General features: G+C 42.1%; 1 protein-coding gene across 1 annotated transcript; it reads right to left on the bottom strand.

Annotated features, from left to right (window-relative positions):
• Positions 1 to 24200: 24200 nt before the first annotated feature.
• Positions 24201 to 54621, bottom strand: msrb1a (methionine sulfoxide reductase B1a). Its single transcript, XM_060901616.1, has 4 exons — positions 54440 to 54621; positions 39972 to 40120; positions 33932 to 34046; positions 24201 to 24709 (listed from the first exon to the last, which is right to left on the bottom strand). Exons 1-4 carry the CDS (start codon positions 54492 to 54494, stop codon positions 24693 to 24695), a joined length of 336 nt encoding a protein of 111 aa, XP_060757599.1. The 5' UTR covers positions 54495 to 54621; the 3' UTR covers positions 24201 to 24692.
• Positions 54622 to 72089: the final 17468 nt, after the last annotated feature.

The following is a 72089-nucleotide window of genomic DNA, read 5'->3' as shown; positions in this document are numbered from 1 at the left end:
TAGAATTCTGGGAAAAAAACACATGAAACATATCAGAAAGCCATGTGCGTGCTGTGGGGCAGAAACCTGTGGAGGATGAAAAGGTGGAATTCCCCCTTTCCCAGGTGATGAAAGAGTGCAGGGAGAGTATGGAGCCTTCTCATCTCACCTAGCTCCAGGCTATATCAACTGTGCAGACTGCTGCCAGAAACCCCTGTTTGCTGACTTGACATCAACTTTGTAGCTGCTCATGTAATATATAAATCTAAAACTACTGCAAGAAAGTAGGCAGCTTGGCACATCAGCTGTACCGTAGAATGTAAGAGAGACTGGTATATGCACAAGCCTTCACCTCAACATATTGCAAAATGCAGGAGTGACACATTAAATGACTACTACTTTTCCATCAGCCTTAACTTTATAGAATGAAGAAAACCATGAAACTTTTTATTAATTTATCTTCTGCATTTTATGGTGGATCTCTGTGGTGGATTCAGAGCCTTTCCCAGTAACACTGGGTACAAGGTGGAAGAATTCAGACGGGACACTAGTCCAACGCAGGGCTCCGTTTGTATGCATATTCACACCTATAGGCAATTTAGCATAGCTTGCTACTAGTGCATCTCAAAAAATTAGAATACCATGAAAAAGTTCCTTTTTTCATAATTTAATTCAAAAAGGTAAACTTTCATATATTCTATATTAATTACATGTAAAGTGAAATATTTAAAGCCTTTTTTGTTTTAATTTTGATTATTATGGCTGATAGCTCATGAAAATCAGAAATCCAGTATCTCAAATTATTAGAATATTCCCTAAGATCAATCAAAAAAGGATTTACAATACAGAAATGTCCAACTTCTGAAAAGTATATTCATTTATACACTCAATACTTGGTTGGGGCTCCTTTACCATGAATTACTGTATCAATGCGGTGTGGCATGGAGGTGATCAGTGCGTGGCACTGCTGAGGTGTTATTGAAGCCCAGGTTGCTTTGATAGTGGCCTTCAGCGTATCTGTATTTTTGGGTCGGGTGTTTCTCATCTTCCTCTTGACAATACCCCATAGATTCTCTATGGGGTTCAGGTCAGGCAAGTTGGCTGGCCAATCAAACACAGTAATATCATGGTCAGCAAACCATTTGGTAGTAGTTTTGGCACTGTGGGCAGGTGCTAAGTCCTGCTGGAAAAGGAAATCAGCATCTCCAAAAAGCTCATCAGCAGATGGAAGCATAAAGTGCTCTGAAATCTCCTGGTAGATGGCTGTGTTGACTTTGGACTTGATAAAATACAGTGGACCAACACCAGCAGATGACATGGCACCCCAAATCATCACAGACTGTGGAAACTTCACACTGGGCTTCAAACACCTTGGATTCTGTGCCTCTCCACTCTTCCTCCAGACTCTAGGACCATGATTTCCAAATGAAACGCAAAATTTCATCTGAAAAGAAGACTTTGGACCACTGAGCAACAGTCCAGTTCTTTCTCTCCTTAGCCCAGATAAGACACTTCTGACATTGTCTCTGGCTCAGGAGTAGCTTGATATTAGGAATGCGAAAGTTGTATCCCCTTTCTTGAAGATGTCTGTTCATGATGGGTCTTGATACATTGACACCAGCCTCAGTCCACCCCTTGTGAAGCTCTCCCAAGTTCTTGAATCAACTTTTCTTGACAATCCTCTCAAGACTGCGGCCATCCCTGTCGCTTGTGCACCTTTTCCAGCCACCCTTTTCAGCAATGACCTTTTGTGGCTTACCCTCCTTGTGGAGGGCATCAGTGATCATCTTCTGGACAACAGTCAAGTCAGCAGTCTTCCCCATAATTGTGGTTGTGTGTACTGAACTAGATCAAGAGATACACTGTGTTCATACTGTTTTATTCAAACTCGAAATGAAATATTCTAATATTTTGAGATGTTTTTTGTACTGTATGCCATACTGATTAAAATTAAAATAGAAAAATGTTTGAAACATTTTAGTTTATGTGTAATGAGTCTATAATATATAACATTTTCATTTTCTTAAATAACTGATGGAAAATATTGAACTTTTTCACAATATTCAAATTTTTTGAGATGCACTAGTATATACCTGCATATTTTTAGAGAGTTGAAGTAAACCAAAGAGCCAAGAGAAAACCTATGCAAAACCCTGGGAGAACATACAAAAACACCACGCAGACTGCAACTTGTGCTCAGGACCCAGAAGCTGTGAGGTGATATTACTACCCACTGCATCACAGTGATGCCCAACAAAGAAGTGCCACATCCAACCCTGTTTATTGTGCAGGTTTTCAGTCTTGTTTTCAGTAAGTAAAATGATTCACAGTGAGATTCAGATGATTAACTTGGCCAGTTATGAACATTATTATTTTGTCCTTAAAAAAACAAAAAAACAAAACCTCAAAGTCTGCATTGTGTTTCATGTTATTTTACCATCCACTGAGTTTAAAGGCAGTTGGAGTGGTTGGAGTTGTGCACGTCACCACATAGCCAGTTCCATGGCATTCATACACATCAGTGGCACCATCTTTCACAATTGAGGTGTTGTGCTTCAGATCTCAAACTGTCTAACGTTTTTTTTTTTATTAATTATTATTATTATTATTATTATTATTATTATTATTGATTGATTGATTGATTGATTGATTGATTGATTTAAATTAAACTGTAGCCTGTTCTTTCTGGGGTTTTATTTAGACTTGCCAGCATTTTGTCATCAATCATGTAAGACCATGCCGATATAGTCATCTCTTTATGGTACCTTGATGCATTTCGTCTCCAGCCAGGATTGTATTCTCGATATAGCATGGTTTTTTTTTCATCCTGATTAAAACTAATCTTTCTCAGTTAAACATTGTGCCTTTATATGGTTTGCTTTTTAACAATATAACATAGATAATGCTTTATTTTTGCCTGACCTTGTGTTAGTTTTTTTGTACATAAACTGTAGTCAGCTCAAGAATTATTGGCACTCTTGTTAAAGATGAGTAAAGAAAGATTGTGTTTGTAGTTAATTTGTCTAATCTCTCACTGACAATTTTGGATAAATATAACCTTTAACTGAAGTAAATAAACAACCTTTTGCCAACATTATAGAACTGAATTTTCACCTGTAGTGCTTGATGGGATTGGAGATTCCTGATTTAGAAATCTAAGATTCCTTGATTCCCCAATACAGAATATCTCCAGAGCTGTTTTCTCTTGTGGACACTCCTTTTCAGCTCGTCCCACAGGTTTTCAGTTGAGTTTAGATCAGGGGACTGACATATCCATGCCAAGAGTTTGATTCTGTGGTCATTGAACTATTTGTGTGTGGATTTGGATATTTTGGATAATTGTCCTGCTAATCCAACCACAACCTAATTGTAGCTTCTTGGCAGAGGCAGCCAGATGTTCATTTACATTATATTAAGGAGTCCTTGGTGCCATGTAGCCTAACAAGGTTCCCAGGGCTTTTGTAGTAAAAATAGCCACACATTAATATTGTACTCGAGTGGATCTTTTCTGTATAAACATCATTCTGTTTATGTTAACACGACCTTGATTGATTGTTGCCAAAAAGCTCTAATATGTCTCATCTGACCCACTTCCAGTCAAAGTTCCAGTGGCATCTAGTGATCTTCAGGTACTAATGTCTTTGGTCTTTGGACAGATAGTTTGTTAGTATGGAGGTGGTGTCTAATGGTAGATGTGGAGATTTGACCTACGTTCACACTGCAAGCTTCTTTGCACAATTAAATTTTTTTTTTGCTTAGATTTGATCTGTCTATTTTGAAGGTTCACATTTCATAACAATAAGTGACCCATATTTAAATCAAATGTGCCTGTCTTTCAAAACCTACATTGGTTTCTTGGGTAATTGTTTCCTTACATTACTTTCATTTGTTAGGCTCCTTCCAGTTTTGCTTGACTTGATTCAGCAAATCACCAATTTCCTCAACCTTCCACTGAATGTATTTACTGCTGCTGCTGTCCTCCATTGTTGTTTTGCCACCGCTCAGTGACAATGATTACAGTGATGTACAATGGTGCTTGAAAGTTTGCGAACCCTTTAGGATTTTCTAGATTTCTGCATAAATATGACCTAAAACCTCATCAGATTTTCACACAAGTCCGAAAAGTAGATAAAGAGAACCCAGTTCATGTAAGGAAACACACCAACATCCCAGAGTTGAAGCTGTTCTGTACGGAGGAATGAGCTAAAATTCCTCCAAGCCGGTGTGCAGGACTGATCAACAGTTACCGGAAATGTTTAGTTGCAGTTATTGCTGCACAAGGGGGTCACACCAGATACTGAAAGCAAAGGTTCACATACTTCTGCCACTCACAGATATGTAATATTGGATCATTTTCCTCAATAAATAAATGACCAAGTATAATATTTTTGTCTTATTTGTTTAACTGGGTTCTCTTTATCTACTTTTAGAACTTGTGTGAAAATCTGATGATGTTTTAGGCCATATTTATGCAGAAATCTAGAAAATTCTAAAGGGTCCACAAACTTTCAAGCACCACTGTACTGTATATATGTGTTGGGAAAAAGCCACATAGGTTTTGATGTGACCATAATTGCAGACAACCTATAAAAGTGGCTCGGGCCTGATTTGAAAAGATCAGATTTTTGTGCCCACACAGTTCTGGACAAAAAATCAGATCTGTGGCACATTAAGGCAAAGAGTTTGAATTGTGTAACTTCTACATGGAGATTTGAACATAGGGTCAGTGACCTCTAAATGCTTCCATCTTCTGTATACAATCCTAGAAATTGCCTTTCTAACTATCCTCCTCACTATTTGTGGGTAAAATGCACTTGCACCAACTTCCACAGTTTGGTTGTTTACGCTTTTTAAAGATGCTGACTGCAAAGTCATCTGAAATTTTAAAGTATTTTATTGTGCATGGCATTTTCCTATATCTCGCAAGAACAATATCACACAGATGAGATGTGATCATTTTCATGTGCTGAGGGTTGCTTTCCTCTGTTTTGGGACCGTTTTCCTCCCTCTTCAGGTAAACAGTATGGCTCTACGGAAACAGTCGAACATGAGGAGCTTTAATTAATTAGCATAACTACGGAACTGCGTGGGGCGGCACGGTGGTGTAGTGGTTAGCGCTGTCGCCTCACAGCAAGAAGGTCCTGGGTTCGAGCCCCGGGGCCGGCGAGGGCCTTTCTGTGTGGAGTTTGCATGTTCTCCCCGTGTCCGCGTGGGTTTCCTCCGGGTGCTCCGGTTTCCCCCACAGTCCAAAGACATGCAGGTTAGGTTAACTGGTGACTCTAAATTGACCGTAGGTGTGAATGTGAGTGTGAATGGTTGTCTGTGTCTATGTGTCAGCCCTGTGATGATCTGGCAACTTGTCCAGGGTGTACCCCGCCTTTCGCCCGTAGTCAGCTGGGATAGGCTCCAGCTTGCCTGCGACCCTGTAGAAGGATAAAGCGGCTAGAGATAATGAGATGGAACTGCGTCACACTAAGATGGCGATGCATGGAAAACATCATGACTCTGCATCGACCTCAGAGAGTTTTGAGTCGCAGGGATGTAATTTGTGGTTGATATTCATGAATAGATCAGTGAAACAAAAGATGAATATATCTTTGCTATGTTACTGCTTTTGTGTTATCATTTTCTTCAAAACATTAGGTGTATAACTCCATATTCACTACTGTGGAGTCAAGCCCATGCATTCTAAGGCTAAGATGGCTAGAATGATTTAATTATCTGTCCAGAAAAATGACATGGTATCTAAGCTTGCTCTATCTTGCAGTTGCACTCACTAGGCATGATTTCCTTTTCTTTCCCGCTGGCTTTCAGCTGGCAGGAGAGTGGAGTCTGCTATGTTTGCCCATGCTAACTTGTTTTGGTTAAAAGTAGGTCAAAAACACCCCATGGTGGTCACGTGATATTGTTGCTCACTTGCTTCGGCAATTTTCAGAATTGTAAAATGCGGGACACTTTTTATCTTGGCAAAACATTTACACATAGGATACATGATGTATGCAGCAGTGAAACACCTTGAAACTCCAACAGCGATAGCCATAGAACATTTTGCTCAGAATTCAACTTTGCAGTCAGAACCTTTAATCAGTTCCTTAACAGTGGACATGGGCATTTTAGGTCATGTAATTTTTCCATAGCCATTCTCCCAGGAAACAACTGCCAATCGACTGTATAAAAAGGACAGTAACTCCTAGTTATGTTAAATTCATTTAATATGTAAGTACCGCTGGATTAAGGCAGATATTCTGTACTCTGTCATCACAGTTCTTGTCCTTTATTTCAAATTCTATGTACCTGAACACAGAGCCACAACAGTACAAAACATCTGCTGATGAAATACAGTACATTTAACACACTGTGAAATGGTCTAACAGGTTGTTTTAAGAAACTTTTATTCTGAATGTTACAGTCACAGTCATGCCATAAAAACACAATCAACTGATTAAACATCTGCTCCTTTTGAGTATGTCTCATTATTGCCCACAATAACATAAACTCCCTGAACTGAGTTTAGGAATGCAACAACAATCATGACAGAGAAAAGGATTGATGGCATAACATAATTCTGCATAAATGTAGATAATTAGTAATGGCAAGCACAGAAGTATACTGGGAGAGAGTTCAACCATGTGTTGGAGGAGCTGAATAATACTTCCATTATTCTATAGCACTATAGAGAGCTGTATACTTTGTGAACCTCATAAGGGTCCCTTTAGATATGGGGTCCTTATATAAACAAATGATGGACCATTGAATGTTCATGGATCAGTTTAATGAGTGTTTATAATTCAGATCACTCACGGTTTTGCTATATTTGAAATATTTCTCCAAGTTCAAAACAGCACTATCGCTACAGGAAACCAAGATACCTACACTAGAGCATATAAAATACTATGGTATTTTTCAGTTAAGTAGTATAATTTTTTCAAAAATATTCTAAACCATTGCTAATCTCGTCTGTGTTCATTTTTGTTTCAAATATAGTGACTATCATAAACTTTAGTTTACCAGACCAACATATCTGAAATGCCAGGACACTCTAACAGAGGATAGAAATATTACATTATGTGTATAAATAGAGGATATTACATGGTTGCACAAAGATATGAAGTTTATCTTTGAGTGGTGAACATATTCATGAGTGAGCAAAGCGAACAGTTGAAAATTTTTTCAACACAAGAATATAAACTTCATATATTTGTGCTACTGTGTAATGTTCTTTATAGTATATGGTCACATCTACACACACACAAAAATATGCAAGTTAATCTAAAGAATTTTAATTTTGAACCGGTTCACCATTTTGACAACGCACATCAAGTCAGTGGGAAAACAATGGGAGTGACGTCATCAGAGTAAAATATTGGGAATTATTATACATACAGGACACTTTTTGATGGAATAAAAATATATATTCTATTCCCTTCTAGTGGATTTCATTAATTTGGTTCGATAGCATGCAATATTGTTAGCATATTGCTTATCCTCTGTGTATTACGTCACTCTACCCAATGGAGAATGAGTGTTGAATACAGTTTATGATATTGCATGGTTGTCAAGACAACATGACATCACATGTCGGAGCTGATGCGAATATTCAATGAGAAAGTTTTCTGCTGTGCAGTTGCAGAAGCATTTCTTTGTTCGCTGGGAAAGAGAAAGACGTGGTGAACACCTGAAAGGTGACCAAAACTTCATTAGATATTCTTCATGCATATTTACAAGAGAAAAACATACCAATGCACATCAAAAAACTGGAAAAGAGACACATCGGAGATATAAAACTTCTGCACTACTGAGCGACTGAGACAATTTGTAAACAAACATGGCCATCAGGTTTGCTTCATTAAATATGGAAGATTTTGAGAGAATTTTGAAAGAGAAAGATGAGTTGAACACCCAAAAGGAATGTGTATGTATAATAATAACAATAATTTTGGCTAGCTTTTTTCATGGTAGATCAAGTATATTCCACTATCATATATATACCACTTAATGCCAGCCAATATTATTTAAATATGTCACTCAGATCCATGATGTACTTTGTATGAAAAAAATGAGAGCTTTTCAACACGAGAAGATAAATTTCATTTCTTAAGATAAGATAAGATAAGATAAGATAAGATAAGATAAGATAAGATAAGATAAGATAGCCTTTTATTATCCCACAAGGGGAAATTTACATTGTTGCAGCAGCAAAATATATAAAGAGAAAAAGATAAGGCAGTGAAGTAGTGCAAAAGTAATAAGTATACAAAAAAGGATATATATAAAAGAAATAAACTACAAATTTAGAGATAAAAAATTAACAAATTTGCATAAATTAACAGGTTTGCAGAAATGTAGTTAACATAAGTGTATTACAAAGGTGGTATTGCGCGTGTAAGTATTGCACAGGTATTATTACCAGTATTACCCAGGTAGTATTGCACAAGTAAGTAGGTATATTGCACAAGAGCCATTTTAACCATGTGCAGCTAGCAGTTCGCTGTAAAGTACTGATGCTGATAGTCAGTGCACACAGTATACGTTCAGAGGGGTTTAATGGATGTAGAAGTGATCTGGACAGTATTGTTCATTATTGTGAGGAATGACTGGTGCTGTGGTTGGTGAGGTGCCGGTTGTACAGTCTCACAGCAGTAGGGAGGAAGGAGCTGCTATATCTCTCCTATCTTCAAGCCAACTTGTGATTTTCTTTTTATTATATCGACACATTCACAACAAAAAGTACCCAAATTTATCAAAACAATTCATCAATTTCCTTAAAAGTGACATATTGAGATTTACATACGGTTTTAGTTCTCCATGTCCCAGATGGAGCTCTTAAGAAAAATGTGAGCGGTATATTTCCCAGTAAAACACTTGTTTCCATATATATATAGTGCATTTTTTTTACTTCCTGTCTAAACACTTGATTTATTGCAAAATGCAGGACTGATACATTAAATGATTTCTGAGTTTCTGTTATGTTGTTAGCCTCAGCTTGGTAGCACAAAGAAAACAAAGAAACACCTCATCAGGTCAAGGTTGCTCTACCAGCACAACTCCTCTTTTGTACACACAATGCTGAGTGGCTTTGAGTGCTCCATCACTACAGCCCTGCTGGTGCAAATTCAAAGGAATTGAAGGGGGAGAAACAGGAACCCACGCCCCTGCGAAGCAGTCAGCTTCAAAAACCTGAAACCTCCATTCAAGTGAACAAAGCTACTGGAATGGCAACTAACAGATGTGACTTTGTCTCATATGTCATGTGTCAGAAAGAATACAAAAGAGAGAAGTTGCACTATGTCACTGAAAAGTATCATTGAATTGTGTGCGCTTTCTTTTATTGTTGTTGTTGTCGTCGTCGTCGTCGTTGTTGTTGTTGCTTAAGATATCCTGCCATTCTTGCTGATTTAAGAATTTCTTAAAGCCTGCAAGGTATTTAAAACCCCATTCAACTCACAGACAAGGCTTTGAAATTCTATAGAACAGAAGTAATCTCACACAATCAAAACTCTGACTCACATCCTGTACAGTGTGCTCTGTGTGATGTGCCACTTCTGATTGTCGTCCCCCCCCCCATTGCTGCCACTGCAAAAGCTCTACAACTGTGGTACTTGCATGATTATTAGATAGCAAATTCAGCTGGTGAATGGACAGTCATTTTAAAAGGGGTAGACAACATAAGACTCATAATGTTCATAATTTGCAAAAGCACATCGACTGCAGATAATTTAAAAAGAAATCTTAGTATAAGAGTAACTGAAACCGTCCCAGCTTTGTCAGTCAGTGTCTGGTACACAAGCATGAGCAAACCCACAGCAATGTCAATCAAAACATCTTCTCTGGGGCATCAACAATCACTGATTTGATTTTTCTCTTTCAGTGAATCTGTCTGGAATAGCTTCAAGCCCCAGGCAGTACAAACACTTCACTTCAATTCCTACCAGAATGGTCACTTATCTTACACCCTGTGTGTTCTTCAATTATTTAAACTTTTGAATGTACTTACTGGCGGCACGGTGGTGTAGTGGTTAGCGCTGTCGCCTCACAACAAGAAGGTCTGGGTTCGAACCCTGTGGCCGGCGAGGGCCTTTCTGTGCGGAGTTTGCATGTTCTCCCCGTGTCCGCGTGGGTTTCCTCCAGGTGCTCCGGTTTCCCCCACAGTCCAAAGACATGCAGGTTAGGTTAACTGGTGACTCTAAATTGACCGTAGGTGTGAATGTGAGTGTGAATGGTTGTCTGTGTCTATGTGTCAGCCCTGTGATGATCTGGCGACTTGTCCAGGGTGTACCCCGCCTTTCGCCCATAGTCAGCTGGGATAGGCTCCAGCTTGCCTGCGACCCTGTAGAAGGATAAAGCGGCTAGAGATAATGAGATGAGATGAGACAACCCTCAAATATCACAAAAAGTTTTTATGTTCAAATGAGGTAGTTGTTCAGATGATCCGAAAAGGCAATATTTTGCAAAATTGAAATGGAAACATATTTTTCACTTTTAAGTCACATGGCATGATGAGCAAACAGAAACACTACCTTTCTGAAAATGAATGCACTGGAAGAGCTATCATGAGGAAGAAACTGTCATGAGAGGAGACAACCCAGCTTTAATCACATAACATCACTCAGTGGAAACACAGACCATTCACAACTGTGTGTTGTTTAATTTTTAAAAATATATTGCTTCTATTTTGCACAAAGCTGCAATGGAAACCCAGCTATAGACTCGATGTAGTGCGGTTCTACAAAGTTCTGAATCATGTATGTTTGGTCTGTACTTTCGATGCAGTTCATCATTTAGCTCTTAGATATACAGTTGTGGTCAGAAGTTTACATACAGTGACATGAATGCCATCTTGAATATGAATGTCATGGCAATACTTGGGCTTTCAGTAATTTCTTTGAACTGTTCTTTTTCTGTGGCAGAATGATTGCACAGCATACATCTTTAATTTAAAAAACACTAGAATTTGGTGCACAAGTTTTAATTTTCTTTGTATTTTCTGAAATCAACACAGGGTCAAAATTATGCATACAGGGCCAAAAATTTACATACACTCACATAGATTATTAATTCAGAGGTGCTGAAACTTCCAAAATGTCTCTTATCTGGCCAAGGCCGAGGTCTCTTAACTTCTTCTCTTAACTTCATGATTGACTACAGCTGGTAGCTTCTCTGTGCCTTCATAAAAAGGGTTTGTTTACAGCACTCACTGGATTGACCAACACAGTAAAATGGGAAAGTCCAAGGAGCTCAGTGCAGATCTGAGAAAGAGGATCACAGATACACACAACTCCAGAATGTCTCTTGGAACCATTTCTAAACAACTGCAAATTCCAAGATCAGTTCAAACAATTGTATCCAAGTTATTGTGAGGTGTAGTCACTTTGCCAAGCCATTTTGCTTCAAGAAAACCCAAACTGTCACCCTCAGCTGAAAGGAAATTGGTTTGGATGGTCAGGAACAACCTTGGAACCACCATGGCACAGCCCTGCCATGAACTGGAAGATGATGGATCACTGTCTACAGTTCAGATCATCATGGACTAAGAGGCTGCTATCCAAGAAATAACCCCCTGCTCCAAAATTGACACCTTCAAGCTTAACTAAAGTTTGAAGCTGACCACATAGACAAAGAAAAAGCCTTCTGGAGGAAAGCTGTATGGTCAGATGAGACAAAGTTTAAGTTGTTTGGCCACAATGACCACCATGTACAGAGGAACACTGTACCAGCTGGCGGTGGTGGTAGGATCATCATGCTCTGGGGCTGTTTTGCTGCCAGTGGAACTGGTTCATTACACAAAGTGGATGGAATAATGAAGAAGGAGGACTACCTCAGAATTCTTCAGCATAAACCATCAGAGACTTGAACATAACTTGGGACTTGGAAGTTACAACAGGACAGTGAACCCAAACACGCATCAGAGCTGGTTGTGGAGGATAAAGCAGGCTAACATTTAAGCTTAAAACAAGTCCTGACTTCAACCCTATTGAAAATATATGGACCGTGCTTAGAAGTCGAGTCCATGCCAAGGAAAAAAAAATAATTGAACTCTACCAATTCTACCATGAAGAGTCGTGAAATATCCAACCAGAATTCTGCCAGAAACTTGTTCATGGTAAACAACAATGTTTGGTCAAGGTGAATCTTGAGAAGAGACATTTTACCCAAATATTAGGTGTGCTGTATGTATATTTTTGACTCTGTATGTATAATTTTGACCCTGTGTTGATTTCAGAAAACCCAAAGAAAATTAAAACTTGTGCACCAAATTCTAGTGTTTTTTTTTATTAAAGATGTATGCTGTGCAATCATTCTGCCACAGAAAAATGACAGTTAAAAGAAATTACTGAAAGCCCAAATATTGCCATGACATTTCATATCCAAGATGGCATTCATGTCACTGTATGTAAACTTCTGACCAGAACTGTATAACTGACAATAAATACTTAGAGAAAGGTGATCTTGACATTGGTTTAAATATAAAGCCATTCCCATTAAATTACCTAAGTTTGTACCACAGCGCTACTGAATGCTCAATTCTGATTAGTCAGAAGGCGCTTATTAATTTTCTGTATCAGCAGCTCCGAGAATAGTTCTGATTGCAAGGTTTATATTAATGCTCTCTTTCTAGTATATTATCATTTCTATAATAACGACATTCACAAAGACTTGTTTATGGACTAAACTGTGTATAATTGTAGAAAATGGAGCTTCTTTTTAATGAAGAGATGTTCATTTAGGGGCGGCACGGTGGTGTAGTGGTTAGCACTGTCGCTTCACAGCAAGAAGGTCTGGGTTCGAGCCCCGTGGCCGGCGAGGGCCTTTCTGTGTGGAGTTTGCATGTTGTCCTCGTGGGTTTCCTCTGGGTGCTCCAGTTTCCCCCACAGTCCAAAGACATGCAGGTTAGGTTAACTGGTGACTCTAAAGTGAGTGTGAATGGTTGTCTGTGTCTATGTGTCAGCCCTGTGATGACCTGGCGACTTGTCCAGGGTGTACCCTGTCTTTTGCCCATAGTCAGCTGGGATAGGCTCCAGCTTGCCTGCGACCCTGTAGAACAGGATAAAGCGGCTAGAGATGATGAGATGAGATGTTCATTTAGCATTTGTGGAAGGGGTCTGTGTAATAGCCAGAGGTAAAGCTGTAGCTTGAAGTTTTCTGACATGGGAAAGTCTTCAGGACAGAAGTCTCAGTAACATGATAAGCTGCGGGGTTTTTTTTTTTGGTCTTATTAACTTCATGAGAGAGAAATATAGAGAGGCTTATAAGGGGAAGACTGTTTATAGGTGTTATAGCCTGTAACAACTAACTTGTCTCACAGATGAGTCACAGCATTAAACATCTATAAACAAAAAAGTATGTGTTGTTCTTTAAATAATGAAAATTCTGTAATTTTTGGCAAATTGCTCTAGTATAAGATGTTACAGTATAAAGCACTTTGGCACATGCTGTTATTGGTAAATAATCAACTATAGTATAATAATATACGTACATATCACACTGGTATTTTTATTATCGCCACTGCTATTTTTATTATCTCCACCAACTGTGTTGGAGGAGGTTATGTTTTTGCCTCCATTTGTTTGGTTTGTTTGCCTGTTCTCAACATGACTCAAAAAGTAGTAAACAGATTTTGATGAAATTTTGAGAAAAGATAAGCCATGGGCCAAGGAACAATTGAGTTGATTTTGATGAAAATCCAGATATGTACGTGGATTTGCTGTCACACCTGTGCGCCGTGGCACATGCATTTGTCAGACTCGGGCGTGCTCCGGATCCTTGCACGCACGCCGTTAATCATGCTCACCTGCACAGTATTAAAGCGCATCAGTGCGCCTATATAAAGACTGAGAAAATGCACGTTCAGTGCAAAGTATTGGGTTACATTGTGAACACTTTACCGAGCCGTAGTTCCATATTTGATCTTCTGTTTTTCCGATTCCTGTTCCTCATTCTCATCTCATTATCTCTAGCCGCTTTATCCTTCTACAGGGTCGCAGGCAAGCTGGAGCCTATCCCAGCTGACTACGGGCGAAAGGCGGGGTACACCCTGGACAAGTCGCCAGATCATCACAGGGCTGACACATAGACACAGACAACCATTCACACTCACATTCACACCTACGGTCAATTTAGAGTCACCAGTTAACCTAACCTGCATGTCTTTGGACTGTGGGGGAAACCGGAGCACCCGGAGGAAACCCACGCGGACACGGGGAGAACATGCAAACTCCACACAGAAAGGCCCTCGCCGGCCCCGGGGCTCGAACCCAGGACCTTCTTGCTGTGAGGCGATAGCGCTAACCACTACACCACCGTGCCGCCCTCCTGTTCCTTGTTTCCATTTTGTCTGTACCTAGTATGCTCTGTTTGTGCCTCACCTGACCCTTTGTTAGTTTCCTCGTTTATGATATTGCCTGCTGATTTGGATTTTTCGCCTGTAATCTCTTTTATAATAAATACCTATTCTGCACTTACATCCATCTCCTACTGTACCAATCCCTGACAGGACCCAGGATTTTTTTGTCTGTTCCCAACATAACTCAGATTAGTGAATAGATTTTGATGTACAGCTTTAGTATCATCCTAGGTTCAAGTGGTTTGATTTTGATGTTGATATGTGGCTTGGCGAAGGTATGCACTCTGAGTTCCCTTCTAATTCCTAATGTCTCGTTTCTATGTTGCATTAGAAGAGTAGACTCTGGAACAGTACAGTTTACAATCAGTACAGTTATTTATACTCAGTGTATCTCAGGTTCATCAATACAGTACCTTCATACACTGGGGGGGACACTGTTAATTATGTACACCTGCGCGTGATTAAGACGCATCAGTGTACCTATAAAAGTACTGTGTTAACACACACTCGGTGCGAAGTATTACGTGATGTTTGTACATTTTGCCGAGCCTTTTTTCTCCGTGTTGAGCTCCTGGTTTTCCGATCTCTGCTCCTAGTTTCCGTTTTTGGTCTGTGCCTGTGATACTCTGTGCCTTGCCTGACCCATTGCTTGTTTCTCATTTATGATCTTGCCTGCCATTTTGGATTGATTGCCTGTTTGTCACTTTTTATTAATAAACGTAGGCTACTTCTGCACTTACATCCGTCCCCTGCCTATCCCCTGACACATTGAATAAGTGTACGCTTTAAAGATTATATTTCTGCATTTACTGAGGTGCATGTAAATATTTCGGGCGGCACGGTGGTGTAGTGGTTAGCGCTGTCGCCTCACAGCAAGAAGGTCCGGGTTCGAGCCCCGTGGCCGGCGAGGGCCTTTCTGGAGTTTGCATGTTCTCCCCGTGTCCGCGTGGGTTTCCTCCGGGTGCTCCGGTTTCCCCCACAGTCCAAAGACATGCAGGTTAGGTTAACTGGTGACTCTAAATTGACCGTAGGTGTGAATGTGCGTGTGAATGGTTGTCCGTGTCTATGTGTCAGCCCTGTGATGACCTGGTGACTTGTCCAGGGTGTACCCCGCCTTTCGCCCGTAGTCAGCTGGGATAGGCTCCAGCTTGCCTGCGACCCTGTAGAAGGATAAAGCGGCTAGAGGAGATGAGATGTAAATATTTTCCTTATATTTTGCAGTGGCCAGCTTAGAATAAAAATCCACAAACCAATCTGTGTTTCCAATTCTCTCTGGCTGGTGGTGCACTATCGGCGGTTAGTGGGACTGTTGTGAACTGGCAGTTTCTCATTTTGGGGGCTTGAAAAGATAACCATTTACAGTGCCTTGAAAAAGTATTCATACCCCTTGAACTTTTTCACATTTTTCCACCTTACAATCATGAACTTAAAAGTTTTTTATTGAGATTTTATGTGATAGCCCAACACAGAGTAGCACATAATTGTGAAGTGAAACGAAAATGATAAATGGTCTTCAAAATTTTAAACAAATAAAAATCTGAAAAATGTGATGTGCATTAGTATTCAGCCCCCCTGCGTCAATACTTTGTAGAGCCACCTTTTGCTGCAATTACAGCTGCAAGTCTTTTGTGGTATGTCTCGGGGCGATTTCTCAGAGACAACAAGGGAAGCTGAACTTCCCCTAAAATTCTCTCCCCAAACTGCAGCGTCTACGACATTGAATTCTCATTAAAACAATAACTTGCATAACATAATATATGCCCAAGATTGTATTTACGTTCATAATTATCCCTATGTCATCCTGTAACTTATTTGAGTGATGTCTGACGAACTTGCAGTTCGCTACGAGAATCACCTTTGCTGCCAGGCTGTAACCTTTCTTATTTCAATGGGCTCTATGGACTGGCAGCCGGATATCCATTGCAGTCTACGAGACGGCTCTGAACAGCCAATTTCGGCTAGTTGTTATTGGTTAAAATCGACAAAATCGTCACTTCCAGGGAAGCCGGGTATCTCTGGGGGTAAACGGGACATGGGAGGGCCAAGAAGCTGGCTGATAAAGGATTATTGGAGGTGGTGTTTGAAAGACATGAGAAGGGTGGTCGCTGTACTTTGGCAAGGAACACAGTAAACATGATCAGTCAGTCCCTAGCGGATGTCGAGAAAGTGTTGTTGTGTGCCAAAGTGCTGTCCGAATTTCTTTTCATATAAACGTTTCTTCTCATTGATGTCTCTGTACATTACTCTGTAAATAAATGTAAATATTACTCGTTGTGCTCCGTTAACTTTCATCCATTCTATCAGTTTGATCATTCGTGAATTCACTCGTTTATTTCATTTGTAGTTCAATCAACATGGTTGTAGGCTAGCTTGAGCCTTATTGGGATCTGCAGTGCTAGCTGCTAACAGCTGGTATCTATCTGCTATAATGGCAAACGTCGTGGACATGCTTTTGTCAAAACGTTTTGACACTCTGCTATATGAGGAGAAAGTTAGAATTAAAGAGCAAGGCAGACCAAAGCCCAAGCTTAATCTCATTCAAAAATCAGCAGGTCATAACAGGTCTTTTCAGGTGTCTTGGTATGAAAATGTGAACTGGTTGACTGGGTCTCCTGTGACTAATAAAATGTACTGTTGGCCATGTCTTTTGATGAAGCCCTCTCAGGGAAATTTAGTTTGGTCAAAAGATGGGTTTGGGGACCTGGTGAATTTCAAAAGGGCTTGCAAAAGGCATGAAACGAGCAATGAGCATGTCACTTCATGTGCAAGACTTAGCTGTCTGGGGAGGGTCAGGGTGGAACATGCTATTGATGAAGGTGCTCGTATAAATAGTGTGCATCATATAATGTTCATGAATCTGAAGTGTGTATATTGTTCAGTAATGTTAAGAGAATGGTGGGCTCTGTGTTATAGGTTATACCTGGGTATAATATTCAAGGTTCTGTGTGTTGCATAGCCTACCTGGTTATGAATTTCCAGACTGTGTTGCAGAAGATGTTCAAGGATGTGTTGCACAGCTGGGTGTTGTGTTAAAAACTCTGTGTTGCATATCAGGGTATGATGTTCAAGGCTCTTCGTTGAATAGCCAGTGATTTTTGGATGTTTGATATTTTTGATTAAGGATATGAGGCACTAGCCTGGCAAGCCAGACTATAACATGAAATGTACAAGCAAAAATACTTTCTGCCACTAGGTGGGGTTGTCTAGTTCACTATGCTAATGGGCCACACCTTTCTATGCTTTGATATCCGGCCTACAGGTTTTACAATGAATGCGTAAAATGGGCTTCCCCTGTTTTAAAAACCAGCAGCCGCCACTGGTATGTCTCTACCAGCTTTGCACATCTAGACACTGAAATTTTTGCCCATTCTTCTTTGCAAAATAGCTCAAGCTCAGCCAGATTGGATGGAGAGCATCTGTGAACAGCAATTTTCAAGTCTTGCTACAGATGCTCAATGGGATTTAGGTCTGGACTTTGACTGGGCCATTCTAACACATGAATATTCTTTGATCTAAACCATTCCATTGTAGCTCTGGCTGTATGTTTAGGGACATTGTCTTGCTGGAAGGTGAATCTCCTTCCCAGTCTCAAGTCTTTTGCAGTCTCCAACAGGTTTTCTTCCAGGATTGCCCTGTATTTAGCGCCATCCATCTTCCCATCAACTCTGACCAGCTTCCTTGTCCCTGCTGAAGAAAAGCATCCCCATAGCATGATGCTGCCACCACCATGTTTCACAGTGGGGATGGTGTGTGCAGGGTGATGAGCAGTGTTAGTTTTCCGCCACACATAGCGCTTTGCATTTAGGCCAAAAAGTTCAACTTTGGTCTCATCTGACCAAAGCATTTTCTTCCACATATTTGCTGTGTTCCCTACATGGCTTCTGGCAAACTGCAAACAGGACTTCTTATGCCTGTCTTTCAACAATGGCTTTCTTCTTGCCACGCTTCCAAAAAGGCCAGATTTGTGGAGTGTACGACTTGTAGTTGTCCTGTGCACAGATTCTCCCACCTGAGCTGTGGATTTCTGCAGCTTCTCCAGAGTGATCATGGGCCTCTTGGCTGCTTCTCTGACCAGTGCTCTCCTTGCTCGCTCTGTCAGTTTAGGTGGACGGCCATGTCTTGGTAGGTTTGCAGTTGTGCCATACTTTTTCCGTTTTTGAATGATGGATTGAACAGTGCTTCTTGAGATGTTCAGAGCTTGGGATATGTTTCTATAACCTAACCCTGCTTTAAACTTCTCCAGACTTTATCCCTGACCTGTCTGGTGAGTTCTTTGGTCTTCATGATGCTGTTTGTTCTTCAGTGTTCTCTAACAAACCACTGAGGCTTTCACAAAACAAGTGTATTTATGCTGAGAGTAAATTACACACAGTAGGACTCTATTAACTAATTAGATGACTTCTGAAGGCAATTGATTGCACTGGATTGTATTTAGAGGTGTCAGAGTACAGGGGGCTGAATACTAATGCACACCACATTTTTCAGATTTTTATTTGTTAAAAATTTTGAAGACCATTTATCATTTTCTTTTCTCTTCACAATTATGTGCTACTCTGTGTTGGTCTATCACATAAAATCTCAATAAAAAAACTTTTAAGTTCGTGGTTATAAGGTGGAAAAATGTGAAAAAGTTCAAGGGGTATGAATACTTTTTCAAGGCACTGTATCTCCAGAATATCCTTGATAATCTTCTGCCCCGGGGCAGCACGGTGGTGTAGTGGTTAGCACTGTCGCCTCACAGCAAGAAGGTCCTGGGTTCGAGCCCTGGGGCTGGCGAGGGCCTTTCTGTGCGGAGTTTGCATGTTCTCCCCGTGTCCGCGTGGGTTTCCTCCGGGTGCTCCGGTTTCCCCCACAGTCCAAAGACATGCAGGTTAGGTTAACTGGTGACTCTAAATTGACCGTAGGTGTGAATGTGAGTGTGAATGGTTGTCTGTGTCTATGTGTCAGCCCTGTGATGACCTGGCGACTTGTCCAGGGTGTACCCCGCCTTTCGCCCGTAGTCAGCTGGGATAGGCTCCAGCTTGCCTGCGACCCTGTAGAAGGATAAAGCGGCTAGAGAGATGAGATCTTCTGCCCCTTCATCCGACATATAAGAATCCCAATCACTATCAGAATTCTCTCCAAAATGTGATTCCATATCGAGACTGGTCTAACCACTGCTGCACATGGGAATGAAACTGACACCTGGATCCTTGTTACACGTGCAACGTCACGCACCCCTTTGGGATCTTCCGGATGAGTCTCGGCAGATTCTGTGAAAATCGGCTGATTCTATTGATCTTCCATTAAATTGTGGCCTTTTGGATCAGCTATGGTTCAAAAATACATGGTCAATCAGCATAATGATTGCTGCTTTGTACAAGGAAAAAAATGGGGTTTAGAGGCATTACATACACTTTAAATGGCTGAAAATGTGTCTGGGTATATTTGGTATTTCTTGATGTAGATATAAGAAGTGTGGAAGATGCTGTTTAAAATGTGAAAAGCTCACTGCTGTAGAACGTTACCATTCTGATTTCTTGCTTTCCTCCATAGACAAACAAAAGAGAAACTTGAAATGGTTCTGCTTGGAATTGTGTGTAGATTCAAAGTTCCCATACAAATGGTAGCATGTTGTTTCACATAGATGCATTTACTATAAGCACTATGCAATCAGATATTTAATTAAAAGAACACCTGCAATAGGCGGCACGGTGGTGTAGTGGTTAGCGCTGTCGCCTCACAGCAAGAAGGTCCTGGGTTCGAGCCCCGGGGCCGGCGAGGGCCTTTCTGTGTGGAGTTTGCATGTTCTCCCCGTGTCCGCGTGGGTTTCCTCCGGGTGCTCCGGTTTCCCCCACAGTCCAAAGACATGCAGGTTAGGTTAACTGGTGACTCTAAATTGACCGTAGGTGTGAATGTGAGTGTGAATGGTTGTCTGTGTCTATGTGTCAGCCCTGTGATGACCTGGCGACTTGTCCAGGGTGTACCCCGCCTTTCGCCTGTAGTCAGCTGGGATAGGCTCCAGCTTGCCTGCGACCCTGTAGAAGGATAAAGCGGCTAGAGATAATGAGATGAACACCTGCAATACATACTGACATTGCATGCTACTTTCTATACTCCACATACATTCAACCACAGGAAGGAGATGGAAAGAAAAGAAGCATTTAGATCTTGAGTAGTTGTGACCAGTCAATTTCCAAAGCATGGCTTTGTGGTTTTTCCTCATAGCTGTCATGGGTTGAGTTCATGTCATGAAAACTGATCTTCGTCCTAAGGCCCAGCATTAAAGAGGTACAGTGGTGCTTGAAAGTTTGTGAACCCTTTAGAATTTTCTGTATTTCTGCATAAATATGACCTAAAACATCATCAGATTTTCACACAAGTCCTAAAAGTAGATAAAGAGAACCCAGTTAAACAAATGAGACAAAAATATTATACTTGGTCATTTATTTATTGAGGAAAATGATCCGATATTACATATCTGTGGGTGGCAAAAGTATGTGAACCTTTGCTTTCAGTATCTTGTGTGACCCCCTTGTGCAGCAATAACTGCAACTAAACATTTCCGGTAACTGTTGATCAGTCCTGCACACCGGCTTGGAGGAATTTTAGCCCGTTCCTGCATACAGAACAGCTTCAACTCTGGGATGTTGGTGGGTTTCCTCACATGAACTGCTCACTTCAGGTCCTTCCACAACATTTCCATTGGATTAAGGTCAGGACTTTGACTTGGCCATTCCAAAACATTAACTTTATTCTTCTTTAACCATTCTTTGGTAGAACGACTTGTGTGCTTAGGGTTGTTGTCTTGCTGCATGACCCACCTTCTCTTGAGATTCAGTTCATGGACAGATGTCCTGACGTTTTCCTTTAGAATTCACTGGTATAATTCAGAATTCATTGTTCCATCAACGATGGCAAGCCGTCCTGGCCCAGATGCAGCAAAACAGGCCCAAACCATGATCCTACCACCACCATGTTTCACAGATGGGATAAGGTTCTTATGCTGGAATGCAGTGTTTTCCTTTCTCCAAACATAACGCTTCTCATTTAAACCAAAAAGTTTTATTTTGGTCTCATCCATCCACAAAACATTTTTCCAATAGCCTTCTGGCTTGTCCACATGATCTTTAGCAAACTGCAGATGAGCAGCAATGTTCTTTTTGGAGATCGGTGGCTTTCTCCTTGCAACCCTGCCATGCACACCATTGTTGTTCAGTGTCCTCCTAATGGTGGACTCATGAACATTAACATTAGCCAATGTGAGAGAGGCCTTCAGTTGCTTAGAAGTTACCCTGGGGTCCTTTGTGACCTCGTCGACTATTACACGCCTTGCTCTTGGAGTGTTCTTTGTTGGTCGACCACTCCTGGGGAGAGTAACAATGGTCTTGAATTTCCTCCATTTGTACACAATCTGTCTAATTGTGGATTGGTCGAGTCCAAACTCTTTAGAGATGGTTTTGTAACCTTTTCCAGCCTGATGAGCATCAACAACGCTTTTTCTGAGCTCCTCAGAAACCTCCTTTGTTCGTGCCATGATACAATTCCACAAACATGTGTTGTGAAGATCAGACTTTGATAGATCCCTGTTCTTTAAATAAAACAGGGTGCCTACTCACACCTGATTGTCATCCCATTGATTGAAAACACCTGACTCTAATTTCACCTTCAAATTAACTGCTAATCCTAGAGGTTCACATACTTTTGCCACCCACACATATGTAATATTGGATCATTTTCCTCAATAAATAAATTACCAAGTATAATATTTTTGTCTCATTTTTTTAACTGAGTTCTCTTTATCTACTTTTAGGACTTGTGTGAAAATCTGATGATGTTTTAGGTCATATTTATGCAGAAATATAGAACATTCTAAAGGGTTCACAAACTTTCAAGCACCACTGTAACTTGTGTCTTGATGGCTAATCTCCAAGGCTATTGTGAATTTGCAAAAAGACCACTGAATAGATTATATCACAGCTTCCTCCTGCAATATTACACTAGAAGTAAATCAAGAACACTTTTACATTTAGTATCTTGAAATAATTAATAAGTAACCTGACTATTGGTAATCTTGTCTGTTTCGTGCCTGTACAATGTTCTGAGCAAGGTCTTTGTAGTTTAATATTAAACTCCTTCATCAAGGACAATTTAAATCAACTTCAGCTTCACAGCTGGTCTAATAGTTGCCTTGATCTGTGTTTACACACCCAGTACTCCAGTTTAGATATAATATTGAACTCAGAAAAGCTACAAAAGCTTTTTCTTTTGTCTAAACACAGTCTTTTATGATTCAAGCAGTTGTCATCTGCTGTTATCTATTTTTGTAGATAATGCAGCACCTGGTGTAAACTTGAATCTTTCCATTCACCATCTTTCATTGGAAGGACACACCTGCTGTGCAGTGAGGACTCTTCCAACATTTGTGTTTGTTTTGGGAATATTATCCCCTCCTGCCTTGTAGTGAGATTTTTGTTTAAGAAAAAAAAATCACAATTCTTTTTACAACAGTGCCTCCAGTTGGTGAAGTCAGAGAGCGCATGCTGAGGAAATTCATCATAGTGACATTTTATACATTCATATATTTCAGAGCCATACAGACAAATAAAGGGGAATCAATCGCAAAGAATCTCAAGTCTGTTTTTGATCCACCAACACCTTCTGTGCCTGACTTGACAGAATTACTATTAGTGACCCACAATAGATTGATGTCAAAGTTTTGTACGTGTTAAATGCAGTATAACTTCTAGCCAATGTATAATATTGATGATGAATGGAAGAAATGCAGATTAAGAATTTCACTGTACAAATGTAACATGTACAAGATTCTTCAGTCTTGAACTGAATCTTCGGCATGTAACGACATATCGTGCGATGATGAATCGCAATACAAATTTATGAAAAGGAGCTACAGTAGTTGTTTTCTGTTTAAGCTTGACTACAGCCTTCACAAAGGTTCAAAGTTTATTTTGAAAAGACCTATTTGTTATTAACATTTTATTTTTAATAAAAGGAATATTTTAGTTGATAGTCTATATTTTACTCCCTTTACAATATAAATAAATATTGTTGGTAATTAAGAAAATGTAGCCTTTTTTGTTGCTTAACAAAAAGAATATTTAAGTTGATGAATAGGAATTTTTTTTTTTTTGGAAGGGCGGCACGGTGGTGTCATGGTTAGCGCTGTCGCCTCACAGCAAGAAGGTTCTGGGTTTCAGCCCAGCAGGTGATGAGGGCCTTTCTGTGTGGAGTTTGCATGTTCTCCCCATGTCTGTGTGGGTTTCCACCCAGTGCTCCGGTTTCCCCCACAGTCCAAAGGCATGCAGGTTAGGCTAATTGGTGGCTCTAAATTGACCGTAGGTGTGAATGTGAGCGTGAATGGTTGTTTGTCTCCATATGTCAGCCCTGCGATAACCTGGCAACTTGTCCAGGGTGTACCCTGCCTCTCACCCATAGTTAGCTGGGATAGGCTCCAGCTTGCCTGCAACCCTGTAGAACAGCATAAGCAGCTACAGATGATGGATAGATATTTTCTGGAGGGAATGAACACTCTACATCCACAGCTGAAGTGCAATTGAGCAAACTGCCCACTGCTCTAGGTGTGTGTATGTGTTCACTGCTTCAGATGGGTTAAATGCAGAGAATGAATTTCACTGTGCTCTAATGTACATGTGATGAATAAAGGCTTAAAATAAAAAAAAACAAAAAAAAAAAAACTGTTACATGCCCATCAAATCTAGTTTTTATAACCCAATACTAAATTCCTGAATGAAACATTTAATATTTAACCAAAAACATTCAGCACTGTACTTCCAGAAGACCAGAAGACATTGAAACATTAGCAGAAGACTAAACTGAAATACCCTGAAAGCAAATATGAAATAAAAATGCAACTTTAACATTTCTTTATATGCTAAAATCTTTATTCTTAGTCCTTCAAATTTGTGAACAAATTTACATCTTATGATCACTGTTAAATGATTGTGCAAAACAATCAACTCTTTTCTCAGCAAGCACCAGAGTATAACACATTCTCCATTATTTTCTGCTTAGTGCTTTTTTTTTTTTTTAATCAGGTTTAAGGCAACAATCTATTTATAGTCTTATAGTCATCTGATAAAACAGCCAAGCAGTTAAGAAAATGTCATACAGCAAATACATTGCAATTTATCTTTGGTGTGCATTGATATTGATTAAGGATAGACTTGAACAGATATTGACTGGGAGCAGACTTGTCCTTTTTGTACCAGCGTGGCCATAAACATCAGTGTTCTGACTTCCCCTGTGGGCTTTGTAGCACAACACGTCATGAAATGTCCGCACTTTCCACAGAACAGAACTCCTCTGTACATTTTTATGATGGTATCTTCACTTCTCCATCCATCAGCTCATTCTACTGTCCACCACTCTCTGCAAAAAAAAGGACGCAATAAGCAGCATATGAGTCAACATGGCTTTGTGCGTTTAGTGGTGCAGGAGCCAGGGCACCTGCACTGTAAATACAAATGTTTAGGCTCAACAACAACAACAAAAAATTACCACAACAGTTTCCATTAGTATTTTAGAGTTATGACAACTTCTAATGAAATTATGTCCAACCAACAAACTATACTGAGTTAGGGTTATTAGCTTTTCCTCTACAATCAAATGTATTTTTAAAAACCACTTACTTATTAATTGGTAGCATTAACAAGTTTTTAAGTTGATTACTAAAAAAATTAAGTTGATCCAAAGTTTTTCCACACTATTTAAAAAGACTTAAGTATTAGGTACTTATTCTTCTCCGTGCTTCCACGGAAGGCGGTCACATTTCTCTGCCTCTCCCTCCCCTTATCTTTCCTGCTTCTGCTGTCTCGTCTGTCTATTGTCTATGCTTTTGAGAGACTCTCTCCGCATTGCTCTCCAAACTAAAAATCATGGAATTGATAAACTGGTCTCTTCAAGCAATTGACACAATCTTCTCAACAAGAAGCCTGGGTTCGGGGGAACCAGCCTGTCCTGCCGGAACGTTCGCAGCTGGCTATACGATGGACGCGTGGAAGAAGTGGCGGGTCGTGTGCCTGGCGGTTCTTTCTGTGGAGGACATTGAAGACATCTACCTATTCGGAACCATGATTACAGGACGTTTGCTGATTGGATTAGGCATTGCCCTGGTTTATCGAGGAAATCAGAAAATGGTGACAGCTGTCCAAAGCCCCATAAAGCTGCCAGACATGATTGAAGCGGTGGGCAGAGCTGTCGGCACTCAGACTGTGGCTATTCAGAACTTGAACCGCAACGTGGATTCCATCTTGGAGAAGCTATTGGCTTTGCAAAGGGAAATGGATCGATTCGGAGACCAGAATGGACAAGCAGGGTAGTCGGGAAAAGAACACGTCTACTCGTTCCAAGACTAAACAAATTCCAATCTTATCTTCAGCTCCCTCAGCCAGCAATGCCTTGGCCAAGGTCATTGCTGGGACAACAACTCCCCCTGAAGATCACTGCAGTCAGACTCTCTCTGTGTTCCTCCCCCCACTTCCCACGGTTGCCGTTTTTACCCCCAGTGTGTCAAGTCGGTAAGCGCCGTCTGGCTGCAGGACCAGACTGCTTGTTTGCGCTGGGTTACCTATACTTCTGCCCCCCCACCCCCTTACCTGATTGCCCCCTCCCTCACTCCCTTCCCCTTCCAGTCCCGAGTTTTCATGTTGTAAAGTGTACTGTGTTTTTTTTTTTTGTGCTTATGTGCTAAGGTATTTTTTTAATGTTCCCACACTGTGCTTCCCACAGAAGCATAGTGTGGGGGTCGTTTTTTTTTTCTCCTCCTCTCCCCTCATGTTATTCTGTATTTTTCATCCCTGTCTTCCTGTCTTGTCTACCCGTGTCAATCGTTTGTATGTATATGTACGGACAGGCTGACGGCTAATTTCGCTGGTACTTGTGACTAGTGACAATAAAGGGTTCATTCATTCATTAATTATCATAATTATAAACAAGTTTTTATGTTTAAAAAAAAGTTGCTCCAATTAGCTTTTTTTTTGGTGCTTTTTAGCTTCATGTTTTTGTTCAGGGTGGCACGGTGGTGTACTAGTTAGCATTGTTGCCTCATAGCAAGAAGGTCCTGGGTTTGAGCCCAGCGGCCGACGAGGGCCTTTCTGTGTGGAGTTTAGACGTTCTCCTCGTGTCTGTATAGGTTTCCTCCGAATACTCCGGTTTCCCCCACAGTTCAAAGACATGTAGGTTAGGCTAATTGGTTGCTCTAAATTGACCGCAGGTGTGAATGTGAATGGTTGTTTGTCTGTGTCAGCCCTGCAATGATCTGGTGACTTGTCCAGGGTGTACCCCGCCTCTTACCCATAGTCAGCTGGGATAGGCTCCAGCTTGCCCGTGACCCTGCACAGGATAAGCAGTTATGGATGGATATTTTTGTCCATGAAGTAGTTTTTAACAAATTAATTCATTCAATAACAAAATTGTGAGGCAATTACCTTTTTTATTTTGAACCGAAGTTGTGTATTTGAACACAATATTTAAATCTTAAAAGAAAAAAAAATTACACACAACACAAATTTAAATTGTCCCACAATAATAAGTGCAATTTAATAAGAAGTTCAATAGCACCTTTCACAAACCCAAGGACACTTTACACAGGAGTTACAAAAAAAAAAAAAAAAAAGCCACACTAGGAAAATAGTGTGAGGTAAAGAGGAAAGTTTTCAAGTTAGCTTTGAAGGAAGAGAGAGTGGAACAGTTCCAAAGTTAAGGAGCAGCAACGCTGAATGATCTGCCACCCATAGATGCCAGTTTAAAACTTGGGACAGTCAAAAGTCCACAGACAGAAGATCTGAGGGAGCGGGAGGGACAGTACAAATGAATTAGCTCACAGAGATAGGAAGGGGCAAGACCATGAAGAGCTTTATAGGTTAAAAGCAAGATTTTGTATTTAATCCGAGAGATAACTGGCAGCCAATGCAGTTGCTGTAAAACAGGAGTAATGTGAGCAGTGTACGTGGTGAGTGTGAGGACTCTAGCTGCTGAGTTTTGTATGTCCTGCAGGCGATTGAGCAATGTGGCAGGGAAGCCATAAAAGAGAGAATTGCAGTAGTCAAGACAAGAAAAGATAAACGCATTGACCAACATTTTGGCATCAGTTTCAAAGAGAAGAGGGTGGAGACGTGCAATATTGCGGAGGTGAAAGAAAGCATTCTTAGTATGGAGTTTAAAATCGGGTTCAAACGTAAGGGTGGAGTCAAAGAGAACTCCAAGGTTTTTTATAACTTGGGAAGGACTTAGACACATCATCAACATCAATAGTGAAATCGGAGAAGTTCAGAACCTGTCTTTTGGTACCTACTAATAGAACCTCCGTTTTGCTAGCATTAAGTTTAAGGCAGTTCTTATGCAGCCATTGCCTAAGGTCAGTGATGCAAGTCCTTAGCAGCTGAACAGAGGCTATGGAAGGGGTGATAGTGATGTAGATTTGAATGTCATCAGCATAACAATGAAAGTTAAGGCCATAGTTGCGAATAATCTGGCCTATAGGAGAAACATATAAAAAGGAGACCAAGGACAGAACCCTGAGGCACACCTTGAGCAACAGTAACAGTGGATGATTTATGAACACCAATAGAGATGAACTGTTGCCTGTTTGCTAGATATGACTGAAACCAGGCTAAAGCTGAGCCAGTAATACCAAAAGAAGATAGTCTGGAAATGAGTCTATGATGTACAGTGTCAAAGGCAGCTGTGAGGTCCAAAAAGACAAGGACATTGAGATGACCAGCATCAGTTGAGAGCAGGTCGTCATTAACAACTCTTAAGAGAGCAGATTCAGTGCTATGCATATTGCGAAAGCCTGACTGAAAGGGTTCATAGAGATCATTATGAGCAAGGAAAGTATGAAGCTGAGGCCAAGTTTACATTAGACCGTATCTGTCTCGTTTTCTTCGCGGATGCACTGTCTGTTTACATTAAAACACCTGGAAACGCCGGGAAACGGGAATCCGCCAGGGTCCACGTATTCAATCTAGATCGTGTCTGGTCCGGTGCTGTGTAAACATTGAGAATACGCGGATACGCTGTGCTGAGCTCTAGCTGGCGTCGTCATTGGACAACGTCACTGTGACATCCACCTTCCTGATTCGCTGGCGTTGGTCATGTGACACGACTGCTGAAAAACGGTGCGGACTTCCGCCTTGTATCACCTTTCATTAAAGAGTATAAAAGTATGAAAATACTGCAAATACTGATGCAAATACTGCCTATTGTGTAGTTATGATTGTCTTTAGGCTTGCCATCCTTCCACTTGCAAGTGGTAAGTGACGCGCATGCCCGACATGCACTGAGATCACACACACAGCGGCTCAGTCCCAAATCACTGCTTGTGTGCTTCACTCGCGCGCTCTGTGAGCTGCGCAGGGCCGGAGTGCGCACCCTCCAGAGGGCACTCGCTGTTCAGGGCGGAGTGATTTGGAGCGCAGGATGCCTGCGGAGCTGAGCGTGTCCGTGTATTGGCGTTGCTGTGTGCACGCGAATCGTGTATTGGCGTTGCTGTGTGCACACTAATCGTTTTAAAAACGTTAATCTGATGATCCGCTGATATGGTCTAATGTAAACCCCACCTGAGAAGCTACAACTCACTCCATTACTTTAGCTAAGAAAGGGAGATTAGAAATGGGTCTGTAATTAGACAGTGAAAGAGGATCTAGACCAGGTTTCTTTAGTATTGGTGTAACTGAAGCAATTTTGAGGGAGGTGGGAACAGTGCAGTGCCTAAAGCAAAACACTGATTAATCATATGAGCAATATAAGGGGAGATAGCAGATACACAGGATTTAAGAAATACAGTGGGTGCAGGGTCCAGCAGACATGAGGAGGACTTAGTCATGATTTCCGATACTTTAGAAGAATCAACAGGAGAGAAAGCAGAGAGACAGCAGTCAGCTTTATGAGAAAGAGCTACTTGCAAAAATGAAAGTGTTGGTAAATAATTTCAGAATGAAAGTGTTGGTAAATACTGTCAATTTTATCCTTGAAAAAATCCAAAAAAGCCTGACACTGAGCAGGGGAACTGGGAGTGGTTGAGGAAGGAGGCTGAAGAAGTTTATTTATTGTATTAAACAGAGTTTTGGGTCTATAGTTGCCACTCTTAATGATGTTAGCATAGTAAGAGGATTGGGCAGCGTTAAGAGCATCCTTATACTTTACTATGTGTTCGGAAAGAGTGAAAGACGAATAGTGAGGCCAGTTTTCTTATAAAGGTGCTCTAGCCGCCTTCCCTTGGCCTTCATGGCCCTAAGCTCAGAGGTGAACCAAGGAGAGTCGTGATTCGCGGAGACCTGTCTAGTTTTAAGGGGAGCAAAAGTGTTGTGTGTTAGATATAATATTATTGTAAATAGAAACTATCATCGGGGGGGAAACCTCAGCAAATTTACAAAAAGAAAAGAGGAGAGAGGCAGAGAAAGAATGCACATCAATAGAAGATAGATTACGGAAAGAGACAGTAGAACGCAGAGGAAGTTTAGAAGAAGGCACACTGAGACAACACTCAATCAACTTGTGGTCAGTAAAACCTACATCAGAACCCGATACAGATATAATTTTTATACCAGTAGACCAAAGCAAGTCAAATATATGACCATGATTATTTCTGGGAAATTATCAGTAAATTGACCATATTGTCTTGGGTATGGAAGTGTATTGCTACCACATCAGAAAAAAGAAAAAAAAATTGTATCATGTAAAACATGAAAAGTTTGTTATAACTATATATTTTGACATGATAATATATTTTTACGTTATTATGTGAAACATTTCACATTATAACGTGATAATTTGGTATCATATTATAACATGATAACTTTAAACTCATGTTTGAATCGATGGTTTGAATGAGATGTGTGGAGAACAAGCTGGGTAATGTTGCTCATGTGTACTTTGCTACCAAACACTCTTGACCAGGTCTACACAAACGTCAAGAAGGCATTCAGGGCTGTCCCCCTTGGAAACTCGGACCATTTATCTATGTTAATTCCAGCATACAGGCCACTGCTAACTAGGTGTAAACCGTATGTGAGACAGATAAGGACATTGTCAGAGAGTGCTGCTTCAGCTCTACAGGACTGCTTTGACTGCACAGACTGGAATGTTTTCAGGGAGGCTGCCACTGTCAACCAACACACCAACTTAAAAGAATATGCTGAGTCTGTGGTGGGCTTCATATCAGAGTGTGTGGAAGATGTGACTGCTATCAAGACCATCACCACATGTGCCAACGAAAAACCTTGGCTCACAGGAGAGGTGCATGCACTTCTGAGAGCATGAAATGCTGCTTTCAAGTCTGGGGACAAAGACGCTCTTAGATCTGCAAGAGCCAATCTGAACTGGGGCGTGAGAGCAGTAAAGCATGCCTATGGACAGAAAATCCAGACACACTTCACTAACTCTAAAGACTCTAGGCGCCTGTAGCAAGGCATTCAGTCCATCACAGACTACAGGTCTCCACCACCATCACCACCTTGTGACGACAACACTGAATTCCTCAATACACTTAACATCTACTTCAGCCGGGTTGAAGAAAACAGCAGCACAACACCAACAAAAGCCCCTCCCAGTCGATGATGAAATACTTTGTCTTGACTCAGCCGACGTTCAGAGGGCCCTACTCAGGGTGAAATCACGGAAAGCCACAGGTCCTGACAACTTACCAGGGTGGATGTTCAGGGAACGTGCTGACCAACTGACGCACATCCTCATATCCTCTATAACACCTCCCTGAGCCAAGCCATCGTACCTCAGTGCTTCAAAGCCACCACCATCATCATACCACTGCCAAAGAAGTCACCAGCATCAACACTCAATGACTACACACCTATAGTGCCTATACCTCCAGCGGGCCGGACCGGACTACTAGGTGTAGCCTAATCTCTGTACACAAGTCCACTGTTGGTCATATCACAATGATATGTGATCACAATGATCAGTCTATTTGTAAATGAAATAATACTCACCTCGAAATGTCTAAATTGTATTGTATTTGTTCAACCTAAACATCTAACACACAGTCTTAACTGTCTGAATTTGTCCAGGCAGGTTAAGTGGGTAGGGGAGGGGACTTGAAATCTTGAACTCAAGGTGGAGAAAAATTAAGTCATCAAGCCAGTTTCATTAAGTTACTACAAGTTGAGTTCTGTTTTAATCAATTAATGCAGAAATTTGAGTTTAAATTACACACAATATTAAGTTTATGCAATTAGCAACATTATCATCTCAGCAAAACTCATCAAAATCATGTTTGCAACTTCAAAGGTTTATGTAAAATGAGTAAAATTAGTAGATTTTAAGTTGCAACCACACATTTAATTAAGCGGTGATAATAGGTCCCCTGCATTACTTTTTAGAGTCATACCCAGGCTATTTGTTTTTCTTTTGTAATTGCCTGCACAAGCAAACTACCAACTCCATGACATTCTACACAAGCTTCATGTCTTACATTGTCTTTACACTGTCTACTCCTGCCCACATGAGAGCAAAAAGACTTTTTGCTGGGTCCCATGGGATCCCAGTCCTGATGCACACATATAAAACAATCCACGATTCATTAGTGACTGGAGTTCTGGCTCTTCTCCACAAGTCAAATCATTTGGCTTGGCTCATCAATAACAGGATTTTCTTTTTTTCTCAACTGGACAAGGTTTAGAATATTTTGATGAGTGATTGCTCTTCTTATGGCCAAAATTGCTCAACGAAAGCTTACTCTATCTTTTAATGGCCTGAACAAAATATTACTTTGCATTATGTTTTACAAATTCTCTTCAAATAATTGTAATTGATCAACCTCCCCAATACACTTGAAGGCATCCAGTACTTCAGCAAGCAGTAGTGCAGCCGTTATACTGCAGCCTCAAACACACAAGTGAGAGTCAAACATGCCACATCAGCAGCACAACAGATTTTAAATTACACAACACTTCCAGAGTTACAACATTGTCTATTTTTGGAAGAAAAAGGGGAAATAAAGGGGAAAAATGCTTGTATATGCACATTGGCTCTCGGTGTTCATCTAAAAGGGTTGCACTGTTCGTGATCAGCACATGACTGGTTCATATATTTCTCTTATGGTGCAAACAGCACTCTTTCCGCATGCTGCACCTTTGAACTGATGATAAGATCTGGCCAGCAATAGCAACTATTTACAACAGACTAATTAATTGGTATACACAGATGCAAAGGAACATGAAAGAAAATGAAAGCAGGCAACTGAGCAAAACAGAAAAGTGCACAATCTGCAGAAACTCAGTCACCTCACATTTAAACAATTGTTGAGCAAAAAAGAAGAAACTAGTCAGTCTCTAATAATGCCTTTACATATGACTAGAGGACCCAGCTCATAGCCAGGCACTATGAACTGCTTTGTCCACCTCTGATGCTGTATTATAACCAGAACATCAACGACGTAGTAGCTCATCTGGCCTGCCATCAAAACACCCATGACCACCAAAACATCAAACGGAACTGAAGTGTGACAATGTGAGAGAGGTCCAACGTCCATGACAAATTGTTTACAACAGGAAAATCAACAAAGGACTAAATTTTGTTCCCAAGGGAAAATCTACCCAAAACATCAATCAGAACTGAATTCGCATGATAAATGAGAGAGGAGATACAATTCTAGTCAGAAGAAAATTTGTTACGTTGACCTAACTACTAATTTGTTAGCAAAAAATTGACAATACAATGACCAAGTCTTGTGCAGAAGGTCTAGTTCCTTCAAATAAAACAATCAGAACTGAAATTCATTGAGAACTGAGGGAGGATACATGATTGAACTGAAAATAAAGTTGTAGACAAATTGTTGACAACAAGAAAATTAACAAACTAACGACCAAGTTTTGTTCCCCAAGGGAAGATCTACCCAAAACATCGATCAGAACTGAAACAGGGTGAGAAATGAGAGAGGTGATACAATTCTAATGAGAAGTCCTAAAATTTGTGAAGTTGACCTAATTAGCAGTTCGTTAGCAAAAATTTGACAATACAATGACCAAGTGTTGTGCAGCAGGACTAGTTGTTTCAAACAAAACAATCAGAACCAAAATCCACTGAGAATTGAGGGACGTGATGTGATTTAACTGAAAATAAACAAAGTTGTAAACAAATTGCTTACAACAGGAAAATCAACAAAGAAATAACCAAGTTTTGTTCCTCATGGGAAGATCTAACCAAAACATTGATCAGAGCTGGAATCGGGTGAGAAATGAGAGAAGAGATGCCTGGAAAATTCACTAATCTGGCCTAATTACTCACTAACTCATTAACAAAAAATTTGACAAAACAATGACCAAGTTTTGTGCAGAGTGATGAGTTCTTTCAAACAAAACAATTGGAACGGAAATCCGTTGGGAATTGATGGAGGAGATACAATTTAATTAAATTGTGGACGACGGACGCCACACCATGGCAATAGCTCATCACCCTTATGGCCAGATGAGCTAAAAAAAAAAAAAGACATAATGCATCTGGAACATATTGGTCATTATGGGGGGGGGCATTGTTTCATTTCAATCACAAAAGTGATGATCTAGACACTTTATATATTAATCCATGCTATGGAATCCATTCCTTTTATCAGAACATAAGCATTACAGTAAATACCTTCAGGGATAAACTTGAGTGAGCTGCTGAATATTCAGAATCGTGAGAGTCCAGGCTTGGGTCCATCATTCAGAAACTCATGACCAAGGCCATTATTACACTTCCCACAGCAAATCTACAACATATACAGTATCACTATTTAAATATGCAAGTAGTTTTAATTGACAACTACATTAAAGGAATGGTTTTGCTGAGGAAAGAAATAGTGTTGTTAGTCAGAGCTACAGTGGTGCTTGAAAGTTTGTGAACCCTTTAGAATTTTCTATATTTCTGCATAAATATGACCAAAAACAACATCAGATTTTCACACAAGTCCTAAAAGTAGACAAAGAGAACCCAGTTAAACAAATGAGACAAAAATATTATACTTGATCATTTATTTATTGAGGAAAATGATTCAATATTACATATCTGTGAGTGGCAAAAGTATGTGAATCTTCTCTTTCAGTATCTGGTGTGACCCCCTTATGCAGCAGTAACTGCAACTAAACATTTGCGGTAACTGTTAATCAGTCCTGCACACCGGCTTGGAGGAATTTTAGCCCATTCCTCCATACAGAACAGCTTCAACTCTGGGATGTTGGTAGGTTTCCTTACATGAACTGCTCGCTTCAGGTCCTTCCACAACATTTCCATTGGATTAAGGTCAGGACTTTGACTTGGCCATTCCAAAACATTAACTTTATTCTTCTTTAACCATTCTTTGGTAGAATGACTTGTGTGCTTAGGGTTGCTGTCTTGCTGCATGACCCACCTCCTTTTGAGATTCAGTTCATGGACAGATGTCCTGACATTTTCCTTTAGAATTCACTGGTATAATTCAGAATTCATTGTTCCATCAATGATGGTAAGCCATCCTGGCCCAGATGCAGCAAAACAGGCCCAAACCATGATACTACCACCACCATGTTTCACAGATGGGATAAGGATCTTATGCTGGAATGCAGTGTTTTCCTTTCTCCAAACATAACGCTTCTCTTTTAAACCAGAAAGTTCTATTTTGGTCTCATCCGTCCACAAAACATTTTTCCAATAGCCTTCTGGCTTGTCCATGTGATCTTTAGCAAACTGCAGATGAGCAGCAATATTCTTTTTGGAGAACGGTGGCTTTCTCCTTGCAACCCTGCCATGCACACCATTGTTGTTCAGTGTTTTCCTGATGGTGGACTCATGAACATTAACATTAGCCAATGTGAGAGAGGCCTTCAGTTGCTTGGAAGTTCACCTGGGGTCCTTTGTGACCTCGCCGACTGTTTCACACCTTGTTCTTGGAGTGATCTTTGTTGGTCAACCACTCCTGGGGAGGGGAACAATGGTCTTGAATTTCCTCCATTTGTACACAATCTGTCTGACTGTGGATTTATGGAGTCCAAACTCTTTAGAGATGGTTTTGTAACCTTTTCCAGCCTGAACAACGCTTTTTCTGAGGTCCTCAGAAATCTCCTTAGTTCGTGCCATGATACACTTCCACAAACATGTGTTGTGAAGATCAGACTTTGATAGATCCCTCTTCTTTAAATAAAACAGGGTGCCCACTCACACCTGATTGTCATCCCACTGATTTGAAAACACCTGACTCTAATTTCACCTTCAAATTAACTGCTAATCCTAGAGGTTCACATACTTTTGCCACTCACAGATATGCAATATTGGATCACTTTCCTCAATAAATAAATGATCAAGTATAATATTTTTGTATCATTTGTTTAACTGGGTTCTCTTTATCTACGTTTAAGACTTGTGTGAAAATCTGATGAAGTTTTAGGTCATATTTATGCAGAAATATAGAAAATTCTAAAGGGTTCACAAACTTTCAAGCACCACTGTATAAGGTTAAGGTCTCTGTGTACGACCCGTCAATGGACGTTTATAACAATCAATTAGCACTGTGTTAAAATAATTACATTGTTAGACTATGCTAGCTGCTGCACAAACAATTTAATAAAACATAAGGACATATATACATTTAAAATGATGACTATAATTTAAGATAGTAGTAATTACACTTAAGGCTATTCATGGACTAGCACCTGAATATGTTAATGATTTAATTAACATAAAGAGTACATTACGCTATTCTTTAAGATCAAATAGTGAGCTACTCTGAATCTCCAAGAGAGCGAACAAAGAGGATACTGGGGGACAGGGCCTTTTGTGCGGCCGCCCCTAAACTATGCAAATCATTACCAAGTAGTATTCATGACTGTAAAGCTCTGGATGATTTTAAAAATGTATTGAAAATGCATTTATTTAAGTTAGCTTTTATAATTAAGATCTAAAAATAGAATCTTGATTATCTTTTTTTTAATTCATCTTCATCATAATTTTATTGTAGTGTAGTTTTAGCTTAATTTCTACATTATTGTACATTTTTAGTTTTTAATAAGTAGATATTGTTTTATAGGCAATTCTGTAATGCACAGGTGATTATATATTCATGCAGCCTGTGCATTATAAATTTAAATTATTATTAAGTGATTTCAGCTTGAACATTTCTATAACAGTTTTCAGTTATGAAATATACTTTAGTTAAGGCCATTATTAAAAAATGTTCTGTTTCCGGTCCACCGGCCGGGTGAGTGCCGTTTGTGCGGTTGATTTTTTTTTTTTAACGCTGGTTTTTCGACATTTTTTTCGGGTTCGTAAATCTAAAATCGAACTTGACATTTACGCATTCCCAGGGTTTTCCACTCAGGCTCATACTAGCCAGCCATGACAAATAATGGGCCGACAATTCCCCTGTGGGAAATGGTGAGAGTGATGCAGAGCGCGTAGCAGCCGCTATCGCAGGCTATGGGGCTCCGATGCTCTGAGCCTGTGTGTGTTTGAGAGAGAGAGCAGCCCCTCCCTAGTCTGGCTAACGCGACTTCAAAGCTCTGCGAGCATTTGAAGCTCGCAACAGGCCCTCGTGTTGCGTCACACTTAGGATGGGCGGGCCCAGGCTAGCCCCTCCCCTCTCTGCTCCCTGAATGGAGCTCGTCACCTTGATAACGGTGCTCAGGTGCAGGGAAGAGACACAATATGACAAGCAAAGAGCGCTTTTTCTCAGAGTTCCCTCTCCTCGAACAACGGTGATTTACACGGAAACGAAAGGAGGTACTCACAAAATTCTTTCACATTGAGTGCTACAAGGCTCTCATGAACACATTGATGTAATTTTTTTTGTCTCTAGTGTAAAAAATGTGGACAATAGAGCGGGTTAAAAACAAGTGACTTTGTAGTAAAAGCGCTGTCAGGATTATAATGGGAGTCTATGGGGCAGCGCGGCTGTCCTCTTACTTCCAGGCTTCTCATTCAAAAACTGTAAATCCTATCGTTTAGGTAGACACATTGTGTGAATCAAGACAAGTGTGACTCCTACTTTTGAGAAAATTATGTCTGTAGAGTGAAATTTGTGGCTGAAAAGACAGTTTAAGTGAGAAAGTTTGAGCTACTTTTTCAAGCTCTACACTGTAACTTAACGAGCTCCACTGAAGTGTAACGCCATAGAGACCCATTATAAAGCCTGAATTTCTCCAGAATTGATCGGGAGTAAACACAAAAACTCCTGTGCATGCAGTTCCCAGGATTAAATGTATTTTCCACAGACCATTTATTTATTCACTTTATTCAAATACAAAGTAAAATGGCAGTAAATCTTCTTTCTTTTCTTGCGTATTGCATCATGAGGCGTTCCTGGCTTGTAAATCTCTTATTTTCGGTGCATGACACATTCACGCAGCTGAGCATGCTATGAATTAACAACGACAACGGTCTGCAGTGGGGCTACACAATTAAACACTCAGCGAACATTTCTCCATTTGTGTATGCAAATACACTCCAACCACTCAGTTTGGTTTCATTTACAACCAACGGTGTCTTTTGATGCCAGCACGTAATTGAACGAGAGAAGACTGGTTTACCGGAGACAAAATAAGCGTTATCTCTGCTTCTGTTCCCCCCGACACACTACTGCCTCCGCCGAGTGCGCGCGCGCACACTGCATGTCGGGGCCGCGGATGAGTTACTCTCCCTTGATCAACGAAGTCGGCGGGGAATTTGTGGTTATTATCGGTACAAACAGCACGAATCACAACTTAAATGAGTGCGGTTCAGTTTGACATTATTGTCAGTCCGTTAGATAAACATTTAATTTTATTAAAATCGAAAATTAATATTTAGAGCCTGTGGGCTACAAAAATAATAGTCATTAAAGTAGCCGGCTGGACTTAATTGTGTAGTCGGCTGTATGGCTGGCAGCCGGCGCTTGTGGAAAGCCCTGCATTCCGCGCAGAATATAGAATTGAATCAGCTCTGCGCATGCGCCGTGCGGCACAAAAAAATGGCAGCCACCATGAAGGAAGGAGATCCGGAGTTTTCAAACATTTGCTTAAGTGTGAAATCGCAAAATGGTATTCTAGCAAACAACAAAATAGTAAAGATTCAGAAAAACAAATTATTCAGTGATCATTTTAATAGTGTAATTTCATCTGAACTAGGCCTAACAGTCGATTTAGAACTACAAAAAGTCCGTGTGTCAGACATTTTAAGTACCTTTGTAAAAGTTTTGCAAATGTTGCAGTCAACAGTTAAAATGCTAACTTAAAGTTTTTGTACAAGTTTCAGTTGATTAAACTGTCATTTTATTAAATGTGTCTGCTTTTGTAATAAAAAAGTACTGAAAGAAAAAGCAAACACAGCATTGCGATTTCTTATCCATCCCTCCATCTATAAAAAAATCCCTCCCTGCCGAGTGAAAAATTTTTTTGCTCAGCCGGTGGACAGGAAGCGGATTTTTTTTTTAAGGATGGCCAAATGTCTATAAACCTCAGTGACTCAAGCATGTGTGCCATGATTTCAGCATAGTGCTCATTATTGTGTTGGTCCTTTAAAAATTCAACAGTTCAAATGTAATACATGACCAACATAATTCTATGTTCTATTATTCTATTTGGAAGCCCAAGTAGAATAATATCTGATTTTATTTTATCCACATTCACTGGATATGAGCAATCGCATGCTCTGATTGATTACTCTACTACTGGGATATCAGTTCATATACTGTGAGTAGAGAAAAAGAAAAAAAATGGCAGAGCGTGTTGCTGAACCAACTGAGGATGAAATAAAAACTCTCCTCAAACCCCCTCCAAAAAAAAAAAATACAGAAAAAAAACTACAAAATGTGGAATAAAAGTATTTGATGGTAAGAACATATTGTTTTTTTATTTTTCAAGAATTATTAGAGCATTTTCCACAAATTGCTACTGTCGTTTCGCCAGTTTGTTTACATTCTAAGCGGAAATGATTTTGTCAGACGTTTTGTATAAAGTTTTTATTTATCGAATTTGTAAAAAATAAAAATGCTCAGTTTCTCAAAATCCAGTGAATGTGGATAGAATAAAACAGTTATTCCACTCAATCTTTTTGTACCTGGCTTATAGCCAACTCAGTGCTACATGCCTTGTCGGCTGTCAGCTCATGTACGGCTTGATTTTGTGGAATAACTGTTAAATAGACGGCACTGATGGCCCTTTTCAACCAACAGGGAATAGGTTCTTGAACCGGTTCTCTTCAGGATTCTTTGAACCTTGGTGCCAGCGGGCGAACCAGCCCACGTTTTCACCAGTTTTGAGCAGGACCGTTGTAATCAAGGATGCGTCATGAATGGAAGGCGTTGCACAAAAGGAGGAGACAGTAGTAGTAAGATGGCAGAGTGCACCGATTGCCTGTGAGCGTTTGTTCTGTTATTGCAGATATTTGTTTTTGGTCCATTTTTTTTCCTGAAGATGTGTCCTTTCTGTTGTGTTCTCCACTGCTGCACTCTACTTCCTCTCCAAACTAATGACACGCCCACTGATGTCACGGTTCATGCTGGAAAAACCAGTTGTATTTTGGTTCCAGCTTGGAACCAACTTTTCAGGTTCCAAACCAATTGATTTTTGGTCGTAGTGCTCTGAACAGTTCAAAATTTGGTGTGCAAACAAGAATAGAACCCATTCCCTGTTGGACAAAAAGGGATATCAGAGAATTCATTAGACTGAGTGGGAGTAAACAGTTTTACCTTCAGTGCACCAGGTCTACCTTTCTCCTCCTCTTTGGAGACGCTATCCTTGTGGACAGTTTCAGTGAAGGCAGGCCAGAGAGAGGAGTGCTCATACTTCTTTGTGCTGGAGAACAGCTCATAGCCACACTTTACACAAACATAGATACCTATATGAGAGAGTAAGCAACATTATGTGGTGTATGTGGTGGCAAAACCAGGGTATAGACGTTAACACTTGGGTTATATTTAATAACAGTACAGCTAGTAATAATAAATTATTTTAACCCTAATTTATTCATAGCCATTTTAATATCATTTGTTTTTAAACTGCACATTTAAAGACATGTACCAATGTTTATTAAGGTTTACAGGTTACAGAGCCAAGACTGAAAATATTTGGTTAATGTCATATTTGCAACATAACTCAATACTGGTGCCAATTTCCATCAATCTGGGATTTACTACAAACAGAGAGAGGTCTGATGAAGCCCAAAAGCACCACATACCTCCAAAGTCATGTCATGTAGTTTTTGCAAGAGGGAAAGGGGACTCATTCCCCCTTTACACAAATGACAGCAAACTTGTGTCCATTTACTCAAATTCTAGGTATTTTTCAATGCTTATTTTCCCCTTTGATGATTAAAGTGTCCTTGTGGCTATATGTGTTAAACAACCATTTTCTAATGAGCCAATTAAAACATTTAACTATATAAAGCTACTTTTTCAGGTATAATTAGATGACAGATAACTAATTCCCCTTTTCGAGGTGGTGCAACTTGTGCTGGAACATCTTGTTCTGGGCGCAACTTGTTCCTGTTTATTGTCTAAACATAATCGGTGGCAAGTAGGAGAGATTACACGTGTGCGGTACATTCATCTGGGTCATTTATGATCTGGACAAGACCGCTTCATGGCAAATTCAATGGTCAGGTCTTCTCGAGTGCTTTTCCTTGTCAAACTTCTCCGCCTTTAATTGATGGAGTTAAGCGATTCTCAAGCCAATCACAGTGATAAATGGACTAAACAAGAAGTTTTTACCCTCATCCTCTTGCAGGGAGATACAAATACCCAGTTGGATTTGGAGAAATTGGGCTGCAATGAGCCAATTTATCGCAGAATCACTAAATGTTTAAACAGAAATGAGCAGCGAGAGGACAAAGCAAGTTAAAAACAAACTTCTAATCACAGATTTGCACATGCACAGGTTTGTGTTCACCTGTCTAACCTCCAGTTTGCCACCGACAGAGAGCCAGCACATAAACACGAAGGACAGTGGGTGCAACTTGTTCCTGCTGCCCGTGTAAAAGTAGCTTTAGACTCCTCTATATACAGTCTTTGCTTCCAGTGAATTGGGGTGTGAACCTAATCATGTGTAGACCTTCTGTGGACCATCATAATCTCCCAAGTCTTGGTGCCGAGTAAGCGTACTGGATGACTGTCACATTATTTTTTTATCTCATGTTTACAACAGCAGGGTGTGGTCTGCACATGAAATGTAAAACCATCTACAGAGTGAAGAAGGAATTTAAACATAGGCTACTGCACTTCAAGAAAAAAGTTTGACTGGAGGCTAGACTCAAACCTAAATCAAATACGAAGCAAAGATAAAGAATAAGTAATTAAGCATTGTAAATTAGGTCGGAAATAATACAAGTTAAATATTAATAAGAACAACAAAGAGGCGCCCAGAGGTGGACAAAGTACCCAACTTCATTACTTAAGTCAAAGTACAGATCCCACTGGTCAAATGTTACTCCAATACAAATGAAAGTTGTCCAGTCAAATTTTTACTTAAGGTAAAGTACTGAAGTACTTGCTTTTAAAAATACTTAAGTATTAAAAGTACATTTTCTGTCAATGCACTGTTGCATTATTGCCACAGCGCTTACAAAACCTAATGCCGCTGAAGCAACCAACTGGATTTACTGACTCGCTTGTAGAACCTGTAGAATAAACGCCTGGTAGAATGTTACAAAAAGAAACACAACTGAACTGAAAAAGAGCCATTGTCATTTTAATTTTTTTTTTTAATTGTAACACTCCTCCCCACCCCCACAAAACAGCATGGTAGTGTTCTGACCCAGCTCTGGCAGTGTGTGCACACATGCATGTGTATGTTGATTTGGAAGACAGTGGAATAGCTGTAAATGCAGCTTGCTCAGAAAATAAAAATGACAATCCAACCTCAGGGCTCTACAGTGCGCACATTTCACTCGCATTTGCGAGCGAATTTTTCGGCATGCGAACGACGAAAAAAAAAACCGCGCATTCGTGCAAGGGCTTCTTGCGGCCGACAATTTAGGAAAGCACTGAGCACAGACGCGACGAGTTTAACATTCTAAAATGTATCAAACGTTAAACTGCAAAGTATGTAAATCCAGTGCTGGATATCCTACCTAATATAGTGTAACGAGTAACGGCCTGTATTGTTGTAAGTGTGTGTGTTCAGTGTTGTGTACGTGTGTGTGTGTGTGTGTGTGTGTTCTGCCTGCGCCTTGCTCCCTGTCTGTAGTTGCATGCATAGCCTCTGTCTTGCACTGCGGTGGTTCCCACGGTAGCCGGGGGGGAGTGAAAAAGTTGCATTTTTTTTTGCCGTTCTGCCATGCTAGTGCATTTTACCGGGACATGAGATTTCAGCATTTTTATTCTTCTCGGTCTGTAGCTTGAATAAGTTTAGGCTACTGAATAACACTTTCAGTTAAAGTTGAGTCTGGTGCTTTTGTGCTGACGCTACAATAGCCTACTATCAAAATAAATATCCCCCGTAACATTTCCCGTTTTCTACTCATCTTTCTGTGATTGCCCCTCTTTCCCACGGTTGTATGTTGTGGGTGTGGCATTAGGTGGGAAAAGTGCTTTTTAGGGATTCATCAGATCATTCAACTGAGAGATAACAGAGCTGGTTCGGACCAAGCTGAGAAATATATTCGCTATGCAGAGAATAACGGCGTTTTTTAAAAGCAATGATGGTGGAAACAAGAATAAAATAACGGACGAGGAAGAAAGTGTAGTGAAGAAAGCTAGAACGACGGGAGAAGGTGCGGGAAAATTATATAATGAGATGGAAAGCACACACCCCAGTGCAAACATTTAGATGGGAACATACAGCACAGCAGAAAAACAAATAATATACAGTATATACAAATGGTGCATGTCACAACACAGCAGAAAAACAAAGAATATATATACACAACTGGGCGTGTTGAGTTGCAGATGTTAATTGCACATTAGTTATAGAAACTCAGTTCAGCTAAAAAAACTCAGGATATTGCACTGTATTTAGTATTGCATTGTATTGGGTATGGATGTAAAAGTGTAGAAATATAAATATAAAATATACAAAAGCTATAAAAACTAAAAAGTTGCTCTGTGAGGTTGCACTGTAATAAGTATTGCACTGTATCAGGTAAGTGTGAGAATATTGTCCTTTTAGGTCCTTGTTGGTGCATTGTTGCACCTGCCAGAAGTGGCATCAGTCAGTGCATGTAATTAGCCTTTTTCACATTACGTCACTTGCAGAAGAACCTCACATCCGTTTTCAGCCTTTTGAATGGAAGAAGAGGCGGCATGCTAATCTGCTGGCTAACAAGTAGCAACCATAGAAAGTCAGTAAACTTCCTTTCCAAAACAAGGCAGATAGGTGACTGGAATGGTCGCTAACAATACGTTATGATAAACAACAATGCACAATATTATTATCAATCTTATCTGTGAATGACACAGTTTTGTTAACATATGTTGCCGCCGTATACCTCTTCTTCCATTCAAAAGGCTGAAAACAGATATGAGTTCCCCTGCAAGTGACGTAATGTGAAAGAGGCTAATTGTTCAAGGTGGTTATGGCCTGTGGGGAAAAAACTGTTTATGAGTCTGTTGGTCCTTGCTTTGATGCACCTGTAACGCCTGCCTGAGGGCAGCAAGTCAAAGAACTCAGAGCCAGGGTGGGAGCTGTCCTTGATGATGTTGTTAGCTCTGCTGAGCTCTGCTCTCTGTTTAGCTACTGTTTGTTCATTCATTCAGTTGTTCGTTATTCATTTGTTTGTTCATTCATTCATTCTCAATTGAATTTTGCGTTTTATGTGTTGGTGTGTCTAAGGTTTATGCTGCAATAAACCTTTAAAATGAAAACCTACTTGTGCTTGTGCCCCCATTTTTTTCCCTGTGCTCCTAAAATTTTTAACTTAGGAGCACATGTGCTCCTGAAAAAAAAACGTTAGTGTAGAGCCCTGAACCTGCTTAAAACCCAGGTCAACACCTCGAGCTTAATAACTGCCCAACAGCAACACTGCTTTAAGCAAGACAAAAAAGTACAAGACTATCATCTGACATCAAAACAAAAAATTCCAGCAATTTGTTGTGACTGACAAATACAATACTGTCCATCTCACAGGTCGTGTATGAGCACGTGTGCGCAAGTGTATGTATTCATGCACATATGAATCTGCCTGTGGAATCATGGTGGTTTAACGTTAAGCTAGCTAGTCAATGAAGCTTTACCTGACATGTTAGCAAAATCTTTTCAAACTCAATCATATTGGGTAGCTAACGTTACTAGAAAAGAAAGATTTCTACATTTTGTTTATTTGGCAAGATTATGCTAAAACATTTCTGAAAGGACTTCAGATAAGTTAACGTTATTCATGTTAGCGGAACTCCGTTTTTACATGCTAACTAACAGCGTCCAAGTTAACTATGTGTTCTCGTTAGCCGTGGACAATGGCAATTTGGTGGGAAAATCCATAGAAAGTCATTTGACTAACCAGACTGCATAGCTATTGCAATGTTATCGCTAGCTCTAAAAGCACAGACAAGTTCACTGCAAGCTTTCTCTTGGATTAAAACGTATAGATACCTCAATATGCTTCTGCAGGTTGGACGGCAAGTTTTTGTAGGCTGTGATGTGCTCCGTTTTAGGCAAACAAAGCAAACATTTAAAACCAAACAACTCTTTATTCCTTTTGGAAAACTGAAACATGGGTTCTAGCTATAGAACTGTGGGTGTGTGCATTCCCCAGAAGTACTGCCTCCTTCCATTCTGCCATCAACTGATTGTGTTAAATAATGCTGCGGAGAAATCACTGATGTTGATTTTATCCAGTCTATGGACATGACGTGACCCTAGTGATTACTGATAGGCTCTCACTGTCACCTGCGAAAAAAACAATCACGTTTTAGAAAAGAAAAAAACCATCCACTTTCAAAGCTGCTTCATAGTAATGAGTAACGAGGACCTTGAGAGAAAGGTAGTGGAGTAAAAAGTACAATATTTGTCTTTCAAATGTAGTGTAGCCCAGGGTTATTTTATAACTCCTGATGCTTACACTGGGTACTGCTTAATGTATTGTTTATGTTAGCTGCAGACCTACACGGTATAGCTATAGTCCCTCTTTTACACACATACACGGCACTGCTAGTTATTTTCCACTGACCATTAAGTATTGTTACTTTGTTTCATTTACACGGTTTGTGCGAGAGCACTAAGTGGGTAGACCTAACTCTATAGCTGATAGAATAAATAATTATCATAGGTCAAGTTTATGGTCAGTTTCACTGTCCTCCTATCAGAGCACCCAGTGGGTGGGATCTGGTGGGGAGAGAGGTGTAACGAACACATACACGGCAGACTGGGAGAGGATTTGGGTGAAGAGAACGGGATCTTCACGAGAGAGAGAGAGAATCGGACCTAGCTACTTTTAACCAGTTGCTAGTAGCCTAGCTACTCTTAACTACACTGGGGTTCAGCTCGCGCCTGCTAACAAGCTAGTTGCTAGCCGTCCATCTTGCTGTGGTAATTGTAGTATAGTATTAGTATTGTTTATTCACCTTGCATAGGAGTTGTTTGATAGCGCCTCGAGCTACCGGGACGCTCGAGGTTCCTCAGACAGCTGACGTGGGACATATGTGGCCTGATAGCGCCTCGAGCTACCAGGCGGCCCGAGGTTCCTCAGGTTAACCATCGAGGGAGCAGCATCGAGGGGGAGTGCACTCTGACTGACTGACTGACTGACTGACCGTGTGAGTTGAAATGTTGCTGAGCGAGACATCGGAGCGACTGTCACGTGAACTATGAGTAAGATACCTGCTTTGGCGAGGATCCTCACCGATTTTGTGAGGAGTTTTAAACAGGCCTGCAATGGGGGCTTTTCTTTTCTTTTCCTTGTGTTATGCCGGCTTTTCTGTGATCACATTTACGTGTAGTTTGAGTGACGTCACTGCAGTATTTTAAGCATTCTAGTTAACGGTACTGAGTGTTGTATTGTGTGCGCTTATCCATCCTGTTGGGCTCATATCAGTTGCAAAGAGTTAAGGGGTGTTCACACAGCAACTTTTACTCTGGTGTAGCACCGGGGCTGCCCCGGTAGAGCATTCACACGGTACAAAGTTATACCGGTGTAGCCCCTGAAAGCCGCTTAAACAGGTGCAAATCTAACCCTGCTCGGGAGGTGGTTTAAGAAATTTACTCCGGAGTAAATGCTAGTTTGCGGGGCAGCACCGATATAAAATGGGACATCTGAATGCTACAGGGGTAGACTCGCTACGCGTGAGGAGAGTTGATTACATACAGGCATTGCATAATTTGCATCCTGGTATTTTGCGCTTCCAAAATGGCGAATATCAACAACAACAGAACTGCGTGTCTTCCAGTGTTGCCAGATTGGGCGGTTTTAAGTGCATTTTGGCAGATTTGAACATATTTTGGGCTGGAAAACGTCAGCAGTATCTGGCAACACTGGTGTCTTCATCCACGTTGTTTTCCTGGTGCTTGGTGATGCCATGACAACCGGGAAAAGGAAGTACATTTTCACGCATGCTGCGCATATTTCATTTCCGCATTATTACTATCATATAGCACGGTCGCAAAAACTGCCGTGTGATCGCAAGTGGGGCTGCACCGGTGCTAACACGCTTCTCTCTAGTAAGCAGGTTTGTGACGTGTGAACGCTCCACAAAATTTACACCAGTGTAAGACATATCGCAACAAAATACATCGGTGCAGCATCGATGCAAATATGTGCCGTGTGAACACCCCTTTAGACACTGGGAGTTTATCCATATTTGAATCACTAGTTTTTGACACTTGAAAATATTTGTTTACACTGTCTGAATTTTCACACGGGAGTCTTTTCTATACAGATCGAACATATAGCTGTTCAATACATTTGTATTATAGTCTTTCATCATATTTAATCATTTGATATACATTTAAAGCACCCAATAGCCGGATAACTATTATATACTGTTCAGCCTTTTATTATTGAGTCAGCATCTTTTTGCCTTTTTATATATTTAAATAGGCGACTTTATTATATTGCCATAGGGCTATTGTTTTACAACCTTTAATAAGGCCACCTTTTAACACACATTTCACACATTTGTACTGATATTCTCACTGTTAATGAGAGATCTTTGGCTCAGGTCTTGTAGAGTATCCAGGCAAGGGGTATTGTCACACTGTGTCTTGTTATAATACACTTTATTATACTCTCTCTTTTTATACTGCCTCTGTGTCCACTCACTGGTTAGCATAGCAAGTTTAAGTTGTCGTATCAAGTGTACTGTATGGGTGGTTAAGTCTCATAGTTTACTTAAAAGGCTTAACAGGTGAGAACCTAACCCACGGACCCAGGTTACACTTATTACACCCCTCTGAGGGAAAAGAGGGCTACAGTAAAGTTCAGGCATGAAAACGGGTCAGGGGTGAAAAAGGTGAGAAGGGTACGCGAGTGGTGACGTGGCCTCTGGTGTTGTTTTATTTTGTTTGGGGGGGTCCTCCCCCAGAATAAATATTATAGTCTCCTTACTAAGTATACTGTATCGACATTTGCACAAGGACATACAGTACAAATACAAATTCAAATACATGTAGTTAGTGAAATTACGCCCTGGAAAAAAATGCGAATAATAGAACGAAGAAAGTGGAGAACACACAAGGAATAGTGATCATTTTTTCCTTTTATTTGCCTGGACCACCAGTGTCTCCATGGCCCGCTTTCGCTGAGTTGCCACATGTTTCAGCCTTGCCCGCTTCTCTCCTTCAGCAGTCTGTTTCTTGGCCTGCTGAGCACTGCAAGTTGCTTGAGAGCCATACTTGCTCTGCTGCTTTTCCTCCTTGTTCACCCTCTGCTGGTGTTTGTATGTGGCTGCTGCAGAGTTAATGTTCTTGCACAATGTTCTGTCCACTTCCCCAAACTTCACGTCCTCCCTTCTAAAGAGCTGCATAGCTGTCTTCCCCCTGGACATCAGCATGTACTTGACCGTCTGTATTGCATTAAATGTTTCCACATTCATGTTGCCACTCCTTTGATCAATTACATCATTCATCAGAGTAAATGAGGACTCGACTCTAGGTCCATGAAAGATGGAGAGGCAACACTTAACCAGTGCACCCAGGGAGGGGTACTTGTCTGGTTTGTCAAAGACATGACCCCACCACTCCATGATGCTTTCTCCCTCCTTGAAGCTGGGGATGGTCAGGTCAACACTGAACCGCACAAGTTCCCTCTGGATATCCTGGTCTGCTGGCAAGAGGTGCCCCAGCATACCACTCAGCCTGCCAAGATATGGAAGTACCTGCAGCTTTCAGTTCTTTTTAAATCAAGGCTGAATACTTTCTTCTTTGCTGCTGTCTTTTATTAAATCAAATTTGAGACTTTTAATTTGATTTCTTTCAGCACGGACAGCACTACAAAATGGCGTCTCCACTATACAGTGCCCTATATAGTGAGTAGGGAGTGATTTCGGACACAGGGATTGTCAAAAGACGCGCGCACCCTCTTTCGAATGCTGACGTAATCAAGCCGGAAGTTTTGTTTGTTTTGATAGCAATCAGGAAAGTTTGAAAAAAGTAGGAAATTCAGTCCGATGACTCAATCCAGCTTCCAGCTTCTGGTGGTCTGGTCTGCACTCTGATTGATGTGTGCACGCTCTGGCCAGCAGGAGAAGAGGCGCGAAATGATGCTGCTTGCCCTTCGCAGCGAGATGTACTCGTCGCTATGGCGTCAATATCAAAGCAGGAGGAGGAGGTGCAAACCGGCACGAACTGTCTATGGGTGCGAAGCGACCTCCTTGCCCTTTGGGTCAATATCAAACACCCCCCCACACACAAAATTTTTTTTCTCATCGGATCTACACGATTCACGTAGGTCACCAATTTTGGTTTCAAAACGGCGAATTTCGCTGAAAGGTGAGGGATTTTCATGTATGAAAGTTAAAGTCACAAGTTTCCAAAAAAAAATAATACTCAAGTAAAGTACAAATACTCAAAAAGTGTACTTAAGTGCAGTACTCAAGTAAATGTACTTTGTTACTGTCCTAGGGTTGGGTATTGAAAGGGTTTCATTCGATACCGATGCCAAATCGATACTTTCAAAATGGTGCCGGTTCCTAAACGGTATTTAAATCGGTACTTTCAAAAAAAAAAAAAGCAGCACACACAGAATTTGTAATGAAGCAATGACTTTTTATTCCTAAGGCAAAGTCCAAGGTCAAATTGAACAACAGATTACTTTAAATCCCTTAAATAATAAATAAAAAAGATAAAAGAAATCAAATTCACATTGTACTGTACTTCAACAATTGTACACAACTGTACAGTACATTAACTTATTCTAATGACTAGCAATGCCAGTGCACATGGAACAGGATAATGAAATGCCAAATGTTCCATGAAATGAAAGGCGTAACTAGAAAGACCACAAAATATAAATTCATTTAAAATATCAATTAATTCATTAATTTATTTTGAATATGCCACGTAATGCTGTTCTCATAAACTCCGCATTTAGGACTATCGTTATTCATATGCTGAGCTGTTTTTTGCTACCGACTAAACAGCAACATTTCATAGGCTTACAACCAGAGTTGAACGCATTTAATGCGATTGATTCGTTGTGCCTTCTTAACGTGTACAACACTTGCTCATCAAATATGACTTACCTAACCTGTCAGCCTGACAAACGCATTTTCACACAAGCTGTGAGACTGCATCTGTGCTACTCGAAACATTTACGCCTACATTTAACAATAGGAATTGGCATGCATCAATTGTTTAGCAGTGTTAAAAAATATTCACTTGAAGAGCAAATGCTGCTATTATCATCATCCAGTATGTACACGCTAGCTGGGCTGGGAGCTCCATCGCTTGGGCTGGGCATAGGGACTCCCACGTTGGATGCTTCCGATGTACTTGCTATAGGGTCACGTTCACGGAGGCTGTCAAAAACGGTGCAAGCTTCGGCCTTTAGATGGATTCCATGTGTGACCAAATGTTTCATTAAATTTGACGTGTTCCCGCTTTTGCACGAAAATGTCCTCAAACGTTTGTTGCACGTGGAAGTTTCAGCATCCTTTCTTGTAAAATGTAACCATATATTGGAACGTTTTGCTTGAGACATCTTGACCTTTCTGCCTGCTGAATATGGTGCTGCTGTTAACAGTGAACACCAGAGGGCGCAGCTGTGTATTTTGTGGCACCGAAATGAGGCACCGAAATTCATGTTGTATTTCGGACTGATTACTACCGTTGATGTTTGCCCCGGTGCCATACCTGTACCGAGTTTCGGTACCCAACCCTATACTGTCCACCTCTGGAGGTGCCACTATTGTCTCCTATTTCACTAAGATTTCAAGTGCAGTCATAACTACATTACATTACATTAGAGGCATGCTTATCCAGAGCAACATACAACAAGAACCTGACATACCCACAGTTGACAGTCTAGGGAGCATTTGGGGGTTAGGTGCCTTGCTCAAGGCACTTCAGCCATTCCTGCTGGTCCAGGAAATCAAACTGGCAACCTTTTGGTCCCAAAGCTGCTTCTCTAACCATTAGGCCATGGTTTCCCACAACTAAACAAATAATTTGTTTCACAATTTCAATGAACTTTGTGTTTATTCAAAAACATGCTCTTCCCCAAGCGAGCCCAGACTTGATCACGAGTACAGCATCAACCGTTCTGGCCAAGTGTGAGAAAAAGTTTCAGATTTGGAAAAACATCTGGCTATGGGTGGTAAAAGAGAGCAACTGGACTTGCTTGAAAATTCTTGAAGACGTTTCACCTCTCATCCGAAAGGCTTCTTCAGTTCTGTCTGACTGGTAGGGAGTATCAGGTATTTATCCTCTCATGGATGAAAAGCTCATCTAAGGTGTCGTTGAGTCATCCTGTTGGCGTGGGTCACTGGGGGCTGAATGTGAATGGCCTCAAGAGTCGTTAGGGTGATCAATGGATTGCCCGTTAAGGTGATCAATGGAATGCTGATTCTCTCTGTCCTCCTGTGAGCCACTGAAAACAGCTGGGTTTTGGTGTGCATTCAGTTGTCTGGGAAGTGTGCCAAGGACTGCATTGTAGGTGGCTGATAAATTATGTCTTAGACCCCCACCTCTGTTCAGTGATGGCCGTTCCAGGTTGACAAAAATGGCTTCTTTAACTCCTCGCTCATACCAACGATCCTCTCTGGCTAAAATGCGTACGTTGGAATCCTGAAATGAGTGTCCTTTGTTGTTAAGATGAAGGTAGACAGCAGAGTCCTGGCCTGAGGAACTGGCTCTCCTGTGTTGAGCCATACGCCTGTGAAGCGGTTGCTTGGTTTCACCAATATACGAGTCCGTGCATTGCTCACTGCACTGAATTGCATACACCACGTTGTCCTGTTTGTGTCTGGGTATTCTGTCCTTAGGGTGGACCAATTTCTGCTTCAGGGTGTTACTGGGTCTGAAACGTACCGGAATGTTGTGTTTGTAGAAAATCCTCCTGAGTTTCTCAGATAGACCAGAAATGTAGGGAATGACAATGTTCTTGCGTTTGTTCCTGTTATCCTCCTTGTCCGTTATGTTCCTTTTCCTGCTCTTGAAGAAAGACCAGTTGGGATACCCACAGTTCTGAAGTGCTTTCCTGATGTGATTCTGCTCCTTCTCTTTTCCTTCTACCGTTGTAGGGATGTTCTGAGCCCTGTGTTGCAAGGTCCTAATGACCCCCAATTTGTGTTCCAGTGGGTGGTGAGAATCGAAGAGTAGGTACTGGTCCGTGTGTGTGGGTTTCCGGTAGACCTCGATGCTAAGGCTTCTGTCTTGTCTAATGTGTACATCACAATCCAAGAAGGCTAGATTATTCCCACTTACGTCCTCCCGAGTGAAATTGATGTTGATATCCACTGCATTGATGTGTTTAGAGAAGGCTTCCACTTCATGGGCTTTGATTTTAACCCAGGTGTCATCCACGTATCTGAACCAGTGGCTGGGAGCAACTCCTGAAAAAGTGGTCAAAGCTTTATGTTCCACTTCCTCCATGTAAAGATTGGCCACAATAGGGGACACCGGTGAGCCCATGGCACATCCATGCTTCTGTCTGTAGAAACTTTCATTAAACTGGAAATAAGTGGTAGTCAGGCAGAGGTCAAGCAGGGTGCAAATCTGGTCCGTGGTGAGGTTCGTTCTATCCAGTAAGGTGTTGTCTTGAAGGAGTCGTTTTCTAACAGCTTCAACTGCTTCTGTGGTGGGAATGCAGGTGAAAAGAGAAGTGACATATACGGACTCGTATATTGGTGAAACCAAGCAACCGCTTCACAGGCGTATGGCTCAACACAGGAGAGCCAGTTCCTCAGGCCAGGACTCTGCTGTCTACCTTCATCTTAACAACAAAGGACACTCATTTCAGGATTCCAACGTACGCATTTTAGCCAGAGAGGATCGTTGGTATGAGCGAGGAGTTAAAGAAGCCATTTTTGTCAACCTGGAACGGCCATCACTGAACAGAGGTGGGGGTCTAAGACATAATTTATCAGCCACCTACAATGCAGTCCTTGGCACACTTCCCAGACAACTGAATGCACACCAAAACCCAGCTGTTTTCAGTGGCTCACAGGAGGACAGAGAGAATCAGCATTCCATTGATCACCTTAACGGGCAATCCATTGATCACCCTAACGACTCTTGAGGCCATTCACATTCAGCCCCCAGTGACCCACGCCAACAGGATGACTCAACGACACCTTAGATGAGCTTTTCATCCATGAGAGGATAAATACCTGATACTCCCTACCAGTCAGACAGAACTGAAGAAGCCTTTCGGATGAGAGGTGAAACGTCTTCAAGAATTTTCAAGCAAGTCCAGTTGCTCTCTTTTACCACCCATAGTTACTATGACCTGGATGACTGAGAATATTCACAGACAAAAAAAACATCTGGCCCTTTTCCACTTTCCAACTTCCTAATTTTGGTGAGTCTGTGTGCATTATTGCCTCAGATTCCTGTTCTTAGCTGACAGACATGGAACCCGCAGTGACACTCTGCTGTTATAGTCCATCTGCCTCAAAGTTTGATACGTTGTGCATTCTGAGCTGCTTTTCTGCTCACCATAGTTGTAAAGAGTGGTTGTTTGAGTTACTGTAACCATCCTGTCATCTCAAAAAGTCTGTCCATTCTCTTTTGACCTCTCTCAACAGGACATTTCTGCCTACAGAACTACTGCTCACTGGATTTTTTTTTTCTTTTTTGTTATCGTTGTTTATTATTGTTGTTTTCGTCTGTGATCACTTTCACCAGTGTCCACCATTATTGACACCCTGTGGAATTAAGTGACATTTACAACTGTTATGGATCGATCTTTGTGTGACATTGTTGAAGTAGATGAAGTCCTTTATAAAGATAAATGTGCCGTGACTTATAATAAATTTTTTTCTGATTCATAACAGAATGGAATGCTTATAGAGTATTTAGAATCCTATTGCAATAAATAGACCAGAATTAAATTCCTAGCATATAAAAAAATTACATGCTTGAAATATTCAGGTTTTTCTATTCCATTCTATTTTTTTGCAGATTGTTGTAAATAGGCGGCACGGTGGTGTAGTGGTTAGCGCTGTCGCCTCACAGCAAGAAGGTCCGGGTTCGAGCCCCGTGGCCAGCAAGGGCCTTTCTGTGCGGAGTTTTCATGTTCTCCCCGTGGGTTTCCTCCGGGTGCTCCGGTTTCCCCCACAGTCCAAAGACATGCAGGTTAGGTTAACTGGTGACTCTAAATTGACTGTAGGTGTGAATGTGAGTGTGAATGGTTGTCTGTGTCTATGTGTCAGCCCTGTGATGACCTGGCGACTTGTCCAGGGTGTACCCCGCCTTTCACCCATAGTCAGCTGGGATAGGCTCCAGCTTGCCTGCGACCCTGTAGAACAGGATAAAGTGGCTAGAGATAATGAGATGAGACGAGAATAATTATAATACTACAGGAGTGATTCAGCATGTTATTTTACTTTAGTAGGTTGATGTAAACGGAATGGTAAGTTACATAACTACTGTTTTGTAACTTCAGCAAAGTTTGTGTAATTCACCAAAGTTTTCATCTGAGAATGTGATTTAAAAATCTTATCTTACCTCGAAAGAAATGAATAGTTTACACTCAGAAGCGCTTCTTTAGAGTTTTCATGCAGGTCAAAGCTGTTTCTTTTCTCAGCTTGAATGTTGCTGTATAGAGAAAGTTTCCAGAGTCACGACTTACCTGCTTGGAAGTGATCTTTAAAGATCTCTCCTCCGTCAAATGTACAAAAAGACATGGCCTTAAACTGTTGGCGGTAAAAGAGAGCAACTGGACTTGCTTGTTTCAACACGAAACTTCTCTCTCCAAAAACAGACTGTGATGTGTTCGCTGCCCGACGCGACTCGACGGTTTGACGGCACGTTCAGACCACGTGACCACTTTTGGCACAACTGTGCAGCAGTGGTTATTCTCAACTCAACCTCACGGTGGCAGCATTTACTAAAACACTGCAGGTGAAGTAGGTCGTTCAAAAAAACAAACAAACAAACGCTATCACAATCCATCTTGACCAGATGACTGCAAAAATTGTTAAAGCTATTTTTTGTACTGGCTTATATTTATGCAAATGTGGCTTCATCTAAATATGTACCAATCTGCACATTGAATAAAATAAAAAATCTCATCTTTTCTTGTTAGAATTAAAATATCTATTGCACGATGATGACGCTCTCGCGCTCGAGAATGAAATGTCATTTCTGCATTTTTTTAAACAAGAAAATATCACTCACTGTTATTAAAAAGGATTTTGTTTATAATATACAGCGGGGAAGGGCGGCACGGTGGTGTAGTGGTTAACGCTGTCGCCTCACAGCAAGAAGGTCCTGGGTTTCTGTGTGGAGTTTGCATGTTCTCCCCGTGTCCGCGTGGGTTTCCTCCGGGTGCTCCGGTTTCCCCCACAGTCCAAAGACATGCAGGTTAGGTTAACTGGTGACTCTAAATTGACCGTAGGTGTGAATGGTTGTCTGTGTCTATGTGTCAGCCCTGTGATGACCTGGCGACTTGTCCAGGGTGTACCCCGCCTTTCGCCCGTAGTCAGCTGGGATAGGCTCCCTGTAGAAGGATAAAGCGGCTAGAGATAATGAGATGAGATGAGATGAGATACAGCGGGGAAAATAAGTATTGAATGCGTCACCATCCATCTGTTACCTGTAGCCGCTTATCCTGTTCTACAGGGTCACAGGCAAGCTGGAGCCCATTCCAGCTGACTATAGGTGAGAGGCAGGGTACACCCTGGACAAGTCGCCAGATCATCGCAGGGACAAACAACCATTCACACCTACGGTCAATTTAGAGCCTCCAATTAACCTAACCTGCATGTCTTTGGACTGTGGGGGAAACCGGAGCACCCGGAGGAAACCCACGCAGACATGGGGAGAGCATGCAAATGTAGCCCATGTGAGATTTATATTCCACCAAAATCCCTTTGTTTTATTGTATTTTCATTGTATATTCAGTTTTGAATGAGTTCTTTTTAGGGAGCTTTTATTTTGGTAGTCGTCTTTTATTTTGACACTGTGTGTGACGCTGTGTTACTGTTATTCGCGCCTCTTTCCTCAGTCAGTTGAAGGTGCTGCTGAGGAGAGGTAAGACTTGGTCGTCACTCCGGTCATTGTTGTGTGAAACACGGTAAAACGTTATGGCCCTTTTCCACTACCCTTTTTCAGCTCACTTCAGCTCGCTTCAGCTCACTTCAGCCCGACACGGCTCGCGTTTCGACTACCAAAAACCAGCACGACTCAGCTCGTTTCAGCCCTGCTTAGCCCCTAAAACTCGCACCGTTTTGGAGTGGGGCTGAAGCGAGCCAAGCCGTGCCGAGTGAGGCTGGGGGCGTGAGCAGACACTCCCCTGTGCACTGATTGGTGAGGAGGAGTGTCCTCACATGCCCACACACGCCCCGCGAGCGCGCTGGGATCTGTAAACACCGCAAACCCGGAAGGAGAAGAATTACGAATTACGAGAATTTCTGAAGCCTTATGCGCCTCGCCTCATCTATACGCTCTTGCCAGTATCTGTCCGCGTTGTCGGTGACAACAAGCCACAGCACCAAGACCAGCAACACTAACGACTCCATGTCCTCCATGTTTATTGTTTACTATTCGGGTCGTGAGACTACCGCTTAAAAGCTCACTGATGTCACTGTTTGCGCTGCTTAACGACATCACCTGACGTCCACCCACTTTCGCTAACTCCACCCAATGTGTCCACCCACTTCCAGCCAGCACGGTTCAGCGCGGTTGTAGTCGAAATGCAACCCCAACAGCCCCGCTCAGCTCGACTCAGCACGGCACGGCTCAGCCCGACTCAGCCGCGTTTGTAGTGGAAAAGCGGCATTTGAGACTTGTATGTTACTTTGTGTGTGCATGTTAAACCGGAGCGAAGTTGCTGTACTTATATTAATATGTTTCACACACAGGGTTCCCGCGGGGTCTAAAAAAGTCTAAAAAAGTCTAAAATTCAGAAAGTTAAATTTTAGGCCTTAAAATGTCTAAAAAACACACATATTTTCATCCCAGGTCTAAAATTCTTACATCCGCTCAGTCCGTTCCTAGAAGTGCCTGCAAAACATTAATAAAAAATGTGCAGGTTGCGTTGTTGTCTGCCTGCTAAAAAACTTCAATCACCGATGATCGCGGCGAGTATGCAACAGTCCAGCAGGCTCATGACACGAGTGAGGAGCAGAGGTTACGATGGAGCGCTGTGTTAGGCAGTGGCGCACGGATAAAAGAAAATTCAAAAATAGTTGGCAAGATTTTTTTTTTTTTCACGGAAATCGATTCCTCGGCAGTGTGCCTTATCTGTAGACAGAGAGTGGCAGTTTTGAAAGAATACAACATCCGTAGACATTATGAAACAAAACATTTACCTCAGTTTGTGAAATACAGTGGTGAAATAAGAAAGCAGAAGGCTAGCGAACTGTTAGCCAGGCTCAGTGCCCAACAACGCACGTTACTGCAGCCGTCATCTGCTCAAGAAAATGCAACTAAGGCCAGCTATAAGATCAGTGCAATGATCGCGAAATCTGGGAGATCTTTGTCATGTGGAGAGTTTGTTAAAAGTTGCCTGACTGTGGCTGCAGAGACTGTGTCCCCGAGCCAGACACGGGCCTTTTCGCAAATTAGTTTATCATGGAACACAGTTACCTGCCGCATCGAGGACATGGCTGAGGATCTCGGAGAACAAATCGTTGGTAAAGCATCCAGATTTACGGCCTTTTCTATTGCTTGCGATGAGAGCACTGACATATGTGACTATGCACAATTGATGGCATTTTTGCGCGGAGTCAGTGAGGATTTTGAAGTGACACAGGAGCTGGCTGGCCTTGAGACACTTTCAGGTACAACACGAGGGAAATGTTGTGTTGTGTTCTATATTGCTCAGTTCACATTGTCCAATTCCATACCTAATACTCAATCTAATTTCACATTCCGTCTAAAGTAAATTCTCTCTGTTAGGACTTGGACTGTTTTGGCCTCTAGAGGCCGCTGTTATTTCCTTTTCGTGTCATATTTATTTTGGCCTCTAGAGGCCGCCACTGTTCCTGTGTTTTGTGGGTTTTTTTTGTTAATTGCCTGTTAGTCCTAATTATCTTCACCTGTGTCCTTTATTAGTTTGTGTATTTATACTCCTGAGTTCAGTCCTCTTGTCACGGAGTCTTTGTGCTGTTATGTTTATCTCCAGTTTTCTTTGTACTGTGTTTTGTGGATCTTCTGAGCTTTTGCATTTTTGCCTTTTTCTTTTTGAATTATACTCTTTGTTTTTGTTTTTTTTGTTTTGCCCTGGATTGTATATAGTGTACATAGTATAAATAAACCTTTTGTTACTTTTTCTACTTCCGCCTCACGCCTCTGCATTTGAGTCATTCCCCTGGTGGCCTAGTGGGGGTTTGCTGGATCATCACACCAACGAACCAGGTTCGAATCCCAGCAAAACCCTAACAGAAAGACTCCGTCATGACTGACTCAGCAGAGGCTGCTTCAACTGTCTACCCGGCCAACCTTCAGGGAATTATGGCAGCTTTGACATGCTTCGGAGCGACCATGGACGCTCATGGACGTACGCTCACCAGCCAACGTGAGGCCCTTGCTCGCCATGAGGAACTGCTTCAGCAAATTGGGAAAACCCTGGCACAGCTGACATCTCTGCCTGCATCTCCTGCTCCTGATCCAGTTCCTGCTCCTGATCCAGCTCCCACTCCTGCTCCAGTGCCTCCTGCCATGCTGCCTTCTTCACCTCGTGAACCCAGCCTTCCTGCACCACAGAGGTATGACGGCAAGCACAGTGAGTGCCGAGAGTTCCTTACCCAGTGTCAACTCACCTTTGAGCTTCAGCCTACCACCTACACTACGGATCGCCGCAAGATTGCCTTTGTGATCACCTTATTAGCTGGTAAGGCGCGAGCCTGGGCTACTGCTATCTGGCAAAGACAGGGACCTGAGTGCTTTGATTTCCAGCTGTTTTCTGAAGAGATGCTTCGGGTCTTCGATCAGGCAGACATCAGTACCGACGCAGCCCGAAAGCTCATGTCCATCCGGCAAGGAGGAAGCGTCGCAGATTACGCCATCTCGTTCCGAACACTCGCAGCAGTAAGTGGATGGAACGAGACTGCCCTGGTGTCAGCCTTCCACCATGGTCTGTCTGACCCCATCAAGGACGGTCTGGCCTCTATTGGATGCCCAAGTGACCTCGAAACCCTCATCTCACATGCTATTCGTCTGGACAACAGGATGAGAGAATGCCACCAAGCCTTGAGCCCCCCCAGCCTCCCTACCTCTACCTGGAGACCGTCTACCTCCTTCAGTGACTGTTCAGAACCCATGCAAGTGGGTCGTACTCGCCTCTCCGCATCTGAGAGGGAGCGCAGAAGGAGGGACAAGTGCTGCATCTACTGTGGCAAGCCTGGTCACTTCCGAGCATCATGTCCCGAACTCTTGGGAAAAGGACCGCCCCGTCCAGCCGAGGGAGGGTTGTGATGGGGCCTACTCTCTCTCCCGGACTCCCTGGCCAAGGAATCTACATCCCGGTCTCCATCTCCTGGGGTGAGTCTGTCCACTCTTGTCAAGCTTTGATAGACTCAGGGGCGGCTGGGAACTTTATGGATATTCACTTCGCCCAAAGCATCAATATACCTACTGCACCTCTTGAAGTCCCTCTGTCTGTGTCTGCCCTCGATGGCCAAGCGTTAGGTGATGGAGGAGTCACTCAAGTTACTTCTCCAGTCTTCCTCCAGTCTCAAGGTCACAAGGAAGAAATATCCCTGCACCTGATTCCTTCACCTGAGTTCCCAGTTATTCTAGGCCTTCCTTGGCTTACTCGCCACAACCCTCGCATAGACTGGGTAACAAGCCAGGTTGTGGAATGGGGCCCTGCATGCCATGCCTCTTGTCTGCTCTCTAGCTCTCCTGTGTCTCCTGCCGAGCCCCCTGATCTCACCGAGTTATCTCAAGTTCCCACAGAGTACTGGGATCTCAAGGAGGTATTCAGCAAGAGCAGGGCCGCCGTTCTTCCTCCGCACCGGGCCTACGACTGTGCCATCGACTTGCTCCCTGGGACTACCCCTCCTCGTGGCAGACTGTTTTCCCTCTCTCAGCCAGAACGCAAGGCTATGGAGGAATACCTCAAAGACGCCCTGGTCTCTGGGTTCATTCGACCCTCCACCTCACCTGCTGGTGCCGGCTTCTTCTTTGTCGGCAAGAAGGATGGGGGGCTTCGACCATGTATTGACTACAGGGGCCTGAACAAGATCACTGTGCGCAACCGATATCCCCTTCCGCTGATGTCCACTGCTTTCGACCTGCTCCAAGGCGCCACCGTCTTCACCAAGTTGGACCTACGGAATGCATACCACCTCATCCGTATCCGACAGGGAGACGAGTGGAAGACTGCCTTTAACACCCCGTCTGGGCACTACGAATACCAGGTGATGCCCTTTGGACTCACCAACTCACCAGCTGTTTTTCAGGCCCTAATCAACGATGTCTTAAGGGACATGATTAACCTGTACGTCTTTGTCTACCTCGATGACATCCTTATCTTTTCCAAGACCGTGCAGGAGCACCGCCACCATGTCCGCCAGGTTCTCCAGAGGCTGCTACAGAACAATCTGTTCGCCAAGGCCCAGAAATGCGAATTTCATGTTCCTGAGGTCTCCTTTCTGGGATTTATTGTACGGACAGGCCAACTCCAAATGGACCCTGCCAAGACCCTGGCCGTCCGGGACTGGCCTACTCCCAAGTCCGTTAAGGAGGTTCAGCGGTTCTTAGGATTCACTAACTTCTACCGCAAGTTCATCAGGAACTTCAGTTCTGTGGCAGCACCCATGTCAGACCTCACCAAAGGGACAGGTGGATCTTATGGCTGGTCTCCTCAGGCAGAAAAGGCGTTCAAAGACCTCAAGGCCCGCTTCTGCACGGCACCCATTCTGGTCCTCCCGGACACCTCCCAACCATTCATCGTGGAGGTGGACGCCTCGGACAGTGGTGTCGGCGCGGTACTCTCTCAACGTTCGGAAGGAAAGCTGCACCCCTGCGCTTACTTCTCCCACCGCCTGAGTCCTGCGGAGTCCCGGTACGATGTGGGGGATCGAGAACTGCTAGCGGTCAAACTGGCCCTTGAGGAGTGGAGGCACTGGCTGGAGGGAGCGCAACATCCATTCCTGGTTTGGACTGACCACAAGAACCTGGAGTACCTCCAGCAAGCCAAGAGACTGAACCCTTGACAGGCTAGGTGGGCCCTGTTTTTCAGTCGGTTTGACTTCACCCTCTCGTACCGTCCCGGCTCCAAGAACACCAAACCTGACGCACTGTCCAGGCTGTTCTCTGCCACTAACAGGGAGAATGAAGTCGGGCCTATTATCCCGGTGTCCCGGATTGTGGCCCCTGTCCGCTGGGGTATTGAGGAGGCTGTTCGACGAGCCCAACGCCAGGACCCCGGTCCTGGGACGGGGCCACCGGGCCTCTTGTACGTCCCACATCAAGCCCGGGCCAAGGTTCTCCAGTGGAGTCACTCTTCCCCTCTCACCGCCCACCCGGGAGCTCGGAGGACCCTGGACTTCCTGAAAAGACGCTTCTGGTGGCCTAACATGGAGCAGGAAGTAAGTTCATTTGTCCTGTCCTGTGAGGTTTGCACCAGAACCAAGAACCCACGACAGCGTCCCCAGGGTCTCCTGCATCCTCTGACCATTCCCCGGCGTCCCTGGTCCCACATGGCAGTCGACTTCATCACGGGTCTCCCTGAGTCACAAGGTAACATGGTCATTTTGGTCATTGTTGACAGATTCTCCAAGGCCTGCCGCTTCATACCTCTGTGCAAACTCCCCTCTGCTCTTGAAACAGCGAAACTTATATTTAATCATGTCTTCCGAGTCTTTGGTCTTCCCACAGGACATCGTCTCAGACCGAGGGCCCCAGTTCTCCTCCCGAGTGTGGCACGGGTTCTGCAAGGTCATCGGAGCCACTGCCAGCCTCTCCTCTGGGTTTCACCCACAGTCCAATGGTCAGACGGAGAGGCTCAACCAGGACCTGGAAACCACCCTGCGAGGCCTGGCTATGGATAACCCAACATCGTGGAGCACCTGGCTGCCATGGGCAGAGTACGCCCACAACACCCTGCAGTCATCGGCCACCAAGCTGTCGCCATTCCAGTGCCAATTCGGGTTCCAGCCACCTCTGTTCCCGGACCAGGAGGAGGACACGGGGGTGCCCTCAGTCAACCAATATGTGAGACGGTGTCGCAAGACCTGGAGCAAGGTCAGGAAGACCCTCATACAGACCTCCAGAACCAACCAGACTCAGGCCAACCGCCACAGAAGACCTGCACACACTTTCCGCCCTGGGCAGCGGGTTTGGCTGTCCACTAAGGACCTTCCGCTGCGGGTGGAGAACCGCAAGCTTGCTCCTCGCTACATTGGCCCCTTTAAGGTGGTGCGCAGGGTGAACCCTGTCTCCTACCGGCTTCAGTTGCCCCGGACTCTGAGGATCAACCCCACTTTCCATGTTTCCCTGTTGCGGCCTGTACTGACGTCTACGTATGCCCCTGCCCCTAGGAACCCTCCACCCCCCCGCATCTTCCAGGGGCAGACTGTGTTCACTGTGCATCGCCTGCTTGACTCCCGCCGGGTCCGCGGCGGGTTGCAATATCTGGTGGACTGGGAGGGCTATGGTCCTGAGGAGCGCTGCTGGGTTCCTGCTCGGGATGTCCTGGATAAAGAACTGTGTCGGGACTTCCATTCGGCCCATCCGGATCGCCCTGGGAACGTCAGGAGACGCTCCTAGAGGGGGGGGGTCCTGTTAGGACTTGGACTGTTTTGGCCTCTAGAGGCCGCTGTTATTTCCTTTTCGTGTCATATTTATTTTGGCCTCTAGAGGCCGCCACTGTTCCTGTGTTTTGTGGGGTTTTTTTGTTAATTGCCTGTTAGTCCTAATTATCTTCACCTGTGTCCTTTATTAGTTTGTGTATTTATACTCCTGAGTTCAGTCCTCTTGTCACGGAGTCTTTGTGCTGTTATGTTTATCTCCAGTTTCCTTTGTACTGTGTTTTGTGGATCTTCTGAGCTTTTGCATTTTTGCCTTTTTCTTTTTGAATTATACTCTTTGTTTTTGTTTTTTTTGTTTTGCCCTGGATTGTATATAGTGTACATAGTATAAATAAACCTTTTGTTACTTTTTCTACTTCCGCCTCACGCCTCTGCATTTGAGTCATTCCCCTGGTGGCCTAGTGGGGGTTTGCTGGATCATCACACCAACGAACCAGGTTCGAATCCCAGCAAAACCCTAACACTCTCTGGTTTCATAAGTTGGGCAATCCAGCTGGTTTCAAATGGCTTAAAAGGCACAGTGTTACAAGGGCATGTGTTATTGCTCAATTCACATTTTAGTTAATTTTTAAATAGAATTGTATATTTGGTTGTCCTGGACCTTATCCAACTGTTTTCAACTTGTTCAAGCTACCAAAGCACTTTTTGTAATATAGTCTGAAATGTTGCTTTCCTTTCAAATGTTTCTACCTCTTAAAATAAGCCATGTGGATGTTCTGTCATCTTCTGAAATTAATAAAGGTAGGCCTACTATAAATATACAAAATATGTGTTTAATTGCTTTAAACATTTACATTTGAGTTTAATGATCTTAGCCTATATAAAAATGACACGTTTCAATAAAATGTAAGGTAACATAATGTGGACGTTCGTTTTTTTGGCCCACGGCCCACCCACAGAATTTTTGGCCCATTGTAGAGAAGAATTTGGGCACCCTTGCTGTAGACAATCTTAGTGTGCACATTACATGTCGTCAACGTTACCATGACAACATGGAGTGCTTGAGTCCAGTCAGCGTATTCAGCTTTCTAACAATGCTCTTTTTTTTTTTTTAAATATATTATTCTCTCGGGTGGCACGGTGGTGTAGTGGTTAGCGCTGTCGCCTCACAGCAAGAAGGTCCTGGGTTCGAGCCCCATGGCCGGCGAGGGCCTTTCTGTGCGGAGTTTGCATGTTCTCCCCGTGTCCACGTGGGTTTCCTCCGGGTGCTCCGGTTTCCCCCACAGTCCAAAGACATGCAGGTTAGGTTAACTGGTGACTCTAAATTGACCGTAGGTGTGAATGTGAGTGTGAATGGTTGTCTATGTGTCAGCCTTGTGATGACCTGGCGACTTGTCCAGGGTGTACCCCGCCTTTCGCCCGTAGTCAACTGGGATAGGCTCCAGCTTGCCTGCGACCCTGTAGGACAGGATGAAGCGGCTAGAGATAATGAGATGAGATGAGAGATTATTCTCTCCCCAATGGTGTGTCTTTCTTGGCTTTATTATTTAGTATTTATTCATTTTGCATTCATATTTTGCAATGATTTTACACCTCTGTCTCAAATGGCCCCTGTTTGCTCCGCTACTGCTTAAAAACCTGCTGTCTCCCTTGTATACCTCTCGCAAGGTATGACTTGATTTCATTGGTAAATCGCTGCCACCTTGCGTGAGTTTGCTGTTTAACTGGAAGCAAGTGTGCTATGGGGCTACTACGTATGTTTTAACTATTAGATTTAAAAGATGTGTATGCATTTTTACTGTTAATATGGTTGAAATGGTTGCTACAGCAAGTGGAGGTCTGCGATGCTGTGGTTTGCAGCATGGGGTTCACATGAGCAATCAAGAAAGTCATCATCTGACAACAGTGCATTATATAATAACGCTGTTTTATTACCAGAACACCACTAATCAAAAGTTTAAATGAGTTCTGTTGCAGTTAGGGGAAAAAAACCAAACCCCTACAGACTGCATTTACTGCACAAATGCCCTTTATCACTCTATTGTCTTGTACTTTTGTTGCTATGTGACATAATGTACTAATGTTGTACTAATGTTGCCATATGACATAAATAAGCACACAATCAGTTTGTATCCCTGATAGTCAGTTTACCAATACAAATGACTTTGTTTTGAGAATTGAACTCGATTGTCTTTTTTTGGGAAGGGCGGAGGTAGGGCAGGTTGTAATGCTTCGTGTTGATCTAAAATATTTTTCATACTGGTCTTAAAAAGTCTAAAAAAGGTCTAAAATTGAACTTACTGAATCCTGCAAGAACCCTGCACACAGAATAAATTCCCCCCCGGTTGGCAAGGCAGCAGTTGTCTTCATCTCATTCTTTGTTCACACACAACCAAGACACAACGCAGAGATCAACAGCCAGATGGTGTATCATATTAGGCCGGCTACAGTGGTGCCGTGACCCGGATCCACGCTGCTTCAGATCGGTTCGTCATCGCAATTGGAGCTGTGGATCAAGTCAGCTTGGTCACCAGAGGTTGCTGTGTGTCACACATGATATAAATAAACTTCCCAGTGCTAACTGAGTAAAAAGTCTTAAAGAGTATCAGACAAAAATAAAACCTTTTTTTTTTGGAACTGTTATCAATACAGTGATGTAACACTTTATGGAAAAGGGTCAATTTGTCATTTTGGTAAATTTTTATTGTGAATAGTTAAGTGTCATAGAAGGTTGAAAATGACATATGTTGTTGGAAAAATGGATGAAGACAAAGTGTCAGATGATTATTTTAGTTTCTCTATTGGAAGGGGGAGATCGGTCAGTGGGTTATCTAGTACCCCAACCCGACCAGCAACTAATGTAGATTCCCCAGCTTTTTGCTCCACTCGCTTACCTAGTCATGCAGCAACTAGTCTAGGCCAGGGAGACACACTTCCAGCTACTACAAACCTTGCTTTGAATAACCTGATAACACACATTGCTCAGCAGGTAGGACAGACTATAAGAGAGCAGTTAAGGGGTGAGTGTGGGGAAAGAGATGTCAGTGGCACACAAGCTCAGAGCAGTGCAGGCCAGTTACCCAGAGATCCCACTTTCCTCAACTTAGCTGGTGCAAAGTTAGTCCTCCAGTCAGATGTGAGAGAACCTCCGTTTTTCCGAGGAGATGGGTCTGATAAAAACACAGTCTGTGAGTGGGAAGAGTTAACGGAAGTCACGGGCGATTGCTCTAAGACAACGAGGGAGGCTCAGCCTCCTCTAAAAATGACGAACATCGTGTAGGATGAATTGCGCTAGGCTTATGTTATAGCCGACCTTATAACATTGCTATTACAGATCCAGAATCATAGAAATATATGTGCTCAACCCAACTGCAGTGCGAAATCATTCCGTTATAACTTTCCCCAGTTCACCTAATGTGTGCGTGAGTTTTTCCCCCTCGTGACAACGTGATGCAGCCCAGCCTCAGTGGATTGGGAGCTATGTGCTTGTCAATCTCAAAATGCAAGACAATGATTGGACAAATACTGCGAAAATGCCCACCCACGGAGTCTCACGGACTCCCAGCCTCAATGGACTTCAACGGCATTTGGGAGCTCTGTGCTTTTCAATCTCAAAATGCAAGACGGTTATTGGACAAATACTGCGAAAACGCCCGCCCACGGACTCCGAGCCTCACATGGGAGGGACATGGCAGTTTCCGCGAGGAGACTGGTGATTGGTGAAAGCGGCCGGATATTTTCTTTGATTGACAGCTCGTTTCAAATATAGACAGGCAGCGGTACAGTGTTGCCAGATTGGGGGTTTCCTGCCCAATTGGGCGGTTTTAAGTGCATTTTGGCGGGTTTTGAACATATTTTGGGCTGGATAACGTCAGCAGTATCTGGCAACATCAGTTCAGTCCCATGCGGATTCGCAAGTGCTGTGGTGTATTGTAAGAGATCAGCTTACCTTTCGATTTCATTCATTACATACGGTTTCGACCAGCTTTTTTAGTTTGTATATATTTTCATTGTAAATAAAGTGTAAATATAGTGTTGTCAAGTTTGCTATCTTAGTTCCAGAAATTTCGTTTATTTGAGTGACTGAACTTGAACTTGAGGGGGCTAGTCAGCTAGCAAGAAAGCTGCGCACGGATGCCAAGCATTGCTGATTTAATTTTGGCGAAGCCATTTGCCAGTCTTCCTTTTGAGGAAAAAATTAAAATTAAAGAGCAGGGTAGACCAACGCCTCAAATTGATTTGGTGAAAAAGGTAGGGAATAATACTTGTTCCTTTCAGCTCTCCTGGTACGAGAAAGTGAATTGGCTAACAGCAAGTGACCCACATCAACAACAGTAAATAGGCTACTTTAGTAATATGTCATGGATGGACCAAAAATATAGAATCTATTTAAAATGTTTATGCTGAGTATATTATATTGGAATATATATTTTTCTGGATATGAATTAAACACAGCTACAATTTGGAAAACATTTTTAAACAAAAACACAGCCGAGAACATTTCACACTACAGACCTGGATTAAAAGTGAAGGGTTATCAAAGTTGTCAATAAAACATTTCTCAGTCAAAATAAGTAAAATATAGGGAAAGTGTCATTGAATGAAATGTGTGGCACCCAGCTCTATGTTTGGCTCCCCAAGGTCAGTGCTTGTGCCTATTCCAGAACACTCTGCTGTTACTGCTGAGGTTCCTGACAAAGAACTGCTTTCAATAATGATCAATTTTTAAACAACATGCCACAATTTTAAAATATAAAATGTTAAAATATACCCCCCCAACACCACCATCATGTATATTGGACAGTAGGCTAATGGGCCAAAAGAACCTGTTATTTCACAGTTTGTGACCCTGCTAACAATCAGCCAGATCAGAGGCAAGAGTATGGGCAAATTTGATGTTTTTTCTTTTAAAATCTGGAAATATCGTAACCGACCAGCCTCCCCTGTTTGAAAGACAACCAGCCGCCACTGACAGAAGTGTACCTCAGGAAACGAACCACACCTTTGGATGAACAGCACTCTGAAATAATGTCTAAGTTAATGGGCAAAGCAAAGGACATAGTGAGGATAACTCTGAGAAGCAGCCCGTCTATGAAACCTCGAGAAAATCCAAAGGTCATCTATGATATTCTCAGGCAACATTTCAGTGAAGTAACGTACTCATGTATGCCTAGGGCTGATTTCTATCGCACAGTTCCGGTGGCTGGAGAGACTCTCGTAGAGTACTGGCTTCGACTGAATAAGGCAGTTGACATAGCAGAGGAGGGCTTGAAAAGACTTGGATGACAGATGGAAAATCTATGTCAGGAGGCAGCCATGATGTTTGTTAAATACTGCCCAGATCCCACACTTGCTGCTGTTCTCAAGTTCAAAGCGCCAGATAAATGGGCCACTAGTGAGATCCAAGAGCGCATTGATCGCTATCAAATTGAAATGAAAGGACAGGTGCTCTCCAAATCAAAGTGCCTTAGATCAGTGACAGCTCACGTCCAGACTCCGGCACCTGATAACTCAGCTACACAGTCCCCCCAGGTTTTCGCGGGCCTTTTTTGTGATTGTTGTGGGTTAAAATGTCTGATGTTGCAGGGGGTTTCCAAAAAATTGCAATGAAAGTTGCCGTGTTTTTTAGGTTTTTGTTGCGATTACATTGTGGGAGGAAGTGAAAGTTGCGAGAAATTGTTGCGATTTTCTCTTTTTGTGATTTAAAATTGAGTGATGTGTTAAATTATAAATTATTACTGAAAAACTATTGATTAAAAGAACAAAGACACTGAGAAATGGTCCTATAAACAACTTTACCAATATAAAAGATTACCAGGACTACAAAAATGCAGAAAAATAGGCTTTACTTATCCAAATGCACCTGTTGGTTCAAAAGTTAAAGTGCATAGAACCTCACAGCACAACATGAAGTTACCTTAAAATATAATATAAATGCCTCAGCTTTCATCTCATTATCGCTAGCCACTTTATCCTGTTCTACAGGGTCGCAGGCAAGTTGGAGCCTATCCCAACTGACTATGGGCGAAAGGCAGGGTACACCCTGGACAAGTCGCCAGGTCATCACAGGGCTGACACATAGACACAGACAACCATTCACACTCACACCTACAGTCAATTTAGAGTCACCAGTTAACCTAACCTGCATGTCTTTGGACTGTGGGGGACACTGGAGCACCCGGAGGAAACTCCCTGTGGGGGACACGGGGAGAACATGCAAACTCCACACAGAAAGGCCGTCGCCGGCCACGGGGCTCGAACCCAGACCTTCTTGCTGTGAGGCGACAGCGCTAACCACTACACCACCGCGCTGCCCCCCTCAGCTTTCATGTAAGAAAAAAAACTATTAATACTAGTACTGTGTGCAGGCAGTCTCTCCTGAAGACTAAATTAAACAATAATTATAAACTAATAAAATAAATGGCTCAGGCTTCATAGAAGAAAAAAAAACAATTTGAACAGAATCTCACAGTATGATGCTGAAGCTGCCTAAACAATGGAAAATAAAATACCATTTTTGCAAAAATGTTGGCATCCATTAATTTCTTGTATTGAGTAAAAAATAATGTAAAGTGCACACAGTCCTTCACTGTAAACATAACACACTTTCAGTAACAGAATTTAAGTCTATATAAACACTGACTCGCACACAGTGTTGCCAGATACTGCTGACGTTTTCCAGCCCAAAATATGTTCAAAACCTGCCAAAATGCACTTAAAACTGCCCAATTGGGCGGGAAACCACCCAGTCTGGCAACACTGCTCGCACATGCTGCTTCTCTTGAACGTCTACACGGAAGTAAGGCGGAAGGTAGTTTGTCGATGTCACCTCAAGACGACGCCAACGATTAGTCAAATTTGCGGGAAAGTTGCGGTGATTGGATATAATTGCAACACCGCCCTGAATTCGCGGGGATTGGTTGAATTTGCGTTGAAGTTGCAAATCGCAACATCACAAAATCTTGGAGGGTCTGGCTACAGTCTGCCACACAGTAGAGTCACCCGTAGAGAGTGAGAACAGTGCAGCATCCAAACCCCCTTGTAATGATAACTGCCTGAAAATGTTAGTCAATCTTTTCGACCGAGCACTGTCACAAAATAACCATGCCGTGTCCAAACCAGTCTCCTCTGATCGGTTTCAGCATCAATCCTGCAGAGTCTGCAAGTCTTCCGAGCACTCCACTCTAGCACACTGCAGGCAAATGCGCCTATGCTTTGAGCCAAACCATATCAAGAGAAACTGTCCTAATCGTCAGCTCAGTCAAGGTCAGCGCACCCCCTCGCCACAGAACACTCAGCCTTTAAACTAACTGGTCTGCATTTGGTGAGGGGATGTGCAGGCACAAGAGAAAAAGAAACCCTTGACAGTGATGTTGAAAAGCATTATATAGTAGCATGTGGTGCAGCACCGGCTGGCAGGGGTGGTTCTAGCCATTTTGGGGCCCTAGGCGAAATACAGACATGGGGCCCTCAAAAGTCAGTCTTGAAACACACATAAAGAATAATGGTCATCCCTACTTGGCACATGCCATATCTCCTTGCTGTAAATTCAGAAAAAAAGATACCAAACTGCCACTAACAATGTGCCCCAAATAAGCTCCACAGTGAAACAGGTTTGAGATTACTCCAGCATTTGCCAAAATTCTGACAGTGTTTATTGTTCAGATCAAACCAGAAAGAGAGAAAGCGACAAGGCAAACAACAGAAGAAGAGACAGTAGAGAGAGCCAATTTTAAGTCAATCTCCATATTTTAATAAAACAAGGATATCTGAAATCCAATTATTATTTTTACTCCACAGATACATATTACCAGATATAAAATGATCTTATTCTTATCAGAAGTAGAACACAAATGGATCCATATTACCAGATACACATTACCAGAGATACAAAATGATCTTACTGTTATCAGAACTACAACACAAATGGATATTACTCTATCGAAACCTCTACATTTCAATGGGATAAGACTGATGCCAAGATAAATGTACGAGAGAGAGAGAGAGAGAGAGAGAGAGAGAGAGAGAGAGAGAGTTTGTGTGTGAGTGAGTGAGTGAGTGAGGGAGGGAGGGAGGGAGGGAGGGAGGGAGGGAGGGAGAGAGAGAGCCATTTAGTGACAGGCAATACAGTGGTTGAGAGACAGATACAGAGGGATTGTGAGTTTGTAAAGGATGCAGCCAGTACATTATTGAAATGTCCTTAATCTTCAAAATTCCATTGTTCATGTATTCCATCACCATTCCATAATGGGGTGTAGGTGTGTGTGTGTGTGTGAGAGAGAGAGAGTGTTTGTGTGTGTGTGTGTGGGGGGGGGGGGGGGGGGGGGGTAGAGAAAGAGAGAGGTATGAGTTTTTAAAGGTTGCAGCCAGTACATTACTGAAAAGTCCTTAATCTCCAAATGTCCATTGTTCATCATAATCATATGAGAAAGAAAGTCCCACTTGTTGCTGGCTTCTCCAAAGTCTTCATAGAAAGGTGGTGTGCAGAGGTATGGAACCCAAACTACAATAAACAACACAGCATTATAACAAAACAACTCAATACACTTTTTCTTTGATGATATGATCTATGAACACAAGTAATCCTTTGTCAAATCACATACCTTGTTCAGCAAGGGCTTACTGGCAGAAGTTGGTGTTGTCCATCTGTCTTGTCTCTTATTATCTTTCACTACTGTGACACAAGACAACAGCAAATCAATCATGGAACAGTAGAAATAAATACCCAAAATGTATTGTTAAAATGAATACCTTCTCTTTGTCCCTGTCTTCCATTTCTTTGTCTGTACCCCTGTTTTTCTTCATGTGTGTGTCTCTTTTGCCTTTATGTTTCAGGTCTCCCTCTCTCCTTTGTGCCTTTCTTGCTTGTCTCTTCTCCATGTACTTCTCCTGGCCTTCATCATCTATATAATCCTATTGTTATTGTCTTTCTGGTCTCCAGAAAAGAGTGTAAAAGTGGTAGAAAGTCAACTGCTGCCACGAACTAAAACCGTCAAGCTATGACTGATACCTTTTCCCCCTCAGTCACAATTTGAATCAATATCCACTTATGCTCTAACTTGCAACAATCTTTTTAAAGTTGCTTCTTGAAAAAGGTTGCATATTTGACCGACAGCTCTAATAATTAGATTGATTTGAATAAATAAATAAACAGGCTACTTCAGCTACTACTCTTGATATTCCAGATTATACATAAAAAAATGTAATTTGAAAAATGTAGTTAGTTTCAGAAGTGCAGCTGCATTCTTTTTGCTTTGTGCCCTTTTTTCATTTAGCGCAACCACTCTCATAACTGCGCTTCATCTTGTTTACAGTTCCCTCTGCTTTGGTTTGAATTTCCGTCGTGCACCTGTCTACGTCGTCAGATCATGGACTAGTCCAATGTAAAACAACCAGGGTGTATGTGTGCTGGGACAAATACTATATACACATGAATTCGATATTCTGATGCTATTTTGGTGTGTTTTTCCATTTATATCATTGACTGCTTAATATCAGAGACAAATTAAGATTACATATATATTGTTTGGTGTTTACCATGACGGGGCTGACTGTTAGGGGCCCCCAAATTTTGGGGGC

Source organism: Neoarius graeffei, chromosome 20 (genome assembly GCF_027579695.1).
Source record: "Neoarius graeffei isolate fNeoGra1 chromosome 20, fNeoGra1.pri, whole genome shotgun sequence".
Lineage (NCBI taxonomy): Eukaryota > Metazoa > Chordata > Actinopteri > Siluriformes > Ariidae > Neoarius > Neoarius graeffei.
This window is presented reverse-complemented; position numbering and strand designations above follow the sequence as displayed.